Source organism: Neurospora tetraspora, assembly GCF_033439725.1.
Source record: "Neurospora tetraspora strain CBS 560.94 chromosome Unknown B0H65scaffold_5, whole genome shotgun sequence".
Classification (NCBI taxonomy): Eukaryota; Fungi; Ascomycota; class Sordariomycetes; order Sordariales; family Sordariaceae; genus Neurospora; species Neurospora tetraspora.
Window position 1 is genome coordinate 2,549,425 of NW_026944387.1, and position 68,831 is coordinate 2,618,255.

The following is a 68,831-nucleotide window of genomic DNA, read 5'->3' on the forward strand; positions in this document are numbered from 1 at the left end:
ATACTCTAATTGGAACGGCGAAAAATAATGTTTATAAATACCTCGTTACTTAAAATAAATTCGTAAACGAAATTAACTAAATTGATATTAAAATCGAAAACGATAAATAATTAGATACTTTATAAGGTAGCGATAGTAAATTAGTAATTTAATATTTAGCCTTAGTAACGCTATCAAAATTTTAACCCTTACCCTTTAAATGTAATATTAATAGGGGTAAAAACTTATTCGCATTAACCTTTAAATAGCAACGTTTAGGCGCCAATATCATTTTTAATACGTTTAACGGGTAAAACCCGGAATCGATAGGTTTCTCTATAGAAAAGAAAATAATTACCCTAACCCACCTTTATTACCTATAAATTTACGTAGATAATATTAAATTAATAAACAACTTATTTCTATTAAAAGTATAACAATTATAAATACTAATCTTACTAAGAATACAGCAATTATAAATAATAATTTTACTATGAAGAAGGCAATTATAAATACTAATCTTATAAAAATAAATTTCTCTACAAAGAAAGAAAGTAACCACCCTAACCTACCTTCGTTACCTACAAACCTATTCGGGCAACCCCAAACTAACGAACAAACCCTTTTAACTAAATTCGAAACAACGGAAGAGGCCTATTTTACTCTTAAAGAAGAAGCCCGTCTTACTACTTAAATAACTAAAGAAAATACTTGTCTTACTATTAAGGCAACCGAAAAAAATGCCTATCTTACTGCTAAGATAGCCGAAGAATAAGAAAAGGCCTATTTTACTACTAAGGTAGCCGAAGAAAATATTCGTCTTATTATTAAAGTAACTAAAGAATAGGAGAATACTTATTTTACCGCTAAAGTAACCGAAGAATAGGAAAGAGCCCGTCTTACTACTAAGGCAATTAATGAATAAGAAAACAATTTACAAATTTTACTAAATACCCCCGTATATAATTAAAGCGATTCTTTCGATTACACAAAGTTACTCACATTCGCTAACCTTCTAACAAAGGCTCCTCGCACAATTATAACCAAAACTACTAAACCTAATATTAACGAGACAACGACTATAAAACTTATATAATAAGAATTCGGCGTCGTTATTTCGTCAAATCGTTATACAACCTATAAGGACGCTAAATAAAAGAAATATAAAATCAACAGCCCCTCGTATAATATAGTCAAATATTTCGGGCCTAAAAAGGATTATATCTAAACGTACAAAATATTCAGTAAAAAAATCTAAAAAAGTATTTATAAACTCAACCTAAATCATCTAATAGTTACTATTACGCCGCTTACCCAAATAAATTTAAAGGATTATATTATAAATAAGTATAAAATCTTTTTCAACTATTAAAAGGATTAAAATAATAACCCAATTTAATATGTAGTACTAATTTCTCTAACCTTTATTTACTCTTTACTTTTACTATTTTATTAGTTAATTACAAATATTAATTACAATTCTTATAAGGGCTATTCGTTCGGAATTCTAATAATAATATTAAATAAAGGACACATTTCTTTATTTCTAATACTAAAGTTTCTATACTATTCTCGATATTAATAGTAATAACTTTTCATATTATCTTTACGTAGGCAAGGCCTTTATAACTTCTTTCTCTACCTATATTTTATACCATAGCTTTACTTATATAATTAACAATAAAAAGTTATATATAATAATTCTAACGCCATTTTATATCTTACTATTATATATTGTACTATTTATTCAACTTCGTAATATTATCTATAAATGCTATAACTAATAATAAATCGGTTACAATAATAATTAATACTAACGGAACCTATATTAACAATACCCAGTTTACTATTTCTTTATAAAAAAATAAACTCTAAATCCTAATCTAAATACTAATAATATTCTTAATCTCATTCTTATCTTATTATATCCGTAATCTAATCAAAACAAGCCTTATTATATATCGATTATAATATCGTTATCGATTATCTTCCTCCAATCCTTTCAATCTAATACCCTACCTACTATTTCTCTATAGAAAAATAAAGTCTTTATATTAATAATATTCTCTCGTTCTTATTGTAAGGTTATCGTGCCGAAGGGCCTGGGAACTAGGCCCGAAGAGTGGAACGTTATGACGAACCGATAAGAGCGATAAGGCGGGGCGAGGGGGCCGTTATAATAAGTAGTAGAGTAAGTATAATAATGATAGAAGCGTACTGTCGGAGGCCGGGCGCCGGATCCCGGGCTTACCAAGGGCTTACGTATAAAATGAAAACCTTTATAATTTATCCGGATATTTTCTATTAATTAAATTAAAATTTACTTTTTCAAATAGATTTATTATTATATATTAAATGTATTTTTACCCTATTGTATTATAATTTTATAATTCTTTAGCTTTTAAAATATTGTTTACGAAGGTTGGGAATATAGTTAATATCCGAAAGGAAAATACTTATATAAGAAGTACGGCCGTACGCTATTAAAATTACTCTTCGGAGTAAGAAGTAACGTTAAAAGTATTTATAGTTAAATAAAATAATCCGGAACGATGGGGCGAGAATATTTCTAATGCCGAGGAAGTTCGGAGTAATATTAATAATAGCGAGGTTTAAAGTTGTAAGGATACTAATATATATCCGATTGATAGAAATATTCTTCCGGTTACGTAGGCCGAAAAATCCTTTATTAATATTATTATTAATATACCCGCTATTAATAATTATAATTAAAATTAATCTTCGTTTAAATTCGGAGGGGTCTTTTTGCGCGAAATATTATAAAACTGAAGATTAAAGCGTTACCTTTCTAGAAATTTACGTACGTTTCGCGCCTACCGTTCTTATAGCTTATATTAATATAAAGAATATTTTCCGGAGCGTAGAATTAAAGATATTATTTGTTATTATTCGGTTACTTTAATATATTACTGTAAGGGTTCTTATTTATTTATAAGGAAATCCAGGCCGATGGACCGCCGATTTAGGTCCCTATTTATAGAATTGTTCCGAATAGCCCGATCGCGATCCTCTTCGGAGAATTTGTAACGTTTAATTAATAATTTATTTCGGTCCTTAAAAATCGATAAGGATCGTTCGGGATATTTGCGCGGATATTAATTACGCCCGAAGAAAATTAACTTCCTACTTAAAAAAATAACCTTTTAATTTTTAGAAATATTCTTTAAATTATACGAAATAATAATAAATTTAAAAGGGAACAAGGAGGATAAGAAACCGATTAATTTCCGAATATTTATATGTAATGTATGTACTTTATAATTGAATAATATTAACGTTGAAATTGAAAATTAGATTAAGGGTTTAAAAGTAAATAATCGAATTTGCGAAAATACTATAGATTTTTAATTTATTTTATAAGCGCTTTTAAAAATTAATAATAAAATCGTTATTTCGTAACGAGTATTCTCCGTAGGGTTTACTTACGAAAATAGTCGAAAGCGAAATAGGATTTAAAAAAAGTTTTTATGATTTATTTATAAGGAATATATTGTATTAGAAAATTACGAGTTAAAAATTAAAGAATTCTTTTATTAAATAATTTAATATAATAATAAAAATCCGTAGGTTTTATAAAAATAGTATTAGGCTAATTATTAATGTTTAGGCTAATCGGTTATTGGCAATGAAGATTAGGCTTATAATTCTTTCTTTTAGTTAAGGAAGGAAGTATATTAATATTTCTAGAATATAGAAATCCCTATTAAAGATGCTTAAAATATAATTTAGAAAGTATTAGGTTAGTAATTAAAGGACCGTAGGAAGAATATATGTAAAGGGGATTTATTTAAATATAAAAAGTTTTAACGATTTTAAAAGTTGCGGAATAATTTTAATATTGAACGGTTAGAGTATTTTAAGGATTATTTAAATAAATTTCGTAATAATTAGAAGTAGGAATAATCCTTCGATTAGACGGAAATAAATTCTAAGGATCTAGGATTAAAATATTATATTTATAAAGAAAGCGGATATATTATTAAAAATTATTTTAAAAAACCCAAAATGGAAGGATATTATAAATTCTGTAATAAATCCTGCGAGAGAGTCCGTATTTAAACTATTATTACTAAATTTAAATTTAAAGAAAATAAAGAAAGTAATTATTTTTTTAAATTCTAAAGAGCCGCTAAATGGTTAAACCCTATAAATAAATTATTGTTTATAGTAGTTGAAGGGTTTAAAACGGCCGGAAGAGATAGTTTAATAAAAATAATAGTAATAGTAATTTCGTTAAAGGGTTACTGACTATGAGTCGGTATAGATTTTAATACGGGGGCCGAAATTAATATGGTTTATAAGAATTTTGTAAAAAGGTATAAGTTGAAGTAGGTAGAAATAATAGTACTATTAATATTAATAAGTACAAATAGTAGAAAAATGTATTATTATAGAGCGTTCGAAATTATTTTCTAAATAAACGATAAAATAGGATAAAAACGGGCGACGATTTAATTCTTCTATATAATCCGTAGAAATATTAGAATATTACTATTATTATTATTAATACCAGGTATAGGTTCGGAGGGCAACGTCGTATATATACGTAATAATAAATTCGAATTTAATAAATTATAAATAATAGACCTAATAATTTTTACGCGTAATATAGTATATAGCGAACGAATTTTTATTGCTAATTTTATATTTATATATAATTTTATAGGGCTTACTATTAAAAATATAGATAATAAGGAAAATAATTCCGACAGGGTAGCGATTATTCTACCCGCCTTAGAAGGATTCGAATTATATTTTTCGGAAGAAAGAATAAAGTTATTACCGACCCTTCCTAATACTAAGTACGAAATTAGAATTAAAGAGGGCGAAGAAGTACCGTTTATAGTAATATACCCCCTTTCGAAAGTATAATTAAATATTCTATAAAATTATTTAGAGGAGAACTTACGTATAAAGAGGATTAAATATTCCGAAAATCCGGCGGGGGTATTAATTCTATTTATTTTAAAGAAGGATAGCTCTTTACGCCTATATATAAACTATTATTGTTTAAATAAAATAACGATTAAAAATCGATACCCGCTACCTCTAATCGGAGAATTAATAAATTAATTATTGGGCGCTAAAATCTTCTTTAAAGTAAATTTACGGGAGGCGTATTATTATATTCGGATTAAAGAGGGAAATTAGCAGAAAATAAAATTTAAAATTAAATATAATTATTTTAAATATATTATAATACCGTTCGGGCTAATTAATACACCTACTATATTTTAAGCGTATATATATAAGGCCCTAACGGGTTGAATCAATCGAATTTATATTATATATTTTAATAATATTTTAATTTACTTCTAAATTAAAGAAGAATATAATAAGTATTTATAACTTATGTTTAAACGGTTAAAGGACGCCTAAGTATACGTTAAGCTTTCGAAGTACGAATTTTATAATAAGTATATTGATTTCCTTAATTACCGAATAACGACGGAAGGGATTATAATAGACCTAACCTAGGTTATAGTAGTTAAGGAATAATTAATACTGGAATTGTACTATAATATTTAAATCTTTTTCGGATTCGCCAATTTTTATTAACACTTTATTTATAAATAGTCCAAATTAGTAGCCCCTTTTATGGATTTACTAAAAGGAAATAAAAATAGGAAAAAGATTAGGCTATTCGAATAATTAAGAGAAATTAATAAAATATTTTAAACCCTAAAGGACGCTTTCGTATCGGCGCTTATATTCCGATATTAGGACTACTCTTAAAAAATAAGGGTAGAAACGGACACTTTTATTAAAGTTATTTTAAATATTCTATTTTAAAAGATTGACGAGTAATAATATTTAATAATTTTCTTTTTAAAGAAAATTAATGGATATTGAGCAGCGCTAGTATATAAGGTAATAAAAGTTTTGTATTATAATAATTAATTTAAAATATTAGAATAACTATTTGGAAGGACCTTTTAAGAAATTTTTAATATTTATAAATTACTAAGCTTTAACGGGTATTATGAAATTTCTAATAAAAGATTTCCGAGGAAGGCTAATGCGATAAATATATTAATTATTATAATTCGATTTCGATATAGAATATTAACCCGGCGCTACGAGCCCTATGGACGGGCTATTTAGAAAGTTAAATTATATAAAAGGGGAGATAGAATACGAGAATATCCTGTTTACTTTCTAAAAGAAGTTTAATTTAATTTAATAATTATTAATATCTTTCTAAAAATAATTTAATTCCAAAATAAAGTACTAATACGGTAAAAAAACAGTAATATATACGTTCGTTAAATACATTAAGAGAGTTACTAAATCGGTGACGGGGCGGGGGTTAAAAGTAACCCCGTTAAACCCTAAGAATAATCCTTTTCCCCAAATTATCTTAAAGAAGGTCGCCCGTAAATTAATATATAAAGAATTACCCTTCGTATTATAAATAAACTAGGAACTTTATACTGTAGTAAAGGAATTCTAATTTAAGGACCATAATATTACCAACCTATCGGTAATTATATAAATTAAAAGTTTAATAATTAAAGGGTATAAACTAAATAACTAAAGGGTTTTTTATTTTAAAAAATAGTTAGTAATCTTTAATAAAGAATTACTATATAAGGAAATCCTATGTATTTATTATAATAAATTAAGGGCTAGTTATATAATATTTTTAAAATTCTAGAATTCATTAAAAGGAAATTTTATTAGGAGAATTTCGCAAAGGATGTAAAAAAATATATTATTCGATACGAGTTGTACTAAAGTACCTAACGTCCTAAATATAAATCCTATAAAAATTTCTAATTTTTACTACGACCCGAATAACCTTTCTAAAAAATTAATATCGATTTTATTACCGGCCTATTACCGGATTAGGAGACTAATAATAAAATATATAATATTATCCTTATAATTATCAACCGATTTATAAAAATAATATTCTTTATTTTAATAACTAAAATTTTAAATATAATAATAATAATTAAACTCATATATAAATATATTAAATATTGTTTCGGCTCCCGCTTAGGAATCGTTAATAATCGAAATAAATCATTTATAGACGAATTCTAAAAAGAATTTACTAAAACCCAGGGTATCCTATAATGGTTATTTATTGCCTTCTATTTATAAATAGATAATTAAACCGAGCGCTTCTATTAAATTTTAGAAAAGTTCTTTCGTATTAACGCTTTAAAAGGAAACCTGCCACTATAGTACTGCTAATTATAGGAGGCCGAATTTGTTTATAATAATTCGGTATATTTTATTACTGGGGTTTTATTATTCGAAGCCCTCTATAGATATTATTTATATATAGTAAAATACGTAGAAAGCCAAAACGAATTACAGATTTAAAGAATAAAAGAAAAGTTTTAAAAAATAAAATAAATATGTAAAGTTATAACTATTATTAGAAATAAACTATCCAAATTTAATAAAAGGGGTATAATAAATAATATATACCGATAAAATTCCAATTTAGAAATTTAGTAGGATTATCTACAAAAGGTTTTCGATTTAAGAACTATAAATTAGCCCTTATATTTATTAAAATAGAAATAAAATAAAAGATTGGGTTATAAATATATTAAATCTTCTTACCGATACAATATTGCTGGATATATAACGTTTCCCCTATAAGCTTATTAAAACCCTAGAAAATAAGGAGCAAAATTACTGAAGATATATTATTAATACGGTTAGCGGAGGAATAAAAAGAATACGAAATAAAAGAGGTAATAAATTATAAGGGAGAAGGGATAGAAAAGAGATTTTTAATTAAATAGGCTGGTTAGCCCGTGGAATATAATATTTAGGAACCGGAAGAATATTTTTATAATGTATAAAAGGTATTCTCTAAATATTAGAAAATTAGGTAGAAATATTATAAAAAATAGGATAATTAGATTAATAGTATAAAAAATAAATTTAATTATTCTAAAATGAAAATTATTTTTTAAATAATATTAAAATTCTATAATAATTATAATAAACCGGTAATTTATATACTAATTAAAATAAGAAGCCGAAGGGTCACCGAAGAGGAGATTTAAGGAATTGGTAATTAATAAAGGAATATATCTAAATAGAAAATATAATTAAGTAAACTTATCTTAAAAGACCTAACCCCTATTTATATTTCTTAAAAAAATTGTTTATAATTATTTAACCCGAAGTATTATATTTATGGGGGGAATGCTAATAGGCCGCCGGAAGGGTAAGCTTAGAAACCGAAATATTTAAAGTATAATCGGTATAGGCGGCCGACGCGGTAGGTTTAAAACGAATATTTATAAAAACCTTACGGGGAATAATTATTAATTTACTAGTATATGGATAATAATGAATTTTAGGAAAGGTTACGATTATAAGGACTTTAAATTTAATAAATAGAGAAAATACTTTTTTACTCTTACCTTTTTTAATAGTAATAAAACGCCGGCTAATAAGAACCTCCTTACTTTTACCTTTTTTAATAGCGGTAGGATAACAGCTAATAAAGGTAGAACCGTTAACCGGGTTAGGAGGATTATAGCGGAAAATAATAAATAAATAAGGTTCGAAAAGGGTAAGGGAGGCTAATAAAAAATATTAGTAAATTTATATATTAAGGAGGCGATTAATTTAGTATAGGCCGAAGAGGGTTTTCTATATAAAATTATAGGACTTTCTAATTCGATGCTAATAAGAGCCGTTAAAGAAATATTAAAAATCTTTAAATAAAGTATTAAAGGATTATTACCCTTAATAAACGTGATAAATTAATCTTGAAGAATATAGGTATAACCTATAATTTTAAATTTATTAAAGTTAGTAAAAAGGGGGCGACGGAGTATTATAGTAAGTAAATTCTCTATAAACTGACGAGCCGCTTTTAAAGAAAGAACTTTCTTAGTAATAGGATCAATTTTTATAATAGGTTTAATAGGGGGTAAAGTTATTAAAATAAGAAATATAATTATGACTGAAGAAGCGGAGAGAGGCTTAATTTTGGACGGAAAAGAATTATTAACCCGAATTATAAAGGTTAGAGTTAAAGGATTTCTAATGCGAAATAATTTATATAAATAATTAGATGAATTAAATTCCTAGGAAGGAATATCGAAAATATTAAAAACCGCCGAAAGGAAAATAATTATATAAAATATAGGGGTAATTACTATAGAAGCCTTTAACGCTACGCTAATAGAATTTATATTTTTATTTTATCCTAAGGGTAAAACTTATTTTTAAAATTCTATAAAAGGAAAGAGAATACGGTTAAGAAGATAATTAATAAAAGGAGTCTAAAATAATGAAATTACGCCGCTTATTATGCGAAGAACCGCCTCCTTCCGAATTAAATTATAGATTTTTATAAATAGAAATAAAAACTTCTTTATTTTTAAGACCGAAGGGGTTTCTAAAGTAGGAATGGTCCAATTTAAAAAAAGGGTTTAAGATTAATTAATTGAAGGGCAATGCGGAGGTATTGATTTATTAATATAAAGGCGTAGGAATAGTAGGGACATTATTTAGGAAATTTTAATAATAGAAATACCGGCTATTATTATTACTGAAGAATGTATTAATAGGAGGCTGGGGTATATTATTTATATAATATAAAAATGTAGGGTTGTTGTTAATAGGAATTCTATTACTTTTTTAAATAGAAGGATAATTATAATTAAAAGTCGGCGTAGTATTATATTTATTAGAGGAAGTAAAGGAAGATTTTAAAGAAGAATGATAAGAGGATTCGGTTTTTTAAATACTATTAAGGAAAGGGATATTTAATTTTATACGATTTATAGAACTATCGGAATCGTTGCTGGAATTAGAAAACGATTTAGAATTAAAAAACGATCCGGAATTGGAAAACTGTTCGGAATTAGAAGAATTAAAAGAATTAGAGCGTTTGGAAGATTTAGAAGAATGGTCAAATTCGCTATCCTCGAAAATAAAACCGACTGCCGAATTTCTATTAATAAAGAATTCCATTTCGCTATTAAATTCGTCTTCGTCAGTAAAGGGGCGGCGCTTATTAATATTTATATCCTTTTTAAATTCTTTATAATTAGAGTTAAAAGGTTTTAAGATAGTAGTATTATTATAAATTTATTAAAAATAGAAACGAATAAATTTATTATTAATTATATAAGGAATAAATAAAGTAAATTAAAAGTAATCCTTTATATAGTAGACTGGAAAAAGCGAAGGATTGTTAAAGCGAATTACCGGCGATTAATAATTATTATTATTATCTTCGTTATTAGAAATATAAAAATAGGTATCGAAATTAGGTAAATAGTTATATTAGAAAAGTAGCGCGGGATAGGCGATACGAAGACCTATATTAGCGCGTAAATTGAATTAGGAGGAACGGAGTTTGATATTATTATTTAAATTTTAATAAACGATAATTCGGGTAAATATATAAATTAGAAACGGGCTATTAATAGATTTCTATAACTTTTTCTAGGATTTATATTAATAGTCTGTAAATTTGTACATATATTAAGTAATAAATTAATTTAATACTATTATAACGGCGATTAAAATATTTAAAGTTTATTTAATGGTAAGGAAATAACTACCAATCTAAATTATAGCGTTAATATATTAAGCGGAATTAAAGTTAATTCCGAAATTTAAAAAAAGCTAAAAATAATTAGGAATTGTAGTACTTAAGCGCCGGAAATTATAAACCTCCTTTATAACCTAGCTAATAATAATATTTTTACCCCGAATGGAGGTATATTTTTTAAAAAGACTTTTCTAATTAGTTATAGAACGGTAATATTAAATATTTCGCCTTGAAAATATTAAAATAAATACGTTTATCGATATTAATCCTAACCGAAGGATCGCCGGTATTAGTATCTATACAGAATTAAATATATCTCAAAATATTTAAGACGTAATATTAATACATTTAGAATAATTTAAAATATTTATAAGGAATTTAAATTATTAAAGGTTAATTGATAAAGTAGGTTAGAAATAAAGGAAGGATAATTTATAGGACGATAAATTTACTTTTATACCTAATAATATATATAATTATTATTAGAATTTTCAATTTGTTAATAATAAAGGAATAGTAGGTTAAAGTAGATAATTACCGAATAAAGGCTGTAAAGGATATTCTCGCTATCCTAAGAAATAAATTAATACCAACGTATTGCTAATAAATTAAAGGATCCGGTAGGGAAATATTTATAGGATATTAAATAAATAGAAAGCCCTTAGTAAGGTTATGAAGGTATTAACGAAGGATATATTCGGTTTAAATAATTAGGAAGCTAATAATTTTAAGAAATTTAATATTAAGAGGCGCCGTAGGGTAGCTATTGAATTAGCGCTCTTATACGGGGATAAATTAATTTATATTAGTTATAATTATAATATAATTATTAAAGGAAAGAAAAAAGTAAAGGAGAGGAAAGAATTTTTTAATTTTAAAAAAAGCAAAGATAAATAGTAAATAATTATTCCCTAGCGTAAGTAATTGTAGCGGGCAAGCGCTTAAAAGGTTAGGCGTTATTAAAGGGGGGAATAATGTAATATAATAAACGTATTTACGAAATAATGAATAAAGTCGAAAGGTCGCCGACCAAGGGCCTATTTATATTACGTTAAAATATAGCCGATTAAAACCTAGGTTATACTTTAAAATTAGGAAGTATAGTTAAATTATAAGGGATTATAGTTATTAGAAGAGGGGATAATTATAAAGTTATTATACCGAAGGGCTTAGGAATTAAGTCCGAAGAGCGGAACGTTATAACGAATTAATGAGAATAATAAAGCGGAGCGAGGTGGCTATTATAATAAGTAGTAGAGTAGGTGTAATAATAATAGAAGTATATAGTCGGAGGCTGGGCGCTGGATCCCGGGCTTACTAAGGGTTTACGTACAAAATAAGAACCTTTATAGCCTAGCCGGACATTCTCTACCGGCTAGGCTAAAGTCTACCTTTTGGAATAAACCTACTATCGTATACTAAATGTATTCTCACCCTATCGTGCTATAACTTTATATTTATCTTATTATAGTAATAATTTAATTTATATAAGCCTTATTATATATCGATTATAATATTATTATTAATTATCCTCCCAATCCTCCTAATACTTCACTTACCATTTCTCTATAAAAAATAAACCCTACGTATTAATAATATTCTCTTATTTTTATCTTCCTTCATTATTTTAAAAATCTTATATAAATAAACCTTATCTTATATCGATTATAATATCGTTATCAATTATCTATAAATATTTCTTATTTTTAATAGAAGGCCCCGAAACAAATTCTCATTTTTGAAATCGAATTTACATTTCACATTTTCGATACAAAACAAATTCCCTCATCTCTATCTCACCCTATCTCGTTAACTATAATTCTTATATAAATTAACTATATTAATTTATTTACCTCAATCCTTATAAACTAATCAAATTAAATTTATAGGCCCGGAATCTACTAAGTAATTAAATAAACTATCGACTCTATTCTTATTTAAATCTTCGATAGTCTTAATAGCTTTAAGCCCTCTTTAGGCGTAGGCGTAAAATAATTTCATTTATAATATATTTAACAAATATAAAATTATTCAATTAAATTATTTATTTATTCAGTTCAATCTAACTACTTATTATGTTTAGTCTACCGTTTAAATCTATTTAATATCCTAATTATAGGCTCCTACTATTCTTATTACTCCCTTAGGTAGGCGCTCTTTAATATTAGGACCGGAAATACGTATATATTTAATCTAAATTATTAAATTAACTAATTTATTATATTCGAAGCGTTTTATTATATATTAATACTCTCTATATATTGTTTATAATATAATAATTCTCCACTTAATAAAGGAATATAAACTTTAACGTTAATGCTTAAACGGATTTATATCGCTATAAAATCTTATTAACTATTCGCTTTATATAATTATAATCGAATAGCCCGCACGCAAGTAAATAATATATAGTAAAATGTAGCCTTATACTATATTAATAACTAACTAAATATTTATAAGGCGAAATATTAAATTATAATATCTTTATGTCCTAAAACTACCTTAGGTATTATTATATATTAAAATATTTATATCGTATATATTATTAACCTACCGCCTTTCTAATAGTTACCCTATTATATACATAATATAAAATTGTATAATACTTTCGAAAATACTTAATATTTTTCCTAAGGCAACGATACGTATATTATTTAAAAAGGCCGTAATATCGTCGTCGCTCGTACTAAATTAATTAATAAATTTAAAAATATATAGCCAGAATTAGCTATACAACTAGAATTAGCCAAATTAATCAGAATGCAATCCTTTATCTATATTAGAATAATAAAAAAATAAATCGGGAATATACTATACCTTTATTATTATATTCTTATTATATTCTTATTATATTTAATAATTCTAATAATTTTTTATTAAACGTTCTTATATCCTATTCCGTTCGTTTAATAAATTTCTCCTTATTAGCTATTTATTCCTCTATACTTTATTAATATTTAATATTCGCACCTACTTCACTATATTGCCTCCTTTATTAATACTTCTCTCAGAAATAATTCATAGCTACCGTTTATTCCTAATTCTTATATTAAACCTTAATGACTTTATTAATTGTAAGTTTAATTTATAAATAAATTAGGACTTACAACCCCATAAACGTACTTTCTAATTAAGCCCAGTTTATTTTATTAATCTTCTGTATTTACTTTATTATATTACTTCTTTATTATATCTTTTCTTCTACCATACCTCCTTTAAATACAATCCATAATTATTATTTATTCTTAACTTTTATACCAAACCCTAATTACTCTATTAATTATAAATTTAATTTATAAATAAATTGGGATTTATAATCCTATAAATATGCTTTTCAGCTAAACCCTATTAATTTTATTAATTGTAGGCTTCGGTATAAATAAGTTAGGCAAAAACGAACGGTATTATTAACGTAATATTATTAATATATTATCTTTAATAAAAATAAGAAAAATAGCTGGGTAAATAACCTAATATAATCTATAATAAGTATATAATAATTATGCGCGAGGTATAATATTCCTAACTTATATATTATATTAGATTCCATTAATTAACCGAAGCTTCGATTACTTTAACTGTAATGCGGCCGCTACCGTCGGCATAATTTATAAAGAACGCCGGATATAATAAAGAATCCAAATAGCCACTATAAAAGAAGAAATGTAATATAGAAAAAGTAATAGAATAAAATAAAGTAATAATATAATTAATGATAAAATACTAAGAATTCCCCCTATTTATATTTCTTAAGGTATATACCGTTTTACAAGCCCGATTCGTAATACCCTATCTTATAATTTATACTAATTCGTCAAATATAAATAAAAATATTTACCTCTAATATTAAATAATTAAATTCTCCCTTTCCTATTTATGTGTTAAAACCCTATATTGTCCAATATTATATTCTATATTAAATATATTTAACTAGTTTACAAAAATTATGTATTTACTCCTATCGAATTATTTAAATAGTAATTTATTATAAGTCCTTTTATATTCGCCGTTTTAAAAGCTTTGACCCCTAAAGTTTAAACGGCTATTCTTACTATTCTATTCCCTAATTAAAAAAACCCTATTAGAAATACTTACCGGTCGGAATATTTATAATTATATTTTAAACTAGGTGTTTTTAACCTATTATCGCCCGATTATTAATAATATAAAAGAAAATCCAACCCTCTAATACTATATTTCTAATTATAATTTAATGAATACTAAATAAATTAGATCGCCGGATATATATTTATCGTTTTTACCGACCGATTGATAGCCGTTCGAATATTATATTTAAATCTATATTAACTTTACTGTATTATATGATTCGAAATCGATACTAATTATAGTTTGAAATTGTATAAAGATATAAAAGAATTTAATAACCTATTAAACTGTACTTATTGCGACCATATCGTTGTCTAACCGCTCTAAAAACTTTTTTCCTATATAATTACTATTAATTAGGGAATTGGTTATTGCGTAAGAATCTATTAAATTTAATAAAGAAATTCTTAATTAACGTCGAGAAAAGCGGTTTAAAAGAATTAGAATTGTAATAAGGATTGGATAATAAGGACGACGATAATAAGAGGGTTTATTTTAAATTAGACTGCTTAACGGAATTACATAAAGGGTAATTTCTAGAATTTAACAATATATATTAATTTCGATATATAATTACCCTTTATCCGTTGGACGTATATTAATTATAATTATAATAGAGAATGTCTTTTCGCACCGTTACAATTGTCTTTATATACCGTTATCCAAAATTGAACCAAGTATAACTTAGCCAAACCTAGGTCTACGAATATAATAGTAAGGTCAGAAAATGTGTTAATTTTTGTTTCATATTACTAAGGCAACACACTCCTTATACCCCTTTATACTCCCGCGGTAGGAGTAGAAGTTTAATATTAAAAGTTAATTAGGCTTATTTTTAATGTTCTTTATACTACCAAGGCTATAGAGGGTGTATAATTACAATATGAATGACATTTGGTAAAGTAGAAAAAGACAAAAGTTCCAAGCCCCTTTATGAATTATAAGCCCTTAATTTGGTAGAGTTACTTTGGAAAGCATTTTGGATAACGGTGTATAAAGACAATCGTGACGGTGCGAAAAGACTTTCTCTTATAATAAGTCTAAACGGCTAATTTATAAATAATAATTCAATTTAATTCAATTACCTAATATCGGAATTTAAATTAATTAATCGTAATATTTACTATACTACTATATAATTCGTAACATAAATAATTACGAATTATATTAATATATTAATGTAAATATAAGTTTTCAAAAACCTTTTTATTAATATATTCTAATAAATATGGAAAATAATAAATAAAACCGTCCGGGATAAAACTACTTTTGAAAAACAGCGGGACGATAAAATTATAAATACGGTTAAAGATTTAAAAGTAATTATTTGAAAGGGTTTTTACAAATTTAATAAGAAATTAATAAATATTTAAAAGATAATTAAAAATAAATACAGTAAATTATTAAATATTATAAAGAAAATAACGGACGTAATAGATGAAAAGATGTAAAACTCTTTACAATTAGAGTTAGATTAAGAATTCATTTAATAAAGGATAAATAATTTAATAATGGAATTCAAACAATTATCAGTATCTAATCATAATACTAAATAAATACCTTTCTAATCAAATTATATTCGACTCTATTTATAAAATTCTATATTATATAATTACTTATTTTTATTTAACTTTAAAATTAAAACTAAAACGTAAAAGAGGAATTTATTAATGCTTCGTCCTACTTTTACAAATAATAATTAAATCCCCTCCTTATTATATTACAATTTAGCCGATTTATTAATAAATTGGTTCGATATTCGAATTTAATACTAAACTTTATTTATATTTATTCGTATACTATAAAATAATAATCGGGTTTTATATTCCTACCCGTCGGTTAATTTTTGTATATTAATAATAAGTATTTTATATTAAATATTTTTCTTATCTTGTATATATAAATAGAAATTAAATGTTTAATATTTCTATATAGGGAATTATACTAAATTTAAAATCTATGTATTAGAATTTTCTCCGTAAATAAATATTTACTAATAAGCGTTTTACTATTTACTATTTTAATATATAGTATCTTAATACATTTAAATTTATAACATACTTTATAATCTTCTTTTTAAATATAAAAGAAAAAATATATAATTCGAATTAGTAACTTCTTAAAAATATAACTTATATAAATACTAATTATACTATAATACTAAATTTTATAATATAATTGCTAACCGAGTCTATATAAAATTTAAATAATATTATTTTAAAAATTTAAGGCTAATACAAATAATTAAACGAATAAAATTAGATTTATCCTAGTTTTATCCGAAATTAATTTATATTATAAATTTCATTTACTATTTTACCCCTTTTAATAAATACATACAATATAATACAGATGATATAATTACGTACTTATATTTACTAATTTAATAAGAGGAATAATTATTATATTAATTACAAATTCTTTTTTTATTTCTTTCCTTTAATTCTTCTTCGATTATTTAAACATTTATTAATTTACCCCTATTTACCCCCTACTACTCCTCCGAAATCTATCGAAATTAATTAAAAATTTATTAACGATTTATCTTTTATAATAGCGCCTGCTTACTATAAATTTACAATTTTTAACGTATATAAAAAATATTTAAATAGTAAATAGAAACCCGTTAAACCCGAAAATAAAGGTAAATATTAGGTTGTAGTATCCCCTTTAGAGACTGATAAATATATAAATATTAAAACCGATTGCTAATTTATCCCTAATTTACCCCTAATCTATCCTTGCTAATTACTTTATAGGGCGTATATATAATCGCCCCTAGTAAGATTTTTTGCTGCTAAATAAAGTTTAAACCGGATTGTAATAGCGCGGATACTTAATATAATTTCAATATAAATAATATTTAAAAATTAATAATATTAAATTAATAATTAATTTTTAACTTATCTAAATTATATTTACTATTTATAATAATTTTATTAAATATTTAAAGGGTATTTATAATATCCTTAAACAATATTTACCTAACGTTTTAATTGGAAGTATTAAAATTAAGGTTTATATAATTATTATTAATATATAACTTATTCCTAACTAATTTCCAAATAATTTAAAACTAATTACGGATAAATCTAAGATAGTATAAGGATTTTATAGCTTTTATAACCTCCAGTTAGGCTATAACCGTCTTTATCCCTAGTAGGACTTTATGACCGATTATTCTTAAGAAATGTAAAGTAGTAATTATCGACGAAAAATCGGACCTATTAGATTTACTGTCAATTAAGAAAGAGGAGTAATAGGAAGTATAGGAAGAGGAATAATAGGAAATATAAGAGGAGGAATAGTAAGAGGAGTAAGAGGAAGAATAAGAGGAAGAATAATAGGAAATATAGTAGGAAGTATAAGAGGAGGAATAAGAAGAGGAATAAGAGGAAATATAGGAGGAAAAATAGTAAAAAGTATAGGAAGAAGAATAATAAGAAGTATAAAAGAAAAGGAACGAGGAGGAGGCGGATACGGAGGAAAATAATTTTATAGAAGTCCCTTTTTAAAAGAACGGTAATATAAATATTTTAAATCTATTTTTAATAAACTATTAATTTATTCCTAATATATTCTTTAATTATCTTTAGCTAATTTAATTAATATTTAAATTAATACTTAATTAATAGAGGAAATATATAAAAAGTACGATAATATCGCTTTCTCTGCTAAATTTATTTAAACAGTATATAAAAAATTTAAATATATTTTTAATAAATCCTTTACTAATTATCGATTTATTATAAGTCTTCTTCCTTACTGTCCTAAGTAGGGTAGTAAAGGTCGGAGCTACGCTATTTAATACGAATTCTACTACTATCCGAATAAACCAACGGAACTTACTCCTTCCTTATCTACAATTTAAAATACATCCTAAATATATTATAAATATATTATCGGACTTTATATTTTTCTATAGGGGAACTTTAGGCGAGCGAGTAAAGTTATTTCTTTACGGGGGGACTTTTATATATACGACCCGGATGAATTTATAAAGCCTAACTTCTTCGTTTACAATTTAAAATATATTCCAAATATATTATAAATATATTATCGGACTTTATTCGAACTACTATTATTAATTTAATATATTGAACTGACTCCATACGAATACGTATTATAATAATTGTGTCAATCTTTTTCTTTTATAGGTCGGACCAATTTTATATATGAATGTACGGACTATAGGGTTAGGAAGCTTTAGGTATAAGGTCGTATCATCTGACCACTCGACTAGCCCGACGACCGAGAAACTGACTGGATGGTCCGTGACATCCGTGACCGACCGTTCGTTCGACATGCGGAACTGTATTTGGTCGGTACGTCATTTCTCGAATTCGTAAAAAGGGGAACCACGATACTGTACCACACCGCAATCCCGCTCCCGGCATGGGTTCCGTTCTTTTTGAGACCGACCTACTGAGGTGCGGTAGCCATGTGGCATTTGAATCAAATCAATTCTCCGAAATGATACGGATTATTTCCATTTTCGTCAGACCGTACACTTGAGCGTGCGATGGGTCAAAAAGAGAGCTTGAAATAGGGGATGCACATTTGGATCGACCTCTCCCACTTGTTTCATTCTGACCTCCAGCTCAAAGGCTTTAGGCAAGCTCCCCCTGAGGTTTAAGTGATGAGTTCGCTAACCACAGATGCTGTACTCCATCTCCTTATGATGGAGAAAGTGACGTCATGATAGGATTGGAAAGAAGAGTGCCAGACACGTGCTCGACTCGCTGTAGCATATTGCCCAGCAAAAGGTTCACATCTGAGAGTTGTCGCGATGGCAGGCCATTCCTTCTCTATCTGCCTGACACAAATAGGTGGCCCAAGGTCCCAATGAGGGAAACCATCCGGGTTGGATTCCTGGCTCGACCCTCCCACGCATTCTTTTTGCTATTTTTTTACTGTTATGCATCTTGGTGACTTGGAAGCATCGATCGTATCCAGCTCATCTGAATTCTATTTCCTTTTTTCCCAAAAACTTGAACAAGCCAAGATGTTGCCGGGGTCAAGCTATCGCGAGTAGGTAAGTACTGTACGTGTAATGTATATTGTTGGGAAAGAGCAGGCTGATCACATCATCGATTTATGTCGGAGACGATCGCTAGTGGCAGCACGCACATCATTGGAGATCGAATCTGGGCCGAGTTCCCCCCTTGTGAATTACTTAGCATTAAGACTCCTCACGGAGGTTTCAACGGACGGAAAAATGGACCTGCCATCACGGGCAGATAACAACATTTCTACGACATGCCACTTTAGCTGGCAGAGCCCAATCATGATCCTGTGACACCCAGCAGCAGACAATGGAGATCTTGAGGTTTTGCTTCCATGTCTTGATAAGATTCCACGTTTAGGAAGGCGCTCTCGTCATCTGGTGGCTGATTCCTGCCACCTGTTTACTCAATCAGTGTCAACTTAATCTTCGCTTGTAGAGGAAGGCACGATGTTGGTACGAAAGGCCAAGCAGTCGCTGATTTAGCCGGGAAGGAGCATCTAATGCAGCCTCTTCCTTTCCACCTTCCTGTGACCTGATGATGACTCGGAACAAGTGTCGGGAGAAGGAGTCAGAACATTTTCTCGTGACCCCCATTATCATTCATTCCCCAGTCATTTCTGTGCTCACAGTTGCTTTCCATGAAACTTGTGCTTGCTCGGAAGCTCCAGACCATTCCGAATCCCACCATACGTTCTTTTCTTGCAGTACTCTTCGTTCGTTACACTCGACCTCACTTCGACCACTATCCCTGCTGTTGGGCTCAATATTGTCCGATATCCTCCCCGAATCTCAGTGATCGATCACCAATGCTCGAGCTACCCCTAGGTGTCCAACATGGATCATCCACCTCGCACGAGGCCCTTCAACTTTGAGAACTCGGAGGACAATGCACCGGTCGGACCAACAAGCTATCAACATGCGCAACCCAGCAGCGGTGACCAGGTACCATACTCGGGCATAGCGAGCCCCAACTCAGAACACAACGATGCATACCAGAACAAATCACAAACGTCGCAAGATGTCATCCAAGAGACGCCCAGAAGCTTGCCACTTGCTCCCGAGGAAATGGGGCTGATAGAAAGACCAAGGATGAAAAAGACTTTCGAGCTTGACCAAGAATTCGAGTTCGGTCCTGCGCTCCAGATCAATCCAGGACAGTTCACGAAGCAGCTAAAGAATCCTGGCCCACTCTATCAGAGTACTCAATCACCAGTTTTGACTTCCCAGCCAGCTAGTAAAGACAAAAAAACTCGACAATTCCCGTTTCCTCTACAAGAACCATTGCCAGGGCAGCAAATCGAGGAGAGGATCAGCAATGATGTTGTCTCTGCACACAACCGGCCCCCTCCTGGGGCAACAGACCAACCGAGTTCCGTCATTTTTCATGAACACGAAGCGCAGGACACTGAACAACCTCCGGAACGGACGGTTGACACTCGCCCCCCACCAAAAGGGCGCCCCTTTGCAGATGTATCCCCACCGTCCGCCCAAAGAGCTTTAAAGGTCGCAGTGCCCCTGCCACGGCCACCTATCAGTATACCACGTGTGAAGACCAGTCGACATTTTACGCCAGGCCAGGAACCGGATGAGTCCCGCTCACAAACCGACCATCGAGCGTCCGCCGCTGATGCGTCAAGACTCTTACAACAGCACGGAAATCCTGCCGCAACAGTTAACGGAGTACACATCAGCGGTAATGGCGACCAGTTTCTGGTATCTCACGAGAAAGGGATTGCTCTTGATGGGAAGTATCTGTCCGAAGGAAGGGACGGCCAGTCAAAAGATCGGTCTTCACCCACGAGCACTACCATGTCACACAAGGGCAGACAGCCACACCCTGACAGGCCTCACTACCAAGACATTCACATGGGCGACTACACTCTTCCCGGCAACCCTGAGGCCGAGGATGTTGTCAACATGGGGTCTAGAGGGCCACATATTAGATCTTTCGACCGCCCTGACACTCAACAGCCCAAGAGCACCAGCCCATACTTCGAGTCTCTCCGTCAAGGAGAGCCGTCCCACACTAGCCGCCAAAAGCCCCACAAATCTCATGATGTCTCGGACACGAACACTGCTGGCTCAGGCAAACCGCCCAACAGAGGAGCCGAAAAAGGGCATTCTTCCTTGAGGACTCAACATGTATCTCCAATCCGGCGAATTGCAGCTGCGTCGGCCGCGCGGTTGCACAAACACCACGCGTCGAGGGACCCTAAATCTGCATACAAACAGAGTCCTCGGCCACCTTTGGAAGGCTCAAATGTGTCCAGGAGAAGGGCAGCTGTCTCTACAACTGCAAGGTCGGAGATAATCGATATCACGAGTACACCCGGCAGCGAGATAATAAGATCGAGCCCGGCCACCAACAACAAGAGTGTCAAGATTAGCCAAGAATTCACAAAAGATCTGGCTGGTGTTCTCAACCGATTCACTACTCAGCACAACTCCACCAGGCAGGAGCTGAGGGAAAGGTATCACAAGTACATCAAGCAGCTCAAGAAGAAAATCAAGGACCGTGAACATGAGGCCGAGGAATACCTTGCTCGGGTTGAGGAGCAAGCCATCGATATCCGAGAGCTTGAACACTCCAATGGAAAAATGACCAAGAAGATCGAAGAGCTCGAACATTCCAAAGGAAAAATGGCCAAGAAGATCGCAGAGATGGAGGCAGTGCTTGAAGCCACCACAGAGCGAGGCTCAAAGGCGGAAGACAAATATCGCAAAGTCAAAGACCACCTCAATGCGGCGATTGAGGAACAACAAAAGCTATACCTCATGTCCAAGTCGCAGTGGGAGAAGGCCATCAAGGAGGTCCGGGAGACCGAACGCAGCCATGGTGCTGCCTTGGGAGAGATGTTACAGAAGACAGAGGTGATAAGGCAACAAATGCTTGAAAAGGTTCGGCAGACAGTCGGTCAGTGTAGACAGGACACCTCGGAATGTAAGTAAGATCTGTATTGTTCGAGTGACAAATTCTGACGGACTCCCTAGTGTACGGCCAGATCGACACCCTCACACGCCAGATAGAACAAAAAGACGCCGAACTGAGCCACGAAAAGGAAGCTGTAAAAATGCTATCACAGCAGCTTGGAACCCTCAAGATCACCAATGAAGGTCTCGATGCGCTGGGGTCACAGCAAAAGGACATTCTGGGCAAGATGGACGAGCAAAATGCGCAGGCAATTCAGAGACAAGCAAAGACCGAAGATGCATTTGGAACCAGGTGAGTAGTTCAGATAGGACTCTGAATGTACTTGAGCTGACTTCAATAGATTGGATGCAATTGCCGAACAAGTTGGGACTGTCTCCAAAGCAGTGTCAGAGCAACCTCAAGCGCTGTCAATTCTACAGAGCCAGCAACAAGAGATATTGGAGCTGTAAGTATATTCGACGGCCATTCATTGCCTGTATACTGACGTCTTTAGCATCACGTCAAAGCTTGAGGCTGTCATGGAGTCTTCTGGCACTACCGAGAAAACGACAACCCAAATCTCGACGGACATCAAGGCCCATATGGAGAAGATCTTGAGACAGTTAGGCCACGAGAAGGACCGTCTGAGTCAACAGTTGAACGAAAATCTCACGGAAAACGGCAGGCTTGCTGGCTGCATTGCCGAAAAGGAAAAGGCACTCAAGACTTGCCAGAAGGAGCTGAAAGATTTGCAGAAACGCTTTGAGAACCAACAAATCCAGTTCAGTCAACTTCAGGCGCATGCCGTGGAGCTGGAAGTAGCTCACGAGGACAACCAACCACTCAACCAACAACTCCAACTCGCTCAAGCAGAAATCGAGCGGCTGGAAGCAGAAGTCAGCTCTCGAACAGCAGCTATTTCACAACTCGAGAAAACAATCCGATCAAAGGAAGAAACATACGTCTCTGAGGTCAAGCAGTTTGGTTCACAAGTCCAACAACTCAATCAACTGATAATGGACAAAGAGGCAATCATCGAGACGGCAAGCGCCAAATCGGTCGATCTCGTCCGGCGGGAGCTCCTTGCAGAAAAGGAAAAGGAGACTGCTGAACTAAACAAGAAGATCTCCCAGTTACGCAGCGACCGGAACGCCTTGGACGAAGTAGTGGCGCAACTTCGACAAGAGAGGACCAGCAAGGAAGAAGCCGAAAGACAGCAGGCTCGTACAATCGAGTCTCTGAAGGCCAGCCTGGCTATTGCTGAGAACAAATGCTCATCTCTCGCTGAAGAATTGAAGACAAGATCGGATGATCTCGCTGAATCTCGCCATCAGAGATCTACTCGGATCAGCGCTTTGGAGGCAGACCTCGCTGTTTGGCAAAAGAAGGCAGTTGAGCTTGAAGCAAGCTACACTGGGCTGCAAGAGACCGAGAGGCAGCATACCGGTGCGATTGATTCTTTGAAAGTCACTCTTGCTGCTACGGAAAGCAAATGCTCATCACTTTCTGAGGAGTTAAAAGCGAAGTCACTTGAACTCGAAAAGTCTCATCAACGGAGCTCTTCTCGCATCACCGATCTAGAGAAAGAGCTTGCCAGTTGGCAGAAAAAAGTAGCCGAGCTTCAAGCAACATATTCAGAAGTACAGCAAATTGAGAAAACACGCCAGGGCAAATTGCAGGAGTGCTTGACCACCATAGAGCAACTGGCAGTAAAGGAAGGACTCGTTGCTTCAGATGCTGGAAGTTCGAAATTGTTCGATATTGGCATAACGTTGGATGAGGCATGGCCAAAGATTTCCAAGGCTGTCGAACAACTGATGAAGATGACATCAACGAAACATCAGGCCAATCTCGACGAGGTGCGCCAACGGCTCGAAGCACTAAAGGAAAGGGTCAGCCATACAGGATCATCAACAAATGAAGACTCCCAAGCGTCGCTCGTCAATGCATGCAATAATCTTGAAATAAGGCCACTGCAAGAAAGCCAAGGCGGCAATCCAGATGGAGTCAGCGAGATGATAACAACTCCACCAAACACGGAGGAGACATCACCTCCGTTTCTGCAACATCGTGTAGTCGTGGGCCTTCAGGATCAAGAACGGCGGGTTGCTGTTCGACGACCAACATCGACGGAAGGTATACGCAAAGTCCCTTTGCCTCCGCCTCCTTCTGTTGCTCAGGAGAAGTCAAGGAGGAGGGAAGCTGTACCTCCCAAATCGATCATGAAGAGAGTGACGCGCAGTGCATCTCGGGAACAATTGATAGAAAATTCTTCGGGGAGTGGTGCGTTTGGGAGAATCGGGCCACTTGAAACCTTCACAGCAACTCCTCCTGAGAGTACGGGTGCTTTTTTGGAGCCAAATCCCGTGTCTCATGAGGTTACCTCCAGCCACTTTTCAGATGTCTCTGCTTCAGGAAGACCCAATAAGCGGAAACGATCTGATGACATCGTAGACTCTCCAGTAGTTGTTCGGCGCGGGAGATACTCGAGAGGGGCGGGCGGAAAGAGTACGACCAAAGCTGTAGCTTCTACCCCAGCTTCAGCATCGGTTCCTAATGGCTCAGATGAACGCGGACCTCGGGGAATAGTACAGCCACAACGGATTTATCGAAGCCGTCACGCCATGGATAAGTTGAGCGAAGGTTCCAAGCCCTCTGGAAACGGATCAACTTCCATCAACTTCAAGCCTTCATCTAGCCTCCCACCCGAGGTCCTGAACGGTGCCAACAGGTTCTTGCCACCCAGATCGGCACCGACTCGGACTTATGGCAGTCGAAAGTTCGTTGGTCCTGCGGAAGACACCAGCTCGGCCAGTCAAACAAATGGCGAGTCCCAAGCACGATCTCAGTCCCAGCCACTTTCGCGATACTGGGGCGCCAATGATGAGACCCAGGACTCCATGACCCTCTCGCAAAATGCAAGTAAAGAAGACGGAAATGACTTGCTTCTGCCTCCGCCTGGCAACAAGTCATGATTCATATCTGCATGCGTGGTGTATTTGTCTGACATATTTTGGGGGACAGATCTTCTGGCAATGAGGTCGAGATATATGAAAATGTAAAAACAGAAAAACAAGATACGATAACAAAGAGTAGTGAAAGATGTGGAAGGATCAAAATAGATTGTCTGGTCAGATAGAAGAATCATTCTTACCACATAACACAAGAGAAGGAAAAGCCACTTGGCTGTAAACCTGGGTCACGCCCAACATGAACCGACGGTAGAGGGGCAGTGTGCTTATTTCTTGATTCCTTCTCTAAGCAAGCTGGTCCATCGGAAGAGCCCCAGAAGCAACATACCTCTATGGTACCAGTCCGTAGCTCATAGGGTGATGTTATACACTGATGGATCGGTAGTACATAATAATACACGACCGTAGACTGGAAGAAACGAGGAGGACCCCATCTTATTCTTGCTCCTCACGTCTTCATATATCCAGTCCAGCTCCGGTCCAGCCCCCTCTCCAGCTCCAGCTCACTCGCCAGCACTGGCCATTGTCTGCTGGTGATCTGTTTGATACACGTTCCGGTCGATATCGTAGTTGGTGTCATATAAGTAACCGGTTTAGGTCGGAGGGGGTGCTGCGGCCTTTGATTCCTCGCCGCTCGCCGCTTCGTTTTCCGGCTTTCCGTATCGAGGTTCCGCTCTTTCGTTCTCGCTTCTTCAACAATCGTTAAGCCAGGGGGCGCGTAACAATTTATGACCTGCCCTTGCGTTTCTGCTCGAGGAAGAGGACCTTGCGGCGAACTAAATATAACGGGAAAGTAAACTGTTAGTAGCTGTTTCTTCCTCTTCAAGCTTGTAATTCGCAAGTGTCTCTTCCGTTTCCTCATCCTCTCACTGGCCGGCCGGCCGGTGACTTTCTTCGGTTGGTGGTTGGTGGTCGGTGTGTCGAGTCCGAGAGCTCTTGTTCGTTCTAGTCCCAGTCTTAAGTCCCAAGCTAGCTCCCAAAGGTCCGGTCTGACGAAAAAGTATCTTGCATGTATGTTTCGTGTCGCGCAAGCCGAGAAAGCCCACCACCGTTGACATCCTTTCCGCCGCAGAAGAATCTCTAGGACTTCCTTATCATGTCCGTATCGTGCCATGTCGTGTCGTGGCGTGTTCGTCCGGGTGTATCATGTTCGCAAGCAACCAAAGAGGAGGAGCGAGGAGGGTGTAGTATCGAGGAAGAGCGCAGCATACCAATCGGGTCGTATTTCAGCATGCTCATAGGCAGCGAGGTACGGGGCCGGGTGAAGGTATAGAAGTAACCCGTCATGGCCATGGAGAGCAGGCGCACGTTGATGATGCGGGACTTGGCTGTTTATGGGAGTACAACATATCAGCATTCATTGTTTCTTGTTTCTGTCTGTTTTCGTTTTGCCAAAAAAAGTAAATGCGAAGGGACATGATGGAATGTGTGTTGTAATTACCCTTCTTCGCCATCTTGAACAAATTTGCGCTGTTGTTGTGCAACGGCGGCGACTGGACTGGATGAAGTGCGGTACGGCGACGGCGGACTCGGCTGGGGCTCGTCCGGACGGAGAGGTTCGCGAACTGCGAGCGGAGGGCGGGCGGATTCGCGGATTCACGGAGCACGGTCTTTGCGCCGGAAGCTCTCCAATCGACGTCGGGTCCAGTCCGCGCTTTGCGATTGCGATTGTAGAATTTTGCCGGCCGGCAGGGTGCATAGGTGGGTCGGAGGGTCGGTGGGGTTTGACCAGGTGGTGTCGGACCGGTGAAGGTACGGTGAGCAAGGTGTGGGCAGTGAGCTGGGAGCTCACCGAAGAAATGCCAAAGAGGCCCAAGGTCCAACGGGTGAGAATCACTTCACAAACCCAGTGAATAAAGTAAACATCTTGATGCCACGGTGCACTCATCTACACGTTTTCAGAACAACTTTTATATGTATCTGCCAAGGTTCATCATGGCGTCCGTTGAAAGCATCTCGGCCGTGATCTTGCCCGTTCCGCCAACGATGCACTGAAAGGGAACTGTGTAAGTTGAGGGAAAACAACATAATCCACTGGTCCTACACATCCGCAGCTAGAAGACAACAAATTGTACTTTGGAGCTTGCCAGCACAATAGCTTCCACCTACCTTGCTGTCACGAAACAGCTCAGCGATACCTCTAACGCCGTGTCGTGCTGATGGCGGTAGAGATAAGGCATGTTTAATTGACTCCCCAATCTCAAACAGGAAGTCTCGATTCCGCGACCCCAGCCAGAAATGGATCACGGAGGTTGAACCGGACCGGAACGAGGACTCTGCGCGACGAAAAGTTCTAGACCACACCGCTTTCCGTCCTCCTATTTCGGAGCTCGTTAGTTAGTTCAGTTCGAGTCACTGCAGTTGAAAAAAGGTGTGTTGGCCTGTGTGCCAATTTTTTCATAAACATTCTTGCGGCTGCTGTGTCGAAAGAAGCGATCTGAAATCCACGACTCAATTGACACAAACCGGACTCGGCCCTAAATCACATCCCAGCTTCTCGGTACTTTCGGATATCGGAGCTAGTCAGCGCACCTTCAACGACAAGCCCTTCTCTCGTTCACCTTTGACATCTCCGGGAATCCCGTCTCCCCCACCCGGCAGTATCGAGACCCTCCTCATTCATCAACACATCCGAAAGAAGATCGACAAATCGCACAGATGGCTGCCGGACTGTCAAGCGCCTTGAGGACCGCCCGTCACCGGGTGCCCAGCGCGGCCGTGAGAAATTATTCCCGTTCAACCCCTGTCCAGCAGCCGGCGTGGGGTCCGGCGACATGCGGAGGTAAGGATTACCACCCACCCACCAAAGCGGCGCGAGTCGTGTCCGACTCGGATGCGCTTTGCGTCGCTTCATCTCCCCGTCGCTTCCCCTCGCCTCGCTTCCCCAACTTTCTTGGCCTTCTTTCCCCGCACAAATCTCACGACTTCTCTCTGTTGCGACGGTCTTGGCACCTGCTTGGCAGCTGTTTCTTCGCCTTCACTTTCCCATTCCCATGTTTGATGTTGCTTCGAGTTCATGGATCTAGTTGCATCCTGAGACCCCATCCCCAGAATGTCACCTCCAGGGGCACATTTCTATCTCCCTTTCTCTCCACAATGGAAATCACCATCCCCGATTTGAGTCGACCTCACACAACACACGGGAGAGTTGCAGCCAAAACCTCAACTCCCAAGAGCCTCATGGCATGCAGTGCATGCGTTGGTCCCTATCTGCTTGATGTCGATGCCAGCCCTGGGAGCACTGCAGTCCATCAATGTTGCGGTTGCCTCCCGTCGCATGGCAGAATACGTAACTGCCTCAGTGCAACAACCTGAAGCAATTTGTTCCAGCCGCCCAAATCCCAAAGAAGTTGGTGTACCGGTATTGGACATGGGCAACCTCAAAAAAGCGTGGGACGGGGATATTGCGTGGGAGTCATCAGACGACACGACAGGCGAGACATGCGCTTTTTCTTCTTCAACCGCCCGTCTTATACACACGCACCTCAAGAAAGAGCTACACAAGCCAACCATTTATCGTCGGTTTCGCTTGTGTGCTTGGTCCCTGGTTTTACCCCTCTTGAGCTTCCCATGTTTCTTTCCGTGAAATAGGTTCACCAAAGCTGGTGAATCGTCTATCTAGCTGGTCCACGTACATGCTGTTTGCTCTCAACCCCATTCTGTTTCTTCTTGGCCGATATCAAACAAGCAACCCTTGCACATTCTCGAGATAAGCTACTGGTGTACCTCTTGAACGGGGAGTGTGGGTTCCAAACTAAAGTTTTCTAACGTGTGCCCACTCTCTAGCTTCCGGCCTTGACTCCTCCTCGGGACGCGTTGCCCCGCTGTCCAAGTCTAATAATACCCCGCCGGTTATTCACTCTTTCCCTCAGCAAACTCGGTTCCAGTCCTTCACCCAGATTCGCAAAATGTCGTCCCACCGTCTCAACATTGACAACATCAACCCGCACGTCAAAGCGGCCCAGTACGCTGTGCGCGGTGAGCTTGCCGTCAAGTCCGAGGAGTTCCGGGCTGCCCTCGCCCGTGGAACCTCCGACCTCCCCTTCAAGCAGGTCATCTCGGCCAACATCGGCAACCCCCAGCAGCTTGACCAGAAGCCCATCACCTTCTTCCGCCAGGTCCTCAGTCTCCTCGAGAACCCTCTGCTTCTCGAGAAGGAGGATGTCCTCGTCAACCACCTCGGCTACAAGACTGATGTCATTGACCGCGCCAAGTGGTTCCTCAAGAATGTCGGCTCCGTAGGAGCTTACAGCGCCAGCAACGGCGCCCCTGCTATCAGACAGCACGTTGCCGACTTCCTCGAGAGTAAGCAGGCCTACCCATCCTTGCTTATAAGCCTTGTGTGTTGCTAACAGCCGTTTTCTCTCTCCCTAGGGCGCGATGGCTTCCCTGCCAACTGGCAAGACATTTACCTCTCTGCGGGTGCTTCTTCGGGAGTTAACACCCTCCTGCACATCATCTGCGCCGATGAGAAGAGCGGCATCCTGGTGCCCATTCCCCAGTACCCTCTCTACACTGCCTCGCTCTCCGTCCTGAACGCCACCTGCGTCCCCTACCTCCTCGACGAGTCCAAGAACTGGGGCACCGACATCAACACCATCAAGGAGTCATACCAGAAGGCCAAGGACGCCGGCATCGACACCCGCGCCATCGTCATCATCAACCCCGGCAACCCCACCGGCGCCTCCCTTCCCGAGGAGGACATCCGCGCCGTCCTCGAGTTCGCCCGCCAGGAGCGCCTCGTCGTCCTCGCCGACGAGGTCTACCAGACCAACGTCTTCATCGGCGAGTTCATCTCGTTCAAGCGCGTGCTCTGCCAGCTCCAGAAGGAGAACCCCGACGGCAAGTACGACTGCGTCGAGCTGGCTTCCCTCCACTCCGTCTCCAAGGGCATGGTGGGCGAGTGCGGCCACCGCGGCGGCTACTTTGAGCTGGTCAACTTCGACCCCGCAGTCCAGGCCGAGATCTACAAGTTCGTCAGCATCATGCTCTGCGCCCCCGTCATCGGCCAGTGCCTGGTCGAGCTCATGATCAACCCACCCAAGGTCGGCGAGCCCTCTTACGAGCTCTACCAAAAGGAGTACCGCGGCATCTACGAGGGCATGAAGGAGCGCGCCACGGCGCTGCACAAGGCGTTCGAGCAGATGGAGGGCGTCGAGTGCGGAGAGCCCCAGGGCGCCATGTACCTCTTCCCTACCATCAACCTGCCCCCCAAGGCCGCCGAGGCCGCTGCCAAGGAGGGCCGCACCCCCGACGAGTTCTACTGCATGAAGCTCCTCGAGGCTACCGGCGTCTGCGTTGTTCCTGGCTCTGGGTTCGGTCAGAAGGAGGGCACCTCCCACTTCCGCACTACCTTCCTTGCTCCTGGTACCGAGTGGGTTGGCAGCATTGTCAAGTTCCACAACGAGTTCATGGATCAGTATCGTTAAGAGGCTCACACTATTAACAACGTGTGTTCAATTCGAAAACGTTACTCGATGAAATGACTTCGCTGCGTCCGTCGAGGTGCGCTGGGTGGTGGGCGTCCTTGAGATGGGTGGATGGAAGGTCTGACTATCACGGTCCGCAAAGGAGGCATTGGTTCATCGGTTCCTGCAGCCCCTCATAAGGGGTACGGTATCAAAGCTGTCGCGGGGAAACATGGTTGAACCATGGAGATGTCATCCCATTTCCCCTTGAACTTGGAACTTCACCTGCCCTGCCCGTCCTTAGACGTAAGGATAGTTGCGTTATTCATCCATCACAGCATCGAGACCGGGCTATTAATAGGCTTTGCGGGGAATAAGGAATTGAAAAAGCGAGCGAGTTCTTGTTTAGAAGCGGAAACTCGGAGTATGAGGGACAAGAGTAACTTTGTTCAGCTTTTGGGTTGGGTACGGGAGAACTTTGATACCTCAAGCGTTTTTGTTTTTACTTTTTGCTAGCCCTTTTTGCATTGTACGTACATAGCCTTCAGTTAGTAGGGTATGGGAAAATGCGAATCAGAAGGGAACAGAAAGCTTGGACTACAACAAACGAAGTCGCAACGTATTGATGACGCAGTGTCTTGATAAGAATCGAGTTGACACTTGACAATCCGATCAATGGGTTGCTTGCTTATAGACTTCTATTCTTTCTGATTTCTCATCCATCCACCGATGTCCTAGCCATCCATAACCCCCTTCCTTAGGTAATCGCTAACGATAGCACAACTCGCTCATACATCATTAACCCTTCTTTCCTCCTTCCCCAACTTTCTTTCTCCCTCCATCCCTTGATTCTTTACGCCCTTTCACTTCCCCTCAACCGAACGGCCTGTCCGTACTTTTGCAGCTTGGTAATCAACTGATCACCCTGGCGGACCACGTCCTGATACTGCTTGTTCTTGTCGTCGGGCCGGTTGGTCTCGATGACGCCCTTGCCGTTGACGCGGTCGATGGTGCAGGGGATGCGGCCGGCGGCGATGAACTTTGCTAGGTCACTGTTTTTTGTAAGGTATGGTTAGTATGTAGGGTACTGGAAATAGGGAAACAAGGGGTAAACCAACCGATCCAAGAAATCCACCGTAACACCAAAGTCATTGGCCATGCTATCCAGTCCCACAACGCGATAGCTCTGCAACAGCTGCTGGTACGCGCGCAGGCGCATCTCGCGGATGAACCAGTTCTTGTGCTCGTGCAGGTAGCGGTCCTGGGTGAGGAACTGCTCCTCCACCAGGGCGAGCGCCTGGAAGAAGAGCTTGTACCGGCCGTTGTACAGGCTGCTGACCAGCTGCGCGAGCGGGTCAAAGTCGACCGCCATCTCCGCCTCGGGCTGCTCCGTGCTGCTGCCGAGCGTGGTCAGGTTGACCACGGCCGTCCGGGCCGCCACGGGCGCGCTGTCGGCATCCTGCATCGAGGCGTCGGCGCCCGGGCCGGCCGAGATGGCGCCGGTCAGGGCGAGCAGCTTGTCCTCGCCGTCGCCGAGGATCGCCTTGATCTCGGGCGCGTCCACGACCTTGGACTTAAAGTCGACGCGCTTGAGCGAGACGGAACCGGCAAGCACGGCGTAGACCACCAGGTTGCTGTAGGTGCAGAGCTCGTACGAGGTGAAGGTGGACAGACTGTCGAGGAGCAGGGGGGCCGCGCCGCTGTAGTTGCGCACGGTGAGCAGGTGCAGACCCTCGTAAGCCTTGAGGCGGTTGCGACGGTCCCAGTCGCCGCCGGACTCGACGAGCGACTTGGCGCGCTCGAGCGTCTTCTGGACTAGCTGCTTGTCGCCGAAGAAGAGACCGAGGCGGATTATGGCGAGGACGAGATCGATCTTGGTGCCTAGGATGCCCGTCTTCTCGAGCAGATCTTGGTGCGCGGCGATGGCTTTTTCCTGAATAGGAAGGGAGATTGGTTAGTATATGTCGGCGGGAGTGTAGGGATAGCTAAGTGAACTTGTAGTGACCAACCTTATCGCCAACTCGGGCCCAGAACTCGGCCCTCTTCCCCTTGGCAGCCTGAATCTCTGTGTCTCCCGCCTTCTCAACAGCCTCATCCTCTTCTTTTTGAAACTCCTCGAGCTCCTTCTCGTTCTCGGCCTGCAGCTGCTGGTACAGGTTCTCATCCCACGGTAGGCTTAAGCTTGTGGTGGGGTTGTGGGTTGCGATCATGCCGGCGGCGATGCTGCTCTTCCTACCCAACCTTCCAGCAGCGGCCGTGTTGGAGCTGCCTTCCCCGACAGAGTTAAGGACACCCTCGGTGGGGTGCGCGAGGTATCGGTAAAAGGGCGCCATCTTGTGCTCGGTGATGGCATCTTGAAGGTTCTTGACGGCCGCTTGTTGGGCAGGGCGGGTGGCGTAGGGGTTTGTGAGAGCGAAGACATGCTGGGCGAGGGGCAGCAGAGGCCATTTCGCGTATTGAGGATCAGAGCCCATTTTGTAGTTGTGATGGGTTGCGAGGGAGATGAGAGAGGAGGTTGTAGATGAAAGACGGTGCTGTCAGTGTCCGTCGTCAAGTAGAAGCACCCCGCTGGAAATCGGCAAGCAGCTATCGAGGTGGATGCCCGACTGAGAAGGCAAGTTTCGCGGTGTTGGAAGCTCGTTGAATTAGTTCGCAATCTGAGACTGGGACTGGCGCGGTGGTTTTGCCAGAGATGCCGGGTCGAGGTTGAGGCTGGGTCGTGTTGGTGTTTGTGGTTTGTTGCTCCTTGAATGGTTCCGTTCGGAAGGTTGACAGTAGCTGACCTCACTGGAGAGACCGAAGGTGACCAAGGCCCCCAGAGCTCGCGCGTCAGCACTGGAAAGTGGAGACGGAGCTTGGAGGGCCAGGCCTGCGAGTGGAGCCGCTGGGACAGTGCCCGGGCAGGCACTTTATCGGCTCAAACACCGACCGACCCTTGCTTGCATCCTCAAAACACTCTGCATCCCGACTTCCTCTTCAATTGCTTTCTCTCCTCCACAACAACAATAACAGTTCTTAGCTGCAACAAACCGGTTTTCGAATCCCGGAAATAATCATCGGAATCTGGAGCCAAAATCACTCGTGTCAGCGTTCGCATCAATCGAGATCAACAGTCAGAATTACGACTCACACCACTCACCGTCGCATCAATTATCCTGCTGTTACACGAACCCTGGACGCCTGCCATTATTATTCTTGCCGATCAAGTCTCCCTGCGAGACCATACCATTAATCTCAGAAAATGTCCGGCTATGATGGCTACACCAGTTACAGGTCCACTCGCAAGAGGCAACGCTCAGAATCCCCCTACGACGACGACCGCAGAGACGACCGCAGAGACGACCGCAACTATGACCGCAACGACCGCAACGACGACCGTCGATACAAGTCTGCGAGGCATGACGAAGAGGAGGACGACAACGATGTCCTCCCACAGCCGTTTGACGCCCGCAAATTAGCTCCGGCCAAGAGAACTCAAACGCCCACTACCAGCGGCGAGCCTAGAAAGCAGAAGCGGCCTGGCCAACGTGCCCGCATCACGGAAGCCGAGCGCGAACAGATTCGTCAACGCCAGATGGAGCGCGAGCGCCAGGCTCAGCGGGAGGCAGAAGCGGCCGCCGAAGCCGAGCGCCGCAACACGGTTAATGACGTTGTACGCGCCCATTACAATGCTGTGCCCGAGCGTGGCCGTGACTGGCGCAAGACGGACAGTCGTATCAAAGGTCTACGCTCCTTCAACAACTGGGTCAAGAGCTGTATCATCCAGAAGTTTTCTCCTGACGAGGACCACTCCCCTGGCGCCCGTGAGCGGGGAATCAGTTCGAACAATCAGCTGTTGGTGCTAGACATTGGATGCGGCAAGGGCGGTGATTTGGGCAAGTGGCAGCAGGCGCCTCAGCCCGTGGAGCTCTACGTCGGGCTGGACCCAGCAGATGTCTCCATTGACCAGGCCCGCGATCGGTACCGTAGTATGGTGGCTCGCGGCGGCCACGGAGGCAGGGGCGGACGGGGTGGCTATAATAGGAGACAGCCGCCGCTCTTCGAGGCACGGTTCCACGTCAAGGACTGCTATGGCGAGTCGATTGAGGACATTGACATTATCCGGCAGGTTGGGTTCGCGTCGTCCAACATTGGTGGCCCCAGTCATCGAGGCTTTGACGTGGTCAGCATGATGTTTTGCATGCACTACGCCTTCGAGACGGAGGCTAAGGCGCGGCAGATGCTGAAGAACGTGGCCGGAGCGCTGAAGAAGGGCGGTCGGTTCATAGGATGTATCCCCAACTCGGACGTCATCAGCGCAAGGGTGGAGGAGTTCAACAAGCGATTGGCCGAGCAGCAGAAAGCTAAGGAGGACCAGGCCCAACCTAGCGTTGAAACCGACGGAAACACGCCCAGGGAAACAGCCCCCAATGGCGACTCCGAGAAGCCCTCGTCAGACCAATCAGAGAGAAAGCCTGCCTCAGAAGACGGGGAGGCCTCGGAAGAGGCGCCCAAACCTGACGAAGACAAGGAAGAAGGGGAGCTGGAGGAAGGCGAACTTGAACCTACTTCTGAGCCCAAACCGCCCTCCGACCCAACCATCGCAGAATGGGGCAACGACATCTACCGCGTGCGGTTCAACGGCCCTACGCCCGCCGACGGGATCTTCCGCCCTCCGTTCGGGTGGAAGTACAACTTCTTCCTTCATGAGGCCGTCGAGGAGGTTCCCGAATACGTGGTTCCCTGGGAGGCCTTCCGTGCACTGGCGGAGGATTATAACTTGGAGTTGCAGTACCATAAGACTTTCACGGACGTGTGGGAGACGGAGAAGGACGACCGGGAACTGGGGCCCCTGAGTGAGAGGATGGGGGTGAGGGATAGGATGAGCGGAAAGTTGTTGGTAAGCCCAGAGGAGATGGAGGCGGCGAGCTTCTACGTTGCTTTCTGCTTCTACAAGGTTTGAGGTTGTTTTCGAGGTGGTTGTGGGAAGGAGTCTTGGACGCTTTCCACTGGGTGTCATTATTTTCCCCGAAGCTTAATTCCATTTATTGCAACATTAGTAATTGGCCGCCATTGCCCATGAAGGAGTTGGTCGGTCCGCGAAAGAACGATTAAACTAGAGGTTAAGCGATCTAGAGGGCGGACTGGTTCCGAAATGCATGATAGACGATTCCCAAGGTCTTAGGCCAACTTGCTGCGAGCGGTTATGTAATCCAGGACGGCCAAACCAGTGGCGTCAATATTCTTTGCATCACCATCGTCCCTGTGGGCCGGGGTTGATTAACCTTAATCGCCAGACCCGACCAAGGAGGGACCTCGCTTATCGATAAACGCGCGACCGACATCGCTACGGGGCGGTGCCGCTACCCCGGGATATTTACGGAGTTGCACGGCATCTGCCCCACTACCCCACCAATTGTCAGCGCCCGGCGACGATGACAGTCTGGCGGATTCCATTTATCCCCACATGCATTATTGACATGCCTTGTTGGAGACACTTGACACCTTCAAATTCACTGATCAGGAGAGAGCTTGTGACTCGGGGACTGCGCCGCATTCACACACCAACAGCATTTTGTAATCATCAGTCGGGCGGAGGTTTGAGACAACTACGATCCGAAAATCCACCGACCATCCGCCAAGTTTCTTGGGATATATTATCAACTCATCTCACCACCCAACTCATCCGACATACGACTCATTCTCTGGGTCACATCTCACAACCTCTCTTCCGCCGTAACCATTCAACCATCACCACCAAAACACCACCAAAAATGTCCCTTCCAAACCCAGACAACCGCCCCCTCCTAATCGGGCCTCCCACCGGCCCCGAGCCCCCCTTCCCCTTCCGCATGGAAGGCAAAGTGATCTCCGGCTTCGGCCGCGGCTCCAAAGACCTCGGCATCCCCACCGCCAACCTGCCCGTCGACGACGAAAACACCTGGATCAGGAACATCGACTCGGGCGTCTATTTCGGCTGGGCCTCGCTCAAGCTGCCCGCTTCGCATCCCAACTCGGTCTTGTACCAGAAACCTCCCACTTCTGAGCCGGTTATGGAGCCTATTACCCAGCAACAAAATCAACAAAAAGAAGGAGGAGAATCAGCCCAAGAAGAAAAACTCCAAGACCAACAAACCGGCCAATGGCAGATCTACCCCATGGTCATGTCCATCGGCTACAACCCCTTTTACAAGAACACGGTGCGCTCGGCCGAGGTGCACGTTTTGGAGAAGTTCGGGGCGGACTTCTACGGGGTGGAGATGAGGCTTTTGGTTATGGGGTTCATTCGGAATGAGAAGGATTATAGCGGGCTGGAGGCGTTGATTGCTGATATCGAGTTTGATTGTGAGGTGGCGAGACATAGTTTGGCGAGGAAGGGGTGGAGGGTTAGGGATTTGGGTGTGAAAGAAGGGGAGGAGGAGGGAGAATTGGATGGGAGTTGGTTGGTTAGGTGAGGGAGTAAGGGGAGTGGGTGAGGGAGGAGATTAAATGAAGGGCGATGGGTACGGGCCGAGAAGAAATGAAGGGCGATTGGAAAGATTAGACTTGTGCGAGGTGTGGGAATAATGACTGGATAGCAAGACTATAGAATCTAGAGATGTAAAGCTGGGTTGGAGTGTCAGGGAGGAAAGAGGCATCTATATAAGAAGAGACGAGACAGTTTTTGGATTAGAAGGAGAGGGCAAGATACTGGGAGAAAAATTCGAATATATGTAGGTCGTCATGAGAAAGAGACGCGCTGGTCAAGGCAGTGTTAGTTTGACATTACCCATGGAGGTGAGTACAATCTAATGCTAGTTTGTTTGTTAGTTTGGAACTCCTGGTATACTGGACGAGATCTATCCCGAATTGTCCCAGACCTCACAAGGATAAAATGAATGGCTAGGTAGGGTTCAGAAAGCTATTAAGAAGATTCAATATAACATATTGAATTTCGGAAGAAGCATATTCGAAGTAAAATCACGCTTTGGTTATAGAACGAAACGAATTAATTAGACATTAAAACGCCTAGGGAAGCTGACCCGAGGTCTCAAGCTAACAAACAAACCAGTATTGGACTGTACTGTCGGTTTTCACCATCTCCGTCTTGTCCCCCACCTCCCCAAAGACAAGGACGACACTTACAACATGGCAATCCCTAATCATATCCAAATTCTTGCATAGAATTCTTTGAAGTGATGTTAATCACGTTGACATTTTTCAGCTTCTCTTGTTCTTCGGAATCAACGATGGGTTTCGAAGAAGGATGGGTAGTGACGACCAAGGGTATCACGTGCATGCCGTCTCGATCTGCTAATTGATAAGATACAACTGGGGTTTCTGCTGTTTGTCCCATCTCCCGTGTCGAGCACCTGCAGTGCATCGTGAAGGAGCGACCGGTATTTGCGGGGCTGGTCATTTGAAAATCACTCTCTTCTCCTCTTCATCATCTTTGCCTTGTCTACCATCCAAGTAAGCAACGGATTGTCTTTGAACCTTCTCCACTATCTGCGCAGTCTTCTCTTCTTTTCTCTACAATGTTCATTCTTTGATGGTACAAGAAGTCGCACGATGGAGCTTGTAGTTCAACTTCACCATCGGGCAAGCGCCCCACTTTGGAGTATGATGTCTGAATTCTGTCTAGCTCCTTTCTGGTACAAAAAGATTTACAACCCAAAGCACGATGCAAAAGACTTGTTTTGCGTACCTCGACCTCTCAAGATCATAGATCAGCATCAAAAGATGTCTACACCAGGTAAGTTCTGCCAAATGGCACCATGAGACGGCCATCGGATTTATCTTACTGATGTCTTCCATGCAGTGGCATACTCGCACCTCTGCTCTGAGTGCAGCGAGAAGCTTCGGTTCCCAGGGTCGTCCTTACCTGCGGCTCCTGTCGATAGTCCGGGAAATGATGCCGAAGACCACGAGGCTGGCATTGAACAAGAAGACGACGAAGACGAAGACTGCAAGCTACTGGAGTACACGCTGCGTGGTCATCGGGTTGACTGCGACTACACCATCATCGAAAGTTACCCAGATCTTGCTCTTTTAACAGCAAGATCGTCAGAATGCAAATTCTGTCGGCTCTTGCGGCAGTCTTTAACGTCGAAGGAGTTCCGTATTCTGGTTGAGGATCAAACCTTCAGTCACGTTGCCCCACTCGACCTTTGGATATCGCTGAGCTACGCATGGGACTTTAAATATACCGGGAATGAAGATGATAGGGAGGTAGGACTTTGGTTCCTGACAGCTGATTTATATGAAAACAGTCAATGTAAGTGCTGCTCTGTTCCACCTCTCCAGGCCAATCCTCTCACTCGGCGGGTCAAACAGTGAATGGACATCACTTGGGGAGCATTTCCTTCCCTCTATCAACTGCTTCCGGTGAGTTTCTTGGACACATCACTTCACTCTATCACACATTGTTAAGCCTTGCAAGCAGAATCCATAACCAATTTTTATGGAATGGGTCCCTCTATCTACCGCGACCCCTTCTCAGAGCGCTCTCTCTCCTTCATTTTGCGTGAGCTCGAATGCTGCTCAAGTTCCTGCACCCACCCCCAACCGTCGTCTAATTTCCTCCCAACCCGTCTCATTGCCATCACAAATGACTCGGACGAATGCAGAATCATCCATTCCCGGGATCTCCCATCTTCCACCTTTAGAAAAAGTGGGACACGCTATCTAGCCCTCACATACTGCTGGGGAAACGCCGAGGAGGCTTCACAACAGAAGAAGCTCACCCCCAGCAACGCTTCATCTCTCTACAACCCCGGCTTCTCAATCGCAGATCTAACTCCCATACAACAAGACACGATTAAGCTAGCCAAGTCCCTCTCGATTTCGTTTGTCTGGATTGACGCCCTCTGCATCTTACAAGGTGACAGTAAGGATTGGGAGCGCGAATCAGCGCAGATGGACGATATTTACTCGAACGCCTTCTTCACTGTTTGTTCGCTGACTTCGTGGTCTTGTCTGGAAGGATTTACATCCGCGGAAGAGAAAACATCGGTTCCTGTGGCATTCAGATCAGCCTTTGATCCTGACATCCACGGTGAGATTGCCATAAATGGCAATTTTGTTGTCGGCAAAGACGTACTGAATCCTGAGCGGTTCTCTGGGGTAGACATCAGTCAGAGCCAATGGATTCGCAGGGTATGGACGTTTCAAGAGTTGGCGTTGAGCCCACGGTTTGTACACTTTGGGGGGTCTGGCGTGGGTTTCCAGTGTAAGAGCAAGGCAATGTATGACTGGGGTGGTCTAAAGGGGTCACCCAACAGGATGATCGGGCTTGGGTTGAATGCGGCTGCTGGAGGTGAAGACGACGATACCCAGAACAGCCATGGGAATCAAGACTTCTGGAACAGAACCGTCCTAGCCGCATACTCCCAGCGCAAAATCTCATACGCCAGCGACATCTTCCCTGCGCTCTCTGGGCTTGCCAAACGGGCAAGCAAAGCCATCAAGTCGAAATACGTCGCTGGGATGTGGAGGCGGGACCTCCCCTACGCATTGATGTGGACAAAGGAGCGCCCTGAAGCGACTTCATTGTAAGAACACCTCAAATTCGTTGAGTCACAGCCCGTATTCGTCGCGCCCTCTTGGAGCTGGGCTGGTTGTGGCCGTGTGTCCTTTAATGTCGGCGACTTTTTCATGTTCGACAACGATTACATGTACTACAAGGAGATGTGCACTTCCCCGATACACGCAGATACGGTACAAAAAGGCCTGGACCCCTTCGGAGCCATCAAATCTGCGAGCCTCTCGTTCGAGGCGATTGTTTATAGCCTGTCGGATGGCTATCATCTCCCGAGCGAGTTTTACGGATTTCACCACGGGATGTGTTACTTGGGGAACGAAGGGGACAAACCGCTGATCAACTTTAACTTGGATTGGATGCCCAATGAGACCGACAAGGACCTCGGGAAACTGATGCTTGTGTTGCTGGGAACAGCAATCCCTATCGAGGACACTTCGTATCATCTAGGACGTGGAAGATATCGTTCGTTCTTGGAAAAGCCGTTCGGTCTTCTAGTACATCCCAGCATGAGGGAGAAGGGGAAGTATGTAAGGGCGGGCACCTTTTCGGCGAAGAGCTTCCACCAGGAAGACAAGTTTCTGCCGCTAGAGATGAAATTCTTTGAGGGTATGGAGAGACGAGTGATTGAGTTGTTATAACGATGGGGCTTCAATGAAGCTCTCAGCAAATACGCACAACTTGCTGTGGCTCGCCCCCTTCAAAACAACAAAACCGTTCTTCCAAGCTGAGCGAACCCACACGCCGGTACATAGACTCTTCAGAGATATACGCCACCGCGGCTATCAGAAAGTGCTCACCACCGCCTATACAAAAGATCTTGACGAGGCTTGGTCTATCTATCAGCATGTCTGTCTGTCTGTCTGTCTGTCTGGCGCTGTCTAGCGCCAAAGCTGACCGACCTCCCAAGACCGTTCGAATGAACGAATGCCTACCTCTACATATGCAAGTTCGGCTAACACTTTGAGCTGAGTGGATGCTGAGTGGTCTACAAAATGGGCTAGGGAAGGCGCCACCACGCCGGAGCAGGCTCCGGTGGCCTTCAGACGGATCGGAAAGGGATCAACAAGATTCAATATGACATATTGAATTTCCGAAATAGCATATTCAAGGTAAGATCACGCTTTATTCATAGAACGAAACGAATCAATTAGATATGAAAACGCCTAGGGAAGTTGACCCGAGGTCTCGAGCTAACAAACAAACCAGTATTGGACTGTAGATGATTCTTGCCTCCCTGATGCTCCAACTGTCTGTGTACCATTTGTACGATAATTTGGGGATGAATTCAGAGAAAAAGACCCTATTGCCAAGAATATCGTGATGACAATAAGTATCCAATGCAAGCTCAGCTGACCAACAACTACCTCTACGAACATTGTTTCCAAGAACGACGACACCCTCCCTTATCGCTTGTTGCTTACTATATACTATGCACAAGAAGTAAAAATTCTGACACCTCGATCGTCCACACGTCCGCACAACTGAAGACGAGAAATATGAAGCAGCAAAATCCAAAATGTCTAAAGCGCCTGAGTATCCCAAAAAACTGATGACGATGATCACCCGTAGCTAGTTCACCTAAGGGGGAACAGCAAGTTGAAAAGGGAGGATGAAGGGAGGCTTCATCGTAAGAGCACATAGGATGATATCTCCTAGTTATCATCTCCATGTTGAGACTGAGACGGGGTGGATGAGTCGTCTGATGGACGGTTCCATGTTCGGACGTGACCTGTTTACAGGTTTGATTAGCCCTACTGTGTCCCAAACGGAAGGGGGTAGGTATAAGGGTTTTGTCTATACATACCAGACTTGCAACTCGTCACGATCCCGTCCTTGGTAAAGCCAAGCCAACAAAGCGGGTCGTCATCGACGATTTTACTCTGTTTTGGTTCCACCACCGTTAGATTTCATCCCATCATCACAGCTGTAAGCACAAAGGGGTATAAGTAGGAAAGCAGGTACATACCAAAACAGGGGGTAACATGGCCGTTCTTGCCCTCGGCTCCACGGGGTGCGGTTCAACCTGCTTTGGAGTGGTAGGCACAGGTGTCTCCTCAGCAGGCGCGTCTCCCGAACTCGACAAGTTTGAATCCGATCGCAGACGATTACTAGTCGTTGTATTCTGCGTTTCGGCCCGCTGGAGAGATGCGAAACGGGATGAAAAGGAAGATCCTCTCTGTCGTACTGATGCCTGTGATTCGGATCCGGAGGTCAGCTATCAGATTGAAATAGTAGTTCCAAGATGGGATGACTGCAGACATCACTTACAGCTTTGGGTCGGTGCAACATGCCGACACTGAAATCCCACAAGCACAACCGACAGTCCTCGCCAACACTACCAAACCGGTAGTTTTTTCCGTCATACTGCCAGGGGTCAAAGGCTACCGAGGTCACCCACGAATGATGGCCTTGGCACCTGGCGATGAGGGCAGATTCGGAGATACACCAGATAGAAATTAGGTCATCCTGACCACCAGTAAGGACGTACTTGCCATCGGGCGACCAACAAACACACATTAAGCCGCCGTAATAAGAGTAAAACAGGTCAATCAGCCTACCGAGTCGACGTTAGCTTTGGGAGGCCGAAAATGTGGTAATGGAGTACTGACTCTTCCTTCAGATAATCAATTATCCTCAACGTGCCGTCTTCTGAAACTACGGCGAGATGCCGATGGTCAGGAGAGAAGGCGAATGCGTTGATGCGATGGTTTGAAAGCTTCCAAACAGCCACTGGATTCGCCTTCTGGTTCTTTGAGTGAACAGATTTGTGGACGTGGATCTGGCTGGTGTAGTTGCCACCCTTGACGCCGTTGGGAACACCATTGCTCTCCCCGCTGGCGCGAGTGGCGGCCTCGTCTTCCGGTGAGAAAGTGGCATCCTCCTTCTCTTTATCGTACACGACTAATGTTCCGTCCATATGCGCTGCCAGGAAGAGGTTTTCCGATCCAGGGATCCATTGGATCATGGAGACCGGTGTCTTGTTGATAAGGCCCTGTTGCTCGTCATGTAAGTTTACAACCAGCCAACAGGTGACGCTACGTGGTCACATACCCTTTTGTTTAGACGAGTGTACCGTTGTGATATGGGTTCCCACCAAATTATTTCACCAGTCGAAAAGCCCATAATCACATCAATGTGTGACGAGGTCTTGGTTAGCCTGTTAACATCGTGGCAGAGACAATGCGCTTTGGTAAAGAGAATTTTGGTCAAGTAGTCGGCCTTGGAGGATGAAGAGAGATCCAGCCACTGAAAAGCTCGGTTGATGTTGGCAAACGCGAATAGGCCGTCGGTTGGTCGATCATTTAGCCTCTTGTGTAGAGACTCGTGGACTATAACACGGGAAATAAACGAAGAGTTGCTTTTTGTCATGCTGTTCTTGGGCTTTTTTCGTTTATTGTTGTCCTTTGAGTTTGTTTGAGCCAGAAGTGTGTTTCCCTCGCCAAATGCAGGCGTATTGGAGAAGATAGCGCCGGCATCGCTAGAAGCGGCGCGGGCACCCTCGCTGCTCCCACGCACCCCGGAAGACGACCGGCTTTCATCTGGATGTTCTTGGATAATCTGCTGGACCCCATTTGCTCGAGAAGCGACCCTAAACAAGCCTGGCGGTGGCGGGCGTATCTCGAGATTGACAACGGAGAGGCTGGTGCCGGCAGTGGCAGGTTGAGGGGTCGTCGCGAGAGGATTCGGATTGATGACTGGAGCTTCGGATGGATGTGGTGGGGGGGTTGCAAGATGCAGGTCTTCCTTGAGCGTGTACAGGCCCTCTCCGACCAGGAACTGGTATTCGGGCCCTGAAGGGTGCGACAGGATATTGTTGGTCTCTATCATGGGCGCAACATAACCAGGGACGAGTCCGTATCCCGCCTGGCTTGGATACCTCGGCGGTGGAGGGAGGACACTATGGATGGAATAGGTAATATCAGCCTGCATGCTCTGTGCTTCTACTTTTCTGTGTCTGTATCTTTTGGTGGGGGTTTGTTCTTTGCGCTTTGTCCTCCGACTTGGGTATAACAAGAAGTGGCAGCTTTGTACAAGGTAGGTCTGCTTACAACATGGCTGCTACTGCGGACTCCAGTTTGTCGGCTTAACGCGCTTTATGGCGCTGGACTCGGTAACCTCGACAACTGCTGTTCGCTGGGATAGCCTGGAGAGCCGCCTGGGCTTGTCTTGCCGCACGCAGACACAAAGTCCCAAATAGCAGGGTTACAAGAGGACCAAGGCTTGAGAACGGGCGGGCTTGGAATGGATGGGCGTGGGCGGTGGTGGTGTCGTCGGCGAGTAAGAGGTTCGGGAAGTTTTAGTTTCAGAAGCAGGAGTTCAAGACGGGAGGAAGCAAAGATAACGGGAGATAACAGTATCCAAGAAGTATGGGAAAGCTCGAGAGTTCAAGTATACAAAAGGCGGATCAGGACGGAAGGTGATGGAGGAGACGGAGTTGGAAGAGGGGAAGAGAAGAGACGGCCTCAACCTGGAATTGAGTTCGGGGAAAGACACAACGAAGGATCGACATTGTTTAAGGATAACGTACGCTGACGCGCCAACACGCTAACAGCACGACATGATGTTGGACTGTGACGGACAGGGGGGTCATTTAGTCGCATTTTGGATGCTTCAGAAGGCTGGGGAAGCGCGGATGGGGAACTGCGGAGCGGGCGGGAGCCACTGGGAGTCTGGGACCGCTCCTCACTGGCCGGCTCGCCGAATGGATCTCGGGAAAGTGTGGGGTAAATCGGATGAATGAGCGACGACATCGCCCGGAGCCTCGGCGGCGGCCCGGACCTTTGCCCGTTGGGTGTTTGTCATTCCTTCTGGAAGCCTTGTGTCAAACCAATGAAACACCACCTCTCTTCACACTCTCTTTACAGTCACAACAGCAACATTTCAGCCTCTGAAGTTCATAGAGTACATGAGGTATGCAAATTCGCCTGCAGATGCACGATTGGGGTAATTGGAACCTTACCTTATCAATGTAACGCTTGGCCGCCCCTCTTCCAGCCTTTGACGTCGCATCTAGCGACTTGGAAATCAAATCAATGTTGACATGAATCTTTAGAGGATCGCATCTCTTAAGAGCCATGATGCTACTCTTTGGTGTTGTTCATTGAGCCATAGAAAATATTAGTTGCGATCAAACATGAGACTCGTGCAAGCGCCGGCGCCGATCGCGGTATGCTCGGGAGAGAGATTCCATCACCTGACAACATCATTGAGCTCCTTCGTACCTGATCATGGGATCCTGGCTGGACAATGTAGTTCTCTTGCATCGGTAACCTTGGCTTACTGAGCTTCATGGTCCAGGTTAGTCACCATGTCTCGCTCTCAGAGTTGTCTGGATCGAATCGCAAATACACATTCCCATATACAGTAACGCAGTTGTCTAGGAGAAGCATTCCAACCAAGACCTGGACTGCAAGATTGTTTACAAGTGCAACAATAACCGAGATGTGGTTGTCTAGACAACTTTAGCCAGGCGGGGAGGTCTGGACCCACCGACCCCAATTCGCCCAACCAGCGCTCTTTCTGAGTGGTCAGTTGAGCAAACGAAATTCCCCACTTTAAGGACCTCGACGACTCCTTGGCTTGAGCAACTTGGAGCTCGTTCGATTTCAACAAAACCATCCGACCACCTGCTCACCTGCTTATCTGACACTGACAGTCTTTTTCAGTTTCTCAACCATCTATCAAGACAACCCGATCCCGTTGCCGTGTTGAACATTGCGCCGCGACTTCAACCCCTCGAAACAGCCTGTGCAGGTTATCATGGAATAGCAGCCCTGAGTCTTACGGCCACACCCACAATGTCTACTGGTACGAATCACGCTGCTCTCCCTTGATGTGCTACATACAATATCAAGATCTCCAATCTTGCGCCTTGCTGTGTTGCATTTTGTGTCAACAATTTATCCCTAGAACTTGTTGATCTAATACATTGTAGCAGTTCGGATCTGCGTTTGCGGCGATGAGGGGACGGGCAAGTCCAGCTTGATCGCCTCTCTAGTCAAGGGCGTCTTCGTCGCCAACAAGATACAGGCCGTCCTGCCTCAAGTTACAATTCCCCCGACGACCGGAACGCCCGAAAATGTTACCACCACCATCGTCGATACATCCGCCCGCCCACAAGATAGAACCACCTTGCGCAAGGAGATCCGAAAGTCCAACGTCATTCTTCTCGTCTACTCCGATCACTACAGCTACGAACGTGTTGCCTTATTCTGGATGCCATACTTCCGATCCTTAGGAGTCAATGTTCCCGTCGTGCTATGCGCCAACAAGTCGGACCTCGTCAGTGATGGAAATGCTGCACAGGTGGCCGAGGAAGAGATGCTTCCTGTAATGGCCGAATTCAGGGAGATCGATTCGTGCATTAGGACGAGCGCAAAGGAGCAGAAGAACGTAATCGAGGTCTTCTATCTATGCCAGAAGGCCGTTACGCATCCGATTGCTCCCTTGTTCGACTACAAGGAAGGCCAGCTGAAGCCCGCTTGCGTTGATGCGTTGAGGAGGATATTCTTCCTGTCCGACAAGGACCAGGATGGGTACCTGAACGATCAAGAAATGCAGGATTTTCAGCAGAAGTCTTTTGACAAGCCACTTTCACAAGAAGACCTCGATAACATCAAGCTGACAGTCAGCAAGTCGGTGCCGAGCTCTAGCACTGACAAGGGTTTGGATCTACGAGGGTTTCTGCAACTGAACAAGCTATATGCAGAAAAGGGGCGGCACGAGACGATTTGGATCATTCTCCGGAAATATCACTACACAGACAGTTTGAGTTTGGAGGACAGCTTCTTACACCCACGATTCGACGTCCCCGACTATGCGTCCGCAGAATTCAGTCCAGCAGGGTACCGGTTTTTCATGGATCTTTTCTTGACTTTCGACAAGGACAACGATGGAGGCCTCAACGACCGGGAGCTTGCTGCCTTGTTTGCGCCCACCCCAGGGCTTCCACATTCTTGGGCCGAGACTTCGTTCCCCTCCACCACCGTCCGGAACGAGGCTGGCCACATCACTCTACAAGGCTGGCTCGCCCAGTGGAGCATGACTACCTTCCTAGAACCCAAGACAACCCTCGAGTACCTCGCATACCTCGGGTTCGAGACACCAAACGCCCGCGAGACGACCACAGCAGCCCTCAAAATCACAAAACCCCGGAAGCGGAGACGTCGGCCAGGGCGCGTCGACCGCAACGTAGTCCTCTGCTACATCCTCGGCTCCTCGGGCGCCGGCAAATCCTCCCTCCTGGACGTCTTCCTCAACCGGCCCTTCGACACGCTCTACCACCCCACCATCAAGCCCAGACGAGCCGTCAACAGCGTCGAGCTCCAGGGCGGCAAGCAGTGCTACCTGATCCTGGAAGAGCTCGGCGAGCTGGAGCCGGCCATCCTCGAGAACCAGGCCAAGCTGGACGCCTGCGACCTCATCTGCTACGCCTACGACTCGTCCGAGCCCGACTCGTTCTCGCACATTGTCGAGCTCCGCAAGCGGTACCCGCAGCTCGACGAGCTGCCCGCCGTCTACACGGCGCTGAAGGCCGACCGCGACAAGACCACGCAGCGCAGCGAGCTGCAGCCGGACGCGTACACGGCCGCCCTCAACATGAGCGCGCCCCTGCACGTCAGCGTTACCTGGCACAGCATCAGCGAGCTGTTCGTGGCGCTGGCGGAGGCAGCCACGAACCCCAGCACGGCGTTCCCGAGGAGCGAGGATCCGCCAGCGGATAGAGCCAGCTTGTACATGGCCCTGGGAGCGACGGCGTGCGCGGCGCTGGCGGTGTTTATGATTTGGAGGAGGTCGACTTCGAATGCTGCTTAGATTGCAGAGTGTCGCGCCGTTCGTTGGTGTATGAGTTGGTTGCAGGGGATCGGGGGCGACGTGGTTTCCTTGAATTGGTTACCGTCATACACTGCCCACGAAATTCTTCTCCGGTGTTTTTTTACCTTTTTACTTTTATTTTGTTTCGAGTTGCTGGTGGCATGGGGGCTGGCTGGTTCGGTTGGTGTTCAACAAATACATACATAGCGCATTGAATTGATTCATGATACCCTCTCCCCAACATTATATACCAAAAACACACAGCCTCGGCGTAGCGTTTTTCTTCGAGGCATTCTCATGTTTTGTACCGCGTGTTCTACCGTTCTTTTAGCTCAAGGTTGAATTATATAAACATCACCACAAAACACGAATAGCGAGTTGTTCTTATGTCTTCATATCACCGCACAAAATGATCACCAAGCTGTAAGTGACATGAAACAACCAACTCACCGTAGTAGGCACAAGCCCCAGCTTCATATCGCGAAGCTGCCAAAACGGATGGAAGGAAGGATTGAAAACATGAAGTTGAAGACAACGCAGGTAAGCCTGGAGGCAAATGAGAAACAAAACCATTACAATATGGCGTTGTCAGGCCGTAGCCATACATAAAATAAATTCCGACTCCGACACAGTGGGAAAGAAAGAAAAAAAAAAAAGTAAAAAGAAGTGGGAAAGGTGACAAAAAGCGAAAATAAAAAATTGTCAAAAAAAGAATCGATCCACCCAGGGGTCGAACCTGGAACCTCCTGATTCGTAGTCAGACGCTCTGCCATTGAGCCAGCGGACCTGTTATCATTTGATATGTATTCTTGTCAGAGTCTGCACCTATATAGTCTTTTATAATAGGTATTCTTCCCTCGTGGCTGTGATCGTGCGGTGGCGTGCGGGTTTGGCGTGGTTTTTCACTCGGATGCTCAGCTGTTCAGGGGTGCGGTGATGGTGTGCAGGCGGGAGCAGCTGCAGTTGTGCTTTTTTTGCAAAAAAGTGAAAAGAGGTGTGGTGACGTCAGTGGTTTTGGGTGAGCTTGGCGCGGGCGGTTTGTGGTTGACGGTTGTGCATCCGAGAGATGGGATTGGGAAGAGCAGGAAGGAACGGAGGCTGTTGGTTGGTTGATTGCTGGTTTCAGTTGTTCTTGCCTTTTTTGGTTGGCTCGGTTGTGAAGTGTTGATATCAAGAATCAGGGTTGGGGTTATATGCGGGATACAGTCCACAGTGTAAGTGGTGACGGTCTTGACGGTTTTGATCAACGGTTCAAGGAAGTTGGATATCAAATGATTTGCATCTTTAATCATTGATGAACCCTTGATGAACCCTTGATGAACGGTCTCTGTGGCGTATGACGATGACAGAGTGACAGAGTTTAAGCGCTGCTTGACCATTGGTTGGAGGAGAGAGCATTCTGTGTAATCGATGTTTCGGTTTTTTGCAGAATCCCATTCCCATATATTGGCAAAAAGAACCGATATCTTTTATGCCGGATGGGGCAAAGAGAGAAGGTGGGACAGAACTGTCCTTGATTTGCCTGTTTTGGATATCCCCTCTGAAAAGGTACGTGATACCCGATACCCGACTTTGGGAAACTTTTTGGGCTTAGGTGGTATGCAGAGCCGATAGCTGTCACAGCGCCGTGGCGTGTTGATGAAGATAATGATGGTGTCTGGTTTCACCCTTTGTATGTTTGGGCAGCAAGTTGAAAGGCCTATTCAGGCGTCAAGTCGTCCGCAGGTGGGATGGAAGGAGATGTGAACGGTGCGTATATTCAAAGTGCCGTGCTAATTCGCCATGCCCCGTTAACGTACGAGTTCTGAAGGCTTAACGTAGTCCTCCGCGAGTCCGTGGTAGGTCAACAAAGGCCATAGACTGTCTGCCTCTCTATAATTCGTCTCTTCACGAGGTTATGTTGTTTCGATTCCGAAATCACGTAATCAGCTCTCTTTCCTCTCACGGTGTTCAATATGGCCATACTCATCATGCAGAACCGGCCTTGTCTCGGAATGATGTGTGAGTTCATTGTCCCAGCTCGAAATATAATCCAGATACTTTTGGTCCTCGTTGCCATGATAGTCCTCGCGTTCCCCATCCTGCCCCTTCAATCCCTTCTCTGATTTCCGAGACGAATCACTCTTCTCCTGCTTGTCCGTTCCATTCCCTACCAGGCCCGCCCGCTTCTCCCACATCGTAGCGCAAAAGCCGATAAAAGCGCCTCATCGAAAGGCCCAACTCGCTCGCCAAATGCCCTGTTCAAAGAAACAAGAGATGAAGAAGATCTAAAGCAGGGCCAGAATGCCGCTCTGTAATCTGAACAGGCGATAATGTAACAGTAAGTGATGTGGAAAGAACAACCAACCAACACCGGATTGGTTCTTTTTTGAAACGACAGAAGTGAAGCCGATGAATGAATAATGATATAAATATGAAAAAAAAAGAATAAGACGAATCTCATCGTCATGCCCGATCGCAGAATAAGACGCCTTTCGCAATGATGTTGATGTGAGCTCCCAAGCCAACGTAGTGAACCCCGGAATGACAGCAAAAAAAAGCAAAACCCTAAAACGCCCCGACGTGTGCCAGATGGTATCGTTTCTAACCCTCTCTCCCTTGTTTGTTGTTGTTGTTGTTGTGATTGTAGTGATCGCGCGGTGTGGTGTTGTTGTTACTGTTGCCTCTCTCGTCCCACTTCTCTCTCTCTTTCCTTTCCTTTCCTCATTCGTAACTCTCGCCGCTTTCATTCCTTTTCGCACTGGAAACCCATGCTGTACCGGTATTCCCCTGTCTCATCTCGCACCGGGATCATCGTCAAGAGGTTGACGAACCGTTGACCGTTCTTCTTGAAGTTGACCACCTCGACCTGCACCTCGGCGTTCTTGTCGATCGCTTTCCTCATCTTCTTGATCGTGTTGGGGTCGACGTACTTCCTCGTCGATTTTGGCTTGACCATGCCGTCGGGCGACTGAAGAAACCGGCAGTTCCTCCCCAGGACCTCGGCGCTGCTGTACCCTGTCATATAGAGAAAGGCTTCCGACGCGTACACAATTGGCTGGTCTTTTTGCTTCAGATCGCACATAATCAGAGCGCATGACGTGTCAACCGGGCCCAAGTCCACCTGGGGGTTTGGCCTGCTCATAATTTGAACCTGTTACAGGGTGTTAGCCGCTTTAGACTCCCCTATGGCAATAATGGACAGGCTCCGAAAGTGACTAACCAGATAGCCCATGATGTCGTAACCGCCGGGAGCGTAGAGCGTATGGAAGAAGAGAGGGTTGGCCGTGGGTGCAGTTTGGTCATAGTGGTATTGCTGGGGGGCTTTTGTTAGCAGGGGTACCGCCACCAAGCAGAAGAAAGGAGAGCTGTTTACCTGATACGCCTCAACTTCCCACGGGTTCATGGTGCTCGAGTTCACGGTGTGGCTCATGGTTGCTGGCTATGAGACAGTATGTTGGTAGGGTAGATGACGGTTTCTTTAGCCGGCTGAAGAGGCTTTCGAGTAATCACCAGGCGGCAGTCCCCTAGCTGGCAAGAGCTGACTGTTGATGACAATGTTCTAGGCCGACCTGTCTGGGACAAGTGAATCGGTAGTGTAACCGGAATAGGTTATCGCATAGGCCAATGGAGTCGAGGTCTAGATTGTGCTTGTTTGGTATGATGATATCTTGGTTGAAGGCATCCACGGTGGCAAGAAGCAAGGTAAAGGAAGAATGGCCATGAGGTTAAAGGAAGAAGAGGGTATTTAAGAAGGCCCTAAGACGCAAAAGTCTGGTTGGGACCGGGCGTCGGAATGCCGTCGATCGAGATCTAGGATATCCGGAGCAGGAGTTGGCGGCGGAACGAGGTTGTGTCAGTGCAGATGTGAGGGTCGAAAGGTGGAAACAGCCCAACGAGGACACACGCTTCGGTGCGATAAACGAAGTCAAGACGCAAGGCCCCAAACAAAGTCTGTATCGGGGATTTGGTAGACCTGGTTAACAGCCGGTATCCTGCTGGTCCAAAGTGGGAGCCGGAGGTGTTTGGGAGGCCCAGGGTCCTGTATGGAGAGACACCACAGCTCAGGAGCCAGGCAGGGCAGGCCAACGGGGGGGCCAGGGACATGTAGACAAAAAGAGAGACAGTTGCCAGAGACAAGACGCCGATCCAATCGAACGGTACACCACGACTTTACACGTTCCATGTAGTGTACGTAGATAGGTAGCCAGGGTAGCCTGAGGGCACACAAGGAGGCCACGGCTCGGACAACAAGAGGTGGGAGCTCTTTGTGTGTGCCATTGACGATACGCGGGAGCCAGGCCGTGGGTGGTGGGTTCCAGACCATGTGGATGCGACATGTTGGCCGTTTCTTTCTTTGAAGAGTGGTGTGCTTGCTGCTGTCCCGTTGTCCTGCTCTGCCGTGCTGTCTCTACTGCAGTCTCCATCATCCCGTCTCAGCGCCGAGGCCAGGATCTGGTGAGTAGTCTGATCACAGCCTGCATCGGGAAGCTCTTGAGATCGGGAAACTCAAAGGGCACACAGGACACAACGGGAGTGGCCGAGCACTCGGATGGATCCAATGATGGGACCGTATTTCCTTTGAGACCCTAGGCGGAAGACCCTGGCATTAGACAGTGTGTGTTGAGCGGATTGGATTTCAAGAAATCCCATCATGTACCCCATCTTTATCGACAACTTACACCGTATGGCGTTTTTGTCATCACGCTCATCATCGACGCTGACCAACCCCTTCCAGTTTATTTGACCATTGCACCCCCAACCCAAGACCAATGGCACCATTTGCCATTGAAAATGAGTCTTTATCTTCTTTAGTCTCTCAATGAGCTGATGGTGCTATATCTGCTCACTCTTTATTACCGTAGTGGCTTTCATTGTCCAGATCGACGGCATCTTGGGGTCTCGTCTATCAGGACAGTGTCCAGAAATGAATACTAACAGAAAAGAAGAAAGTATAAGTGTTACCAATTACGAGAGATCGGTGAGGACTGCCAATTGTGGAGATGCAGAGGGGCCCTGAGAGTGAAGAAGAGTCCGAAGGGAGGAAAGAGAGGCCGATGGAGTCATGGCCAAAACGTACAAAACGTACCTTGCCGATTCGCGGACAGTACGGGGACAAATAGGAGAAGAAGGAGCAGACAGCGTGCGAAATGCAAGCGAATCTGGATGCCAAGGAAAATCCACTTAGTGAACTTGGGGGAGACTTTCGAATTTTGAATGGGTAAAATGGGGACCATGATGAATGACCGATCGCAGCAGCAAAAACATGGAGGGTCCCAGATCCCCAGCGATCGCACCGGCGCCCTGGATCGAACCAAAGAACGGGACCCACGCGCCAGCATGAACAATTGGAACAGCACCAACCAGCCAGCGGACAGTGCGGATGGAAAAGAAAACCACGTTCTCTACCAGTGCTCTAGGGGGTTAGTCACTTCCGTCTGCTGCCCTGTCCCTTTCGGTTCCTTTGTCCCGCCACCGGTTGTCAAATGCGCACTGCGCACCACCACCACTGGACCTACCTACGACACCCGCTTGACACCTTGACCACCGACATCTATCCGCCCAGCCCGAGGTAGGTGGGCAGGCAGGTAGGTATGTAGGTACTCAACACCACCCCTCTCAGCGGAACCGCAATAACGGGACCCATTCTCATGTGTGTTTGGAGCGCTTGCTGATGTCGTTGCGCTAGATACATATGTGGTGCCTTGGTGCTGGGCCCGGTGTTATGGTGTTATACATTCCATCTGCCCCCTTGTAGGCGTTAAAGCTGAACCCCAAGCAGTGGGCTCAAGCAGGCCGGCCGCTGTTGCTACTATCTACCTGCTCCCTTTGCGCCAACCAGCCGCGAGGTGACCCGTGTGCTTCACGCTTGTATGTCTGGCAGCCAGAGACCGGATCCAACAGCAACCGAGTTCTCACCGGGTATCTCTACAGTCAGTCTACTGTATGGTGATAGAGCGGGCGGGGGATCGTAGGGGTCTCCAGGAGCGAAGGGTCCGGTAGGTACTGTACCTCTAGGCGGAGGCGCATGGGGGCATGAAGTGGTGGAAGGACAAAGAAGGGGGGCGCGCCCCAGCCTGGGACTGGAGATGACCATGAACAACAACAGGGCGGCCTGGTCTCATGCAACTGACTGTAGGGACGTCACATGGATGTGGTCGACAAAATGGACAACCCTCTCGGAAAGTCTCAGACTCCTCATCGTGATGGGAATGAGGGGAAATGGAACTTGACAGATTGGGATAATTACCAGCAGGACATGGGAGGCCATGGGAGGCCGGGAAGCAAGCAAGCTGGCATCACAGGTCTGGCGTGGAATGATGCTTGGTTGCGTCGGTGTGCGCGGAAGGGGGAGAAGTCACAACACGAAACTATCGCAACTTCCCCTTTCGGGATGTGCTCGGGCTGCGTCTGTCCCGGATGCTTGTCGCCCATCATGCCGCCTTGTCCTTTTTCTGCGAATCCCACTCGTTTCTCATCCGTCTGCAACCGCAAACGGGATGGCCTTGATGTGCCAACTTTCCAGTGCGAGACTTTGCCCATCCGGTCGCTTAATTTCCAATCAGTTCCATGCTAACCGGTGACTGCACGACCGCGGAGCAGTTTGAAATCTCGATGTGATACGGCGCACAGTTCCAGCGCTTGGTTACACCGGATAAGCAGCGGTAAACCGGGTATTTGGGGGAAAAGGTTGCCTGTGCTAAGTCAGCGTTGGATGTTGAATGTGTGTGTATAGTATACTCCGAGGTTGAAGACGGTGTGTGTTTGATGGCACTGCATCGCTGACCAGGTGAGCGAGTGTGATGATGATCGTCCAACGTCGACGGGGACGCAAAAGCGCCAAGAGCGGAGATGCCCATGGGCTTCGACAGCCAATATCCACCTTGCTCACGTTCTCATTTCCCTTTTCCACCTCATGATGAGCGCTCATGCTGAAGCGAGCATCTCATATGCGTCTTGTCTCGGTCATCAGCCTTCGCTACCACTAAATAGACTTGTCATGATCCGCCCGCCCGGTTCTTGGGCGGTGATCTGTAATCTGTAGGACCGGCGACTCGCTCGGCGAGTAACAGCAAGTCAGCAGCCAGGATCGAGGATTCACAACAATTTCTCATTCTCCCTTAATGCCCGAGCCATGCGTGCATGTGTGAAATGGCACTTGTAAGCTGTCCCGACGCAAGAAGGGTCTGGCTTGTTTGAGAGACAGAAAGAGAACTCTGCCACTCATGGCCACTCATGGCTGAAAATAAAAAAGGTTGAGGCTGAAGCTATGTTGCGGGAAGCCCCTTGTGCCTGATGTCACACATTGTGATGTCAGCTGGAGATCGGGACGAGTTCCGTCGTCGTCGAGATCTGCCACACAAAAAATACCCTACAATGCTGGTCAAGTACCGGGGTGCAATGACAGGCCTGGCCCTTGCATTTTGGGGGAAGTGATGGCTTGGATGACTGAATTATTTTGTGTACAGCAAAGTGCGGTCAAAGGGTCTATCGCGCTAGCGGTCTTGGCTCCCAAGTGTTCCCAACCGGATATAGTAAGTGGCTCGAGCTTCTTCTCCATCGGCCTCCACTCTTTGCTCCCACTTCGACCGGAGTGGTTAGATGATATGACCCTATACCCAAAGCTTCCTAACCTTATATTCCGTGCATTTACATATAAAATTAGTCTAACTTACAAAAGAAAAAGATTAATACAATTATTATAATACGTATTCGTACGGAATCAATTCAATATATTAAATTAATAATAGTAATTCGAATAAAGTCCGATAATATATTTATAATATATCTAGAATATATCTTAAGCTATAAATAAGAAAATTAGGCTTTGTAGGCTCATTCAGGTTATATATATAAAAGTCCCCCCGTGGAAAAATAATCTTATTCGTTCGTTTAAAGTTCCCCTACAGAGAAATATAAAGTCTAATAATATATTTTTAATATATTTGGAATATATTTTAAATTATGAATAAGGAAGGAATAAATTCCGTAGGTTTATCCAAATAGCAGCGGAATTTGCACCAAATAGCGTAATTCCGGCCTTTACCGCCTTATTTAGGACGGTAAAGAAGAAGACTTATAATAAATCGATATTTAGTAAAGGATTTATTAAAAATATATTTAAAGTGAAATTTATAAATATATTTAAATTCTTTATATATTACATAAATAAATTTAATAGAAGAATTAATATTATTACGCTTTTTATATATATTCTTTATTAATTAGGTATTAATTTAAATATTAATTAAATTAATTAAAGATAGCTAAAAACATATTAGGAATAAATCAACGAATTATTAAAAATAGATCTAAAATATTTAGATTATTATTCTTTTAGAAGAGGACTTTTATAAGACCGTCTTCCTCCATATCCGCCTCCTCTTTATTCCTTTTTTCCTATATATTTTATTACTCCTCCTCTTATACTTCCTACCATTCCTCTTCTTATACATCTTCCTACTCCTCCTCCTACTCCTCCTTTTACTCTTCCTCCTATACCTCCTATTATTCCTCCTCTTCAATTAATAATGAGTCCGATAAGTCCGATTCTTTATTAATAACTATTACTTTACATTTTTTAGAAATAACCGGCTATAAAGTCCTATTAGGAATAAGGACGGTTATAGCCTAACTAGAAGTTATAAAGGTTATAAAATCCTTATACTATCCTAAATTTATTTATAATTAATTTCAGATTATTTAGAGATTAATTAGGAATAAATTATATACTAATAATAATTATATAAACTTTAAACTTAATACCTCCGATTAAAACGTTAGGTAAATACTCCCTAAAAATATCGTAAATACCTTTCAAATATTTAATAAAATTACTATAGGTAATAAATATAATTTAGATAGGTTAAAAATTAATTATTAATTTAATATCGATAATATTCAAATATTATTTATATTAAAACTATATTAAATATCCGCGCTATTACAATCCGGTTCAAACTCTTTCCAACGGTAAAGAATCTTACTAAGGGCAACTATATATACGCCCTATAAAATAATTAGCGGGGATAGATTAAAAATAAATTAAGGATAAATTAACGATCGGTTTTAATATTTATATATTTATTAATTTCTAAAGGGGGTACTACGGCCTAACGCTTACTTTTATCCTCGGGTTTAGCGGGTTTTTAATCGCTATCCAAATATTCCTTATATACGTTGAAAACTATAAATTTACAATACGCGAGCACTATTATAGAAAATAAATCGTTAATAAATCTCTAATTAATTTTAATAGATTGCGGAGGAGGGGCGGAAAGTAGACGGGGGTAAATTAATAAATATTTAAATAGTCAAAGAAGAATTAGAGAAAAGAAATTTGAAAAGAAAAGATTCTAATTAATATAACAAGTATTCCTTTTACTAAATTAGTAAATATAAATACGTAATTGCATTATTTATATTGTACTATATATATCCTCTAAAAGGGATAAAATATCGGATAAAATCTATAGTATAAATTAATCTTATATAAGACCGGGATAAGTTTAATTTTATTCGTTCAATTATTTATACTAATTTTAATTTTTAAGATAATATTGTCAAAATTTTATATAGACCTGGTTAACGATTGTATTATAAAATTTGGTACTATAATATAATTAATATTTATACGGATGATATTTTTGAGAAGCTACTAATTCGAATTATATATTATTTTTTTCATATCTAAAAAAAAGATTATAAAGTATATTATAAATTTAAATATATTAAAATGCTATGTAGTAAAATAGTACGTAGCAAAACGCTCACTAGTAAATATTTATTTATAGAGAAAGTTTTAATATATAGACTTTAAATTTAGTATAATTCTCTACATAGAAATATTAAATATTTAACTTCTATTTATATATACAAAATAAGAAAAATATTTAATATAAAGCATTTATTATTAATATATAAAAATTAACCGACGGGTAGGAATATAAGACCCGATCGTTATTTTATAATATACGAATAAATATAAATAAAATTTAGTATTAAATTCGAATATCGAGCGAATTTATTAATAGATTGGCTAAATTATAATATAATTAGAATAGGATTTAACTATTATTTATAAAAATAAAACGAAATGTTAATAAATTCCTCTTTTACGTCCTAATCTTTATTTTAGGGCTAAATAAATACGAATAATTAAATAATATAGAATTCTATAAGCATAATCGAATATAATTTAATTAAAAAGGTATTGATTTAGTATTATAATTAAATACTAATAATTATTCGAACCCTATTACTAAATTATTTATCTTTTATTAGATAAATCCTTAACCCGATTCTAATTATCAAAAGTTTTATATATTTTCGCCTACTACGTCCGCTACTTTCTTTATAATATTTAATAATTTATTATATTTATTTTTAATTATATTTATAATTTTGTTATCCCGCTGTTTTTTTAAAGTAATTCTATTTCGGACGGCTTTATTCACTATTTTTTATACTTATCGGAATATATTAACAAAAAGGCTTTTAAAAATTTATATTCGCGTTAATATATTAGTATAATTAGTAGTTATTTATATTATAAATTATATTATAATATAGTAAATATTACAATTAATTAATTTAAATTCCGATATTATATCATTAAACTAAATTAAATTATTATTTATAAATTGGCCGCTTAGAGCTATTATAATTATAATTAGTACGCGTCCAACGGATAAAGGGTAATTGTATATTAAAATTAATATATACCCTTAAACTATAGAAATTGCTCCCTATACAATTCCGCTAGGCAATCTAATTTAAAATAAACTTTCTCGTTATTATCGTCCTTATTATCCAATCCCTATCGCAATTCTAATTCCTTTAAACCGTTTTTTTAAATATTGATTAAAAGCTTTTTTATTAAGTCTAATAGATTTTTACGCGATAACTAATTCCCTAATTAACGGTAATCGTATAGAAAAAAGATTTTTAGAGCAGTTAAACGACAATATAGTTATAACGAATACAATTTTAATAAATTATCGAATTTTTTTATATTTTCATGCTATTTAAAACTATAATTAGTATTGACTTCGAATTATACAATACAGTAAAGCTAATATAAATTTAAATATAATATCCGAATAGCCATTAATTAATCAGTAAAAGCGATAAATACGTATCCGGCAATTTAATTTATTCGATATTCTTTAAATTATAATAATATAATATTAAAGGGTTAGATCTTCTTTCGTATTATTAATAATCGGGCGATAATGGGTTAAAAACGCCCGGTCTAAAATATAATTATAAATATTCCAATTAATAAATATTTTTAGTAGGGTTTTTCTAATTAGGGAGTAGAGTAATAAGAACGGCCGCTTAAATTTTAAGAGTCGAAGTTTCTAAGATGGCGAATATAAAAAAACTTATAATAAATTATTATTTAAATAGTTAAATGGTAATAAATCAATAATCTTCGCATATTGATTAGATACATTTAATATAAAATATAATATTGGATAATATAAAGTTCTAATACATAAGTACAAAAAGGAAAGTTTAGTTATTTAACATTAGGGGTAAATATTTCTATTTATATTCGATAAATTAATATAAATTATAAAATAGGGTATTATAAATCGGATTTAAAAAAAAAGTATGTACCTTAAGAAATATAAACGGGAGGAATTCCTAATATTCAATTATTAATTATACTACTATTTTATCTTATTCTATTACTTTTTCTATACTACGCTTCTTCTTCTATAGTAATCATCTGGATTCTTTATTATATTTAACGTTTTCATTGGCATTCTCTATGGGCTATACCGATAGTAGCGGCCGCACGATAATTAAAATAATTAAAACTTCAATCAACTAATAAAATCTAATATAATATATAGGCTGGGAATATTATACTTTACGTATAATCATTATATATTTATCGTTAATTATAATAAATTCTTTACCCAATTACTTTTTTTTTTGACTAAAGATAATATATTAATAATGTTACGTTAATAATAACGCTCGTTTTTACCTAACTTATCTATAACGAAACCTACAGTTAATAAAATAAATAAAACTTAGCCGAAAAACACATCTATGGGGTTATAAATCCTAACTTATCTATAAATTAAACCTACAACCAATAGAGTAATAAGGGCTTAACGTAAAAATTAAGAACAAACGGTAACTATGAATCGTACTTAAGGGAAGTATAATAAAAGAAGCAATATAGTAAAAGAATAATATAACAAAATAAGTACAAAGGATTAACAAAATAAACAAAACTTAATCGAAAAGTACGTCTATAGGGTTATAAGTCCTAACTCATCTATAAACTAAGCCTACAACTAATAAAGCAATTAGGGCTTAACACAAAAATAAAAAATAAATGGTAACTATAAATTATACTTAAGAGAAGTATTAATAAAGAAAATAATATAATAAAGTAGGTGCGAATATTAAATATTAATAAAATATAAAAGAATAAATAGCGAATAAGGAGAGACCCGCTAAACAAATAGAATAGGATATAAGAACATTTAATAAAAACTCGCTAGAACTATTGAATACAATAAAAATATAATAATAAAAGTATAATATACTCCCGATTCATTTATTCATTATTCCAATATAAATAAAGGACTAAACTCTGACTAACCTAGCTAATTCTAACTATATAATTAATTCTAACTATATATCTTTAAACCTATTCATTAATCTAGCGCGAACGACAACGGCATCAAAATCCACCTAATCAATCTATATAGTAGCCCTCAAAGCATTATATTTTTAAGCGTTTTACCAATCCATATTATATATATAACAGGATAATTACTAGAGAGGCGGCAAATTAATTAAATAGTCTTCCCTTGGGCGGAGCCGGATATGCCCGAGGGAGATAGTGAAGCGCCTACGAGTCTACATCTTAAGCTGTGAAAAGCTAAATCTACATTAAAAAAAAAAAAAAAACACTAACCAAAACACCAACCAAAACATTACTAAATATTACCAAACATTACCAATTATCACTCTCCAATTCAAATTTCTATCATTATTCCAAATAACGTTCTAAACGTCTTTATAACCTCTACCTCTTCCATCTACTATCACCAACCCCTGCGAAGGGGTGCTATAAGGGCCCTATAGTATAGTAGCGTACGAGGACGCTTAAAGCGCCATTACTAGTATAAATAGAGACCGTATATTCGAATTGTATCTATACTTCTTTCTTTCTCTTTATTCTATAATGTGACTATTAAAACGCTTTATCTCGTCTACGCTAACCTCTCTCAAATCTATATTAACTTAACCGCTAGGGGGACCGAATTAGTGAATTTACTTATAAAAGTCCTATAATATCAATATAAAGTAAAGAAATTAAAGTATAGGTAAGTTACGGACAATCCTTCGGAGTAAGTTTAAGAATTCGTTCTCTAGAAATTTAAGGTAGGGTTCGTACTATAAGTCCTAAATTCTTTTTTACTAAAATTTCATCTATATTTCACTTTCTATTTAGTTTTACTTTATATCGAATAATTATTTTTTTAATACTTTTTACTTCTATTATTTATTATTATATAAATAAGAATATTGCAAGAACCTAGTAAACGAGAACTATATAAAAACTATATAAATGAATTATATTAATCATTCACTTCAATCTATCCTCCTTTTAATTGCGGCGGTCTATTAATACTAGTATTTGTGTAGGGTCTTCTACGAAGCCTTCCTATACTAGCTATATTATTTGCCTTGCCTAGAGTACTACCAATTCTACTACCCGGCAGTCTTTTACGACGTTTACTGCTAAAGTAATTCTAGCCGTAAGTAGTTGTACGTTAGTAAGCAGTCTTCTCCGAAGTCTAGAAGTATTAGGAGGTTTACCGTGGGGTTTACTGCGTAATCTCCTTCCCTAAAGCGGCCGACTATTATTAGTATTATTATCGTCGTCGATATTACCCGGTCCTGGCGGAAATTGATATACCTAGTTGGAAGCCGGAAGACTACCCAGATTATAGATATAATATAGTAGTAGGGGTTAATTTAAATATAATTATTAAGATATATATTTAATTATATTTATAGTTCGGTAGGTATAGGTCTTAGTATTTTTAAACTGCAAAGTATCTATTTCGAAGTTTTCGTCGAATATAATACCGTCGAGGGTACGAATATAAGAAACGGCTATATATAATAGAACAGCTGCAAAGTCCTTCTTTAAAATATCGATAACCGCTTTGTTTAATATTTAGCCCTATACTTTATAAATTATAATAGTATATACAATCGTTAAAGGGAATTAGATTCTTATATAAGAAAGAACTCCTTTTATAAATTTTCGAATAGACTGGAATATCGGTATAATATACTTGGGGTCTTCGACATTAGGGTAATTTAGGTCTTCGAAGTAGTTGGATCCTCTATAATTAGGGAAATGGACGAATATAACGAAAGGGGGGTCGCCGGCTTCTGGACTATGAAAGAGTTAGCAAACTAAATAAATATATAAATACCAAACATATAAATACCAAATAGATAATACCAAACAGATAATTTACCAAATATTATATAACTAATTGCCATCCTATACAATATTAACAACCGTACCAATCGAACTATTAACTAAACCAACTTCAATCCAGAAATTCTCGGTAAATATAATTCTATCACCCTTAATATAAGTAAATTTATTATATAAATTACTAATATTAGTATATTTAATATCTTTAACGCTAGGAAGAATATTAGTAACCTAAACTATGAAGGCTAGAAATTATAACTCTTCTAAATAATGAAGGTTATATTTATTAATTATAGTATTAGTTAAGTAGATTCGTAAGATGTTATTGAAAGAAGTTTATTTGGGTATTAATAATCGAAATTTAATATAAATTAATAATAACGTCCAATTGGTAATAATAAAATTATTATATTGTAATCTATTTAAGGCCTTACGGAATACAATTTAAATATTACCCTATTAACGGATAATTTACTTTAATTTAATATTTTAATCGAAATCGAAGTAATAAGCTCAGCTACTACGTTATATTAAGTCCAATGTACCCGCTAAACGCTTCCTTCTTTACTTATTTATCTTATTAAAAAACCTATTTATATTATTATTATTACTAAATACTTCAAGGAGGGTATTAGGATCATTAGCGAATTCAAAGGGTTCTTAATAAAATAAGGCCTTTTACCCAATAGGTAGTAATTAGAAGAAATCCTTAAAAAGAAAAATATTAGCACCGCCAAACCGTTTACCCTAATCTTTAATAAAAGCTTAGCGGAGATAGTTATCAATAAAACATATATTCTTTATACCTAATATAAACTTCTTATTAATAATAAAATATTTAAAAAATCTAAATTTATTTTATAAGTAAATAAAATTATTACCTTATAAATTAACCAAACCCCCAATACCAAAAGGAAGCTATAGAAGAGAATGAAGGGTATAACCTTCTATATTATTAGCAACTATACTAATAAGAATAATATAAGTAATAGGGTCTAAAAAGTAATGATTATTAGCCATTTCCTTAAACTTATAAAATAGCAAACGAATAAAATAGGATTTACTAATACTACCTCTACCGTCGACTTAGATAAATAATTATTCTAAATTCTAATTATTAAATATAACCTAATAATAATTAATAAACTAATTAAACACCATATATTATTCAATATTAAATGTATCGTATATACACTATATAATAAATTCTATATTAAGAAAATTAAAGCTATTATTTCGAAACTTCTAATAATCCGTAGCTAGAAAAAGAAATTCCTAGAACTTAGTGATATAGTATTAATACCAATCGTAATCGATATTAATATTATAAGAACCCAAAACCTCGCCTTCGAAATCGTTATTATCATTAATACGGCAATTAGGATTATCTCTAACAATATCTTCCCAACTAAACTTATCTAATTCCTCTTCTAAACCTACTTCAAACTCCTCTTCTAACTGCAGAGGTAGAAATCTACTATAATAATCTTTGGGGTACTCTAATTTATTAATATAGATTTCATAATATACTACGTATATATTATTAAAATTATTATATTGAATATTATTAATAATATAAAAATTATCAGGCTTTTAATAAAGGTAATATAATATTAATTTAATTCGCTTAAAATTTCGCCGGCTCCTCTCATTATCCTATTTATAAATAGGAAAGTAATTAATAACCCTCTTTCTAATACAATCTGTAAAGGGTCTAGGATATAATTTAATATAATCGAATTTAATAATAAATTCGAAAAATAAAATATAAAAGTAATAATCTTCATAATTTATACACTTCTAATAGACTAAACGAGTTTATCTAGCCTTATTAACTATATTAATATAAATACCTTCAATATTATTATTATTATTATTATTATTATTATTATTATTATTATTATTATTATTATTATTATTATTATTATTATTATTATTATTATTATTATTATTACTACTAGCAGTAGTAAAGGCGGCTCTTCAATCGGTAGCCTAAAGATTCACTTCGGGATTAAGAATAATAGCACCTCAATTATTTCGATAACGGTAATCTACTATAATAATTATACGGGTACTTTCCTATAAAAGAATGTTAAATAGAAGATAATAGACTTCTTAGGCAAATTAATTACGTTTAATAATAAATCTATTTATACATTTAATTATAAATTACTTAATTGAATTCTTAGCCGTAATTTGAGGTATTCATTCGGTAACAATTTTATTATAAAACTTTATCCTCTTTTCAACTTTAAAAACGTACTTAATAACGTAATTTAAAATAGTATTTATATTAATATATAGTTAAATATTAATATTAACTATCTAATTAATTATCATAAAAATATTATGTTAATTAAGAATACTATTATTTTATTTATTGTCGAAAAGCTAAAACTTAAAGTTAATATAGGTTATAAACAAAGGGTATTTATATAGCTTCCCAGCAAAGTAAAAGCGGCAAACCTTTTATTCGGGTACTGGGAATTTAAAGTCCGGGATTTATCGTTGGCCGAGAAAGGCTCGAATTTAGTGACGGGCTTGAAAGTAATAAGTATCGCTATAAATATATCTTTATATATAATTAATTATAGTTGTAAACTTTTAGAAAGTAAATTTAATAGTATCTATCCTTCTATTTAAAATATCGTAGCGTTTAAGGTATTTAAGAAGACGGGAAATTGTGACTAATTGAACTAGTTAATTCTAAGTATTAGGATTTTAATTACTACTAATAGTAGCAATACCAGGAGCTAGACCTTTTAAATCCTTACCCTCTCTAAACTAGGCTTCTACTAGCTACTTAATACTATTAAATATTAGATTCTATATTACAATATATAAACCCTACATTTCAATATATTATCTTCAGATTTCTAGATTAGTTAAATTAGGGGTATTAATATTATTTACCTAATAAATACTATAAGTATAGCTAATTCTTCGAACTTAGAATTCTAATTTCTACTAATAATTATTAAATTTAAATTTTAAAAGCAAAATTTATTTTTCAAATAATTAAAACCTTTGAAAGAAATAGTAAGTAGCGATATAAAGGTTGTAGAAAATATTAACTTTAGAAATATAATAATAGTCTTTATTATTAAAACCTAATTAACGCTTGTAATCTAGTATATATTTTACTAGATTTTCCTAATATAATTCGGCGATACTAACGTAATAAATATAATTAGTATACCTAAGAAGTTAATATATAATAGTAATTTATGAAACTTCTTAATCTAATATAATTATATCCTTCAAGGGTATCCGAAAATGGAATAATAGAATCGAATAATTTACGTACTTTATCAATTCAATTCTCAAATTATTTATTAAACCGATTTATATTAATGAAATGTTCTAGATCGAACCGTACGTTCCGAACGTAGAATAACCTTTTATTATAAATTTAGCTACGTATTAAGGAATTGAAGGCGATATATCGAAATCTATTGTATTTAGTAAATTGGCTATTGTATTAGCGTATAATATATTGAATATATTTATTATAATCGATTTTCCTTATATAAGGGTTCAAATATTCAATTTGTTTATAAGGGTAGAGACTAGGAAATACCTAAAATAATAATACTTAGTTTTATCGAAATTTATTAATAGGTTAATTACGAAGGGGGCCTAGCTAAATATAATAATATTTGGGTAGTAGGGTAAGAATTAGATTTAAACCCGGACCTGGACCCGGAGCGGAAGTTGGACTTATAGGTTATTATTATTAATTTAGAGGTTATGCTTCGGGGCTTCGAGGTTGCGGTTATTAATTATTTAGTAAATTTACGAATTGGACCGGTAGAACGTTAGGATTGGGATACGATTACTACGAAGCTGTACCCTAAATTAATCAATATCCCTCAATATACTACTTAATATATCAAGGGCTATATTAATTTTTAAATTAATTTCGGCTAAAACTTCTTCTAATTTTACTTCTTATAATTTATCTAATTCTTTAATAATAATATTATCTATATTAATACAAATTATTTTATTTATAATATTGCTATTTTTTGATAATATGTTAAAATGTTCTTAAATAATTTTGATATCGGTATATTAAAGGTAATATTCTTTTAAGAACCGAAGCTATATTTCGATTTTATAATAGTTAACCCTAAATTCCCTATATATTCGATTAAAGTTTAAGTAATTTTAATAATTACGTAGCCGTAATAAGATAATATCGATTTCTTCGGGTAGCCTAGGTAGTTAAATATAAATATAAATAATATTATAAAGAGAATTAATATAATAAGCCTTATACTTTTATTATTATTAGCTAAAGGTATAAATATTTAGTAAGGTATTAGTATTTGCGTAATTTAATAAGGGAAATAAAGTTAATTTACTAATATAAATATAGATTCGTATAATAAGTATTTCTTTTACCAGGTTGAAGGGGGGGAAATAATATTCCGGGGTATTATAATTGAAAGTATTAAATCTATATTATTTTCCCGATTATATTTAAAAAGCTTTCCCGGTTGTAACTCTATATTAATATAATAATATTGTTTATATATATTATTATTAACCTTTAATTAGACCTATTTTTTATTATAGCAGGTATACCTCTCTATAGTTTTAGTATTTAATATCACCTAGTAATTGTAAAGCTATTAATAGTACGAATTTGGAATAGCTCTAGTATTTATATCGCTGTTAAATACTGGGTCCCATTCAAATTTAATACTAAGTATGCCCGGGAATCGAGGCCCAACTGGCTCTAGTAAGGGCGTAATAGCTCTGGCACGTTCTAAACTGCGTTAACCTCTTCTTCTTCGTTAGGAAGGTTCGGGTTAAAACTATATTTCGAGAAGGCTATAATCCTATACGAAGTCGTTAATATTAAATATAATAGTTAGATTATTAAGAGGATTATTATTCCATATTTATAAACGGGGTGGCTATCTAGCTTAAAATAAATCGTCATTATCATTATCGAAATTAAAGAAATCGTCCTAATTATTATTATCCTCTTCCTTATCATCTTTATTAAACAATACCTAATACCATCTATAATAATTACATTTAATATCGTACCTATCGAAGAAATCGCAACCGGAAAAGTCTCAATAATAATTAAAATAAACTTTATTTTCCTCTTAAATATTATAATTTAGACTAGTATAAATATATACTACGCAAAATCCAATAATAGGATCCCAATTAATAGGACAGCGTACTAATCTATAAACTAGATAAATAAAATATAGTAAGTCGTCTATATTAAATTGAATATCAGCGTTATTATTATCGGCAAAATATATTAAAATATCGGGAGAATTGGATAAACGTTTACCCTCATCCCTTACTCTTCCTAAATATAGAATACAATAGTTCCTTTTATAATAACTTCCTATAATATAATCCAAACGCTCGTATATATTATTATATAAAGTATAAACTTTTCGCTAAGAAAAAATATTCTATCAGGGTTATAAATCTAATAAATAAAATACGTAATTATTAGTATCGTTATTCCTATCGCTAATATATCGAAAGAAATAATAATTAGGATAAAGGAATCGTTAATCTTTATTATAAATAATATAATTATCCGTATCGTTGTTCTAGTCTATAAGGGGTCGAATAATAAAACATTTCGAGTAAATAAACTAATTATCATTATTATAAAATAGATAGGAGTCCGTATTTAGATTGCAGTCTATATAGAATTATACGATATAATAACGGCGATAAATAAATTCATCGTTATTCCTAAATGAATATCATAAATTGAGATATTACTAAGCAATTAATATTATTAATAAAGGCGTAGGTATAATATTATCTTTTTAATTACGTTAACGAAAATAATATTTATATTGAATTATATATCTTTATTAATAAGTTTTAACAGTTTCTTCGTCGTCCTATAAAGTAAGAGTTAGTTATAAAATATAAATACAAGAGGTAAGTGCATACCTATAAATATCTTCTATCGAACGTAAATTTTAGGATTACCTAATTAATATAAGCGGCCTTATCATTAATTATTTAGAAATTAGGAGTATAAGTTTTAAAGCGGTAAGTATTAATAATAGTTGACTAAATATCAATTTGAGGTTAGG

At 39.6% G+C, this 68,831-nt stretch overlaps 10 protein-coding genes and 1 non-coding gene across 11 annotated transcripts; 6 read left to right on the forward strand and 5 right to left on the reverse strand.

The window, feature by feature from the left end:
• Window positions 1–20,495: 20,495 nt before the first annotated feature.
• B0H65DRAFT_576523 (uncharacterized protein) lies at window positions 20,496–25,541 on the forward strand (the record flags this gene model as incomplete). The annotated part of the gene is made up of 4 exons (XM_062830663.1): window positions 20,496–22,581; window positions 22,653–22,884; window positions 22,934–23,038; window positions 23,087–25,541. Coding segments are annotated over 4 exons (4,878 nt in total), but the record flags the coding sequence as incomplete, so codon positions are not given.
• A 729-nt stretch (window positions 25,542–26,270) lies between these two features.
• On the reverse strand, window positions 26,271–26,998 carry B0H65DRAFT_550076 (uncharacterized protein; the record flags this gene model as incomplete). The annotated part of the gene is made up of 3 exons (XM_062829707.1): window positions 26,271–26,320; window positions 26,756–26,872; window positions 26,986–26,998. 3 exons carry the CDS (start codon window positions 26,996–26,998, stop codon window positions 26,271–26,273), a joined length of 180 nt encoding a protein of 59 aa, XP_062680686.1.
• A 2,454-nt stretch (window positions 26,999–29,452) lies between these two features.
• On the forward strand, window positions 29,453–30,973 carry B0H65DRAFT_427947 (pyridoxal phosphate-dependent transferase; the record flags this gene model as incomplete). Its single annotated transcript, XM_062824720.1, has 2 exons — window positions 29,453–29,849; window positions 29,919–30,973. The coding sequence occupies 2 exons, from the start codon at window positions 29,453–29,455 to the stop codon at window positions 30,971–30,973; spliced, it is 1,452 nt and encodes a 483-aa protein (XP_062680687.1).
• A 623-nt stretch (window positions 30,974–31,596) lies between these two features.
• B0H65DRAFT_232935 (26S proteasome subunit RPN7-domain-containing protein) lies at window positions 31,597–33,564 on the reverse strand. The gene is made up of 3 exons (XM_062822214.1): window positions 32,962–33,564; window positions 32,071–32,885; window positions 31,597–32,004 (listed from the first exon to the last, which is right to left on the reverse strand). Exons 1-3 carry the CDS (start codon window positions 33,424–33,426, stop codon window positions 31,806–31,808), a joined length of 1,479 nt encoding a protein of 492 aa, XP_062680688.1. The 5' UTR covers window positions 33,427–33,564; the 3' UTR covers window positions 31,597–31,805.
• A 320-nt stretch (window positions 33,565–33,884) lies between these two features.
• On the forward strand, window positions 33,885–36,133 carry B0H65DRAFT_469665 (mRNA capping enzyme-domain-containing protein). Its single transcript, XM_062827023.1, has one exon. It carries the CDS (start codon window positions 34,194–34,196, stop codon window positions 35,892–35,894), a length of 1,701 nt encoding a protein of 566 aa, XP_062680689.1. The 5' UTR covers window positions 33,885–34,193; the 3' UTR covers window positions 35,895–36,133.
• A 19-nt stretch (window positions 36,134–36,152) lies between these two features.
• On the forward strand, window positions 36,153–37,929 carry B0H65DRAFT_496311 (uncharacterized protein). Its single transcript, XM_062827796.1, has 2 exons — window positions 36,153–37,366; window positions 37,409–37,929. Exons 1-2 carry the CDS (start codon window positions 36,367–36,369, stop codon window positions 37,453–37,455), a joined length of 1,047 nt encoding a protein of 348 aa, XP_062680690.1. The 5' UTR covers window positions 36,153–36,366; the 3' UTR covers window positions 37,456–37,929.
• Window positions 37,930–38,283: 354 nt separating this feature from the next.
• On the forward strand, window positions 38,284–40,479 carry B0H65DRAFT_233035 (heterokaryon incompatibility protein-domain-containing protein). Its single transcript, XM_062822216.1, has 4 exons — window positions 38,284–38,666; window positions 38,733–39,188; window positions 39,248–39,298; window positions 39,357–40,479. The coding sequence occupies exons 1-4, from the start codon at window positions 38,483–38,485 to the stop codon at window positions 40,466–40,468; spliced, it is 1,803 nt and encodes a 600-aa protein (XP_062680691.1). The 5' UTR covers window positions 38,284–38,482; the 3' UTR covers window positions 40,469–40,479.
• Window positions 40,480–42,055: 1,576 nt separating this feature from the next.
• B0H65DRAFT_233019 (WD40-repeat-containing domain protein) lies at window positions 42,056–44,712 on the reverse strand. Its single transcript, XM_062822215.1, has 7 exons — window positions 44,504–44,712; window positions 43,506–44,352; window positions 43,064–43,446; window positions 42,723–43,008; window positions 42,421–42,645; window positions 42,259–42,334; window positions 42,056–42,183 (listed from the first exon to the last, which is right to left on the reverse strand). Exons 1-7 carry the CDS (start codon window positions 44,506–44,508, stop codon window positions 42,107–42,109), a joined length of 1,899 nt encoding a protein of 632 aa, XP_062680692.1. The 5' UTR covers window positions 44,509–44,712; the 3' UTR covers window positions 42,056–42,106.
• A 1,451-nt stretch (window positions 44,713–46,163) lies between these two features.
• Window positions 46,164–48,468, forward strand: B0H65DRAFT_233177 (EF hand associated-domain-containing protein). The gene is made up of 2 exons (XM_062822217.1): window positions 46,164–46,262; window positions 46,390–48,468. The coding sequence occupies exons 1-2, from the start codon at window positions 46,253–46,255 to the stop codon at window positions 48,267–48,269; spliced, it is 1,890 nt and encodes a 629-aa protein (XP_062680693.1). The 5' UTR covers window positions 46,164–46,252; the 3' UTR covers window positions 48,270–48,468.
• Window positions 48,469–48,984: 516 nt separating this feature from the next.
• B0H65DRAFT_t324 lies at window positions 48,985–49,056 on the reverse strand. Its single transcript has one exon. It is a non-coding gene; the product is annotated as a tRNA-Arg (tRNA).
• A 1,664-nt stretch (window positions 49,057–50,720) lies between these two features.
• Window positions 50,721–51,928, reverse strand: B0H65DRAFT_233198 (putative vivid protein). Its single transcript, XM_062822218.1, has 3 exons — window positions 51,625–51,928; window positions 51,472–51,564; window positions 50,721–51,402 (listed from the first exon to the last, which is right to left on the reverse strand). The coding sequence occupies exons 1-3, from the start codon at window positions 51,679–51,681 to the stop codon at window positions 50,995–50,997; spliced, it is 558 nt and encodes a 185-aa protein (XP_062680694.1). The 5' UTR covers window positions 51,682–51,928; the 3' UTR covers window positions 50,721–50,994.
• Window positions 51,929–68,831: the final 16,903 nt, after the last annotated feature.

What these genes read in the sequence shown, in the direction of transcription:
- B0H65DRAFT_232935 (XM_062822214.1), bottom strand. Translation starts at nt 33,426, where the DNA reads ATGGGCTCTGATCCTCAATACGCGAAATGGCCTCTGCTGCCCCTCGCC. An exon ending in GGGCCCGAGTTGGCGATAAG is followed by an intron (nt 32,886 to 32,961) that starts GTTGGTCACTAC and finishes CTTCCTATTCAG; the next exon opens with GAAAAAGCCATCGCCGCGCA. An exon ending in ACGGTGGATTTCTTGGATCG is followed by an intron (nt 32,005 to 32,070) that starts GTTGGTTTACCC and finishes TACAAAAAACAG; the next exon opens with TGACCTAGCAAAGTTCATCG.
- B0H65DRAFT_469665 (XM_062827023.1), top strand. Translation starts at nt 34,194, where the DNA reads ATGTCCGGCTATGATGGCTACACCAGTTACAGGTCCACTCGCAAGAGG.
- B0H65DRAFT_496311 (XM_062827796.1), top strand. Translation starts at nt 36,367, where the DNA reads ATGACAGTCTGGCGGATTCCATTTATCCCCACATGCATTATTGACATG. An exon ending in GGAGGAGGGAGAATTGGATG is followed by an intron (nt 37,367 to 37,408) that starts GGAGTTGGTTGG and finishes GGAGTGGGTGAG; the next exon opens with GGAGGAGATTAAATGAAGGG.
- B0H65DRAFT_233035 (XM_062822216.1), top strand. Translation starts at nt 38,483, where the DNA reads ATGGAGCTTGTAGTTCAACTTCACCATCGGGCAAGCGCCCCACTTTGG. An exon ending in TCAAAAGATGTCTACACCAG is followed by an intron (nt 38,667 to 38,732) that starts GTAAGTTCTGCC and finishes TCTTCCATGCAG; the next exon opens with TGGCATACTCGCACCTCTGC. An exon ending in TTTATATGAAAACAGTCAAT is followed by an intron (nt 39,189 to 39,247) that starts GTAAGTGCTGCT and finishes CGGGTCAAACAG; the next exon opens with TGAATGGACATCACTTGGGG.
- B0H65DRAFT_233019 (XM_062822215.1), bottom strand. An exon ending in ACACTCGTCTAAACAAAAGG is followed by an intron (nt 43,447 to 43,505) that starts GTATGTGACCAC and finishes GACGAGCAACAG; the next exon opens with GGCCTTATCAACAAGACACC. An exon ending in ATTGATTATCTGAAGGAAGA is followed by an intron (nt 43,009 to 43,063) that starts GTCAGTACTCCA and finishes TCGACTCGGTAG; the next exon opens with GCTGATTGACCTGTTTTACT.
- B0H65DRAFT_233198 (XM_062822218.1), bottom strand. Translation starts at nt 51,681, where the DNA reads ATGAGCCACACCGTGAACTCGAGCACCATGAACCCGTGGGAAGTTGAG. An exon ending in GGGAAGTTGAGGCGTATCAG is followed by an intron (nt 51,565 to 51,624) that starts GTAAACAGCTCT and finishes AAAGCCCCCCAG; the next exon opens with CAATACCACTATGACCAAAC. An exon ending in ACGACATCATGGGCTATCTG is followed by an intron (nt 51,403 to 51,471) that starts GTTAGTCACTTT and finishes ACCCTGTAACAG; the next exon opens with GTTCAAATTATGAGCAGGCC.